The sequence below is a fragment of the Leptosomus discolor genome, unplaced genomic scaffold (genome assembly GCF_034619465.1).
Source record: "Leptosomus discolor isolate bLepDis1 unplaced genomic scaffold, bLepDis1.hap2 HAP2_SCAFFOLD_154, whole genome shotgun sequence".
Classification (NCBI taxonomy): Eukaryota; Metazoa; Chordata; class Aves; order Leptosomiformes; family Leptosomidae; genus Leptosomus; species Leptosomus discolor.
Window position 1 is genome coordinate 39,433 of NW_028237930.1, and position 72,089 is coordinate 111,521.

Sequence of the window (72,089 nt, forward strand, 5' to 3'; positions counted from 1 at the left end):
GTTATATTCCCACCTGCACCCCCAAGTCCAGTTAAATCCCCCACCCTGCACCCCTAAATATGGTTAACTCCACAACTTGCACCCCCAAACCAGGGTGTATCTCTCATCCTGCACCCCCACATCCATGGGTGCCTTGGTGCTGGGGGACCACCCAGGCAGGGTGAGACACAAAAGATGACGCGGAGGCCACGGCCTCGCAGGACGCAGCGTTTATTGTTGGCAGGGGAAACTGAGGCACGGGGATGCGGACAGACCTGTGTCCCACCCCCTGCCACCCCAGCCCGGGGAATGCACCCGTGCCTCAGCAGGCAGGGCCACTGCCCCCTCGGGTTAAATAGCTTAAAAAACAAACAACCAAACCAAAACAAGCCCAAAGAAAAAAAAAAAAAAAAAAAAAAAAAAGGAGATTTTAAGGGAAATAAAAGGGTGAGAAGCCCCAGAGCTCAGTGGGGACCAAGGCCGGGGCTCCCAGGAGCCTCGCAGGGGAAACTGAGGCACACGGCGGTGTCACGGCCAGCACCCCAAGGGATGCGGTACCACACCTTCCCTGAAAGCCTGTTTAGTGTTAAACTGGGAAGACCGGAGGCTGCTGGCTGGACCTCCTCAGAACTAGCCCTTGGGGTGGGGTCTGCCCCATGGTCAAGGGGAAACTGAGGCACGGGGTGGGAGGAAAAGTCAGTCCCTCATCCCTGCAAATGGGATCCTACTTTGCTGTCAGCAGGGGAAACTGAGGCACGGACTCATCCTCCACCTCTCCAAGGTGCCCCAAACCAGCTCCCAACTGGAGAAACTGAGGCACGGACCCACTGGTGCTCCCCCTCCCAAAACCCCAGCCCTGCTCAGCAGGGGAAACCAAGTCACGGATCCACCTCCCCCTCACCTCCCCGCCCCCTCCCCCAACAACTCCAGCAGCCCCACTTCTCCCAGTCGCGCCTTGGAGTGCTCCCCCCAGCCCCGGCTGGTTTTGGGGCTCGGGTGGGGGTGACCCCTCGCCGCGGAGGGCCGGGCCGGCGGCTGCCACTCGCCGTAACGCCCCCGCCCGCCCCCGAACACCCCCGGCCCGGCCGCGTTGGGCGGGGGCAGGTTCGGGCCGCGGAGGCGAGCGGAGAGGCGGGGCGGGGGCCGCAGAAGGGGCGGTGCCGGCGGCGGGGGCGGTGGTCGCGGCAGAGGGTCTGGGCAGGGCGGGGCAGGGCCCGCACCGGGCGCTCGGGGGCGGCTTCTTCGCCCCGCGACGGCCCGCGGCCACCTCCGTGCGTGCCAGGCGCCGCCGGAGGGCACCGGCGGGACCGGGGGGGGGGGGGCGGGGGGGCTGGTGGTCGCCCCCCCGGGCGCGGTTTCTCCTCCCTCACGAGCGGGGGGCAAGCGCCAAACGGGCTACTGAGCCCTGCGATCAGGCTTTTGCAGCCGAGGCCGGTTGGTGGGGGGTTGGCCGCGCTGGGATGACCTGATCTCCGCCACACTTTGGCAACCCCTGGTCGCTGCCGGGGCTTTTCAGGGCAGGGCCACGAGCCACAGCGGGGGATCGGTGAAACCCCCCACTCGATCGCTCTTCCCTTCCGACCAAAGCTCCGGTCATACCGCCGTGTGGGGGGCTGCTCCAGGCGCAGTGATTTGCCACAGGAGAGTAAAATCATTTTGGACGTTGATACAACGGGGAGGAGTCGGTGCAGCTCGGCAGTCAGGAGCGCTGACCAGGATGATGCTGGACTCCCAGTTCATGGGGAGCGTGTGAGCAACCACGCTCAGCTCAGTGTGGGCACTTGCATCATTTAAAGGTCAGGCTCGCTGAAACGCTTCCCTGAACCGAAGCCGCACTGGGTTGTGCCCTAAAAACCCCCGGGACCGCCCAGCTGCACCAACCCCAGGCGTCTCCACCGGCGCGCAGTTCCTTGCAGGCTGGCCCGCTCCTGCCAGCGCAAGCCCCGATCCCTGCTGGCTCCTCGGGACGAGGCGGGTCACCCCGCTGCCGCCAGCAGCACCTGCCCCAGCAGCGGGGCCGTGTGCCCAAACCTGGTGTTTCCCCGGCCATGGAAGTGCAGCTGGAGTGAGGGCCGAGGGCCAGTGGGAACTGCCAGTGCTCACGACACCCCTCTCGTCCGAAGGGTCTTTGCTGGGGCAGTGCTGAGGGACAGGCTCTACTTAGACCATGCACAAGGTGTATTTATTTTTAATCAACTTCCTTGCTGACAGGTGCACACTTCAGTGAGAAAAGATCATTAAACAGCTTTCTGTACCACGGAAGTCTAACCATGCAAAAGAAAGATTATTCTGTTTTTCCCGGAAGAAAACATAAACTCCGAAAACAAGTCTCAGCACTGAAAGCAAATTATTAATTTAATAGCACTGTAAAACCAGATCACAAAACCACACATGCAAGACATACGATTAGGATGTCTAACTTGGAGCCTCTTTCCCTTGAGAATCAAGACAAAACCAATTTCACTAGAACGGATGGGTTATTTCTGTTACAGCAGCAGTATTTGGACAAGGCAGGTGTTACCATTCTTACAGCTACAAAAGCAGGGCCCTTCAGGCTTGACAGCTCCCCACTACTGTTAAGGCCAGAGGACAAGTTCATAGAAACCTCTAAATTGGGCATTACAAGAACTAAAAACCCTCAGATGTGTGATTTTCCCCCTATGCCTATGCAGAAGAATCAAAGCCCAGACAACGACCATCAGAAACAGCAACCGCATTAAACAAGACTTCGTGAGGAATTTGTGAAGTAAAATTTTTCATCTTTTTTTTTTTTTTCTTTTGGCAGTATACAAAGAGCCAAACCAAACCAAACCCCAACAGACTTATTTTGAGACCTGACTCTAAGATCTTAAAGTAAAATCAATTATTTTTTCCATTCTCTTTTTTTTCCTTCTTTATTTTAATTTTGCAAGCAAAGGCCTGTAACGTTACACGAACAATCCCTTTTCGATGTGACATCACGTGGCTATGTACTTCCCAGGCTAATGCTCAGGAGCAACCACAGCTCAAACACCACCCCGGGGTTTTGTTGGGTTGGTTTGTTTTCAAAAACATTTTATATTCCTCTCCGGTAAGAAAACAACAACAACTTGCCTGGGGTCCTGTGATCAAAACCCCCAAAATTCTGCCAGTGACACAGGGCTCGGAGCCAGGTATTCATCTGATGGCTGTTCCTGTCTCTTCCCTCGTCACTCCCTGCAACTGGAAGGAAAGGAGAACACTACTTGTGTTCCTGATCCCTTCACCATTCCTCCCAAGACCCTGAAGTCTCTCTTGATTGCCCTTGGACTTCTGGTTACAACTTCATCGCTGCCTACCTGGAAAATCAATCCCGGATAATGTACAGGGTACTAACGGATAGGCACACCCTAGGCCATCCCCCCCCCCCCCCCCCCCCCCAATACTTATAGTCACGCGAATTGGTGGGGTGAATTTCTGTTAGGCCATGGTGCTGAATTTAAAGCAATCACTTAGACGTAAAATACAACTGTAACAGGCAGAAAATGTTCACCTCACTCTACAATGTTCCAGTAATTTAACCTTTGAAGGACAAGGAAGAGATAAATCACCATTGTTCCACCAAGTGAAAATCCAATGACCTATTTTCTGATGATACAAGGTAAGCACCAGACTGCAGTACTGTAATTCTTAAAGTTATCTTTTCAGGGAAACGGTCAGTATTTCTCCGCCCTCACTGAAGAGGGTATTTCAAGCAAGAGTTCATGCAGACAGCTGCAGTGCACAACCATCTGCATCAACAACTCAGCAGCCTTTTGCCACCTTCCCCACTGTTTTCTATCACCTAAAACTGTTAGCTGTCCCGCCCTTTTCACCAGCAGGGCGGGACTGCAACATTTCCTGACTGCAACAGATCCAAGATGTTCACAAAATGTACCTCCTCAGGGGACACCACAAGGGTGACTCTGACAGGAAAGGGATCTCCTGGACCAGGTAGCGGTGGCAACAGGTACGAAGGCAAACCAGGAACGTCTTCTTCGAGTAGCTCCTAGACCAAGAGAGGTTTTGGTCAGGCATCATGTTTAGTAACAAAATGGAAACTAGCTTTGGGATGATTCCTGGCACAAAGGAGTTATCTGAGAATGTAACCAGCATGTCTTTGATGAAAAAGATATTAATCAACATTTCCAACAAAAACTTAAGCTAAAAGATAACAGAAGAGAACTAGTTAATTAACACTTTTAAAATAGAAAGCATCTATCTTTGAAATGGTCCTAACACACTGACTTGCTAACTTGGCTGCTGTTAATTCAAAAGTGCACTGAATATGGCATTCCCTTTAAAGAGAGAAAATATTTAGAAAGAAAAATGAAGATAACAGCAATTTATTGGCACGGATTAACCCGAATGCCGTGCCCAAGGCTACTGCAGTTTGCCAGAGCAAGCTATCCCTTACGAGAAAGGCAAAGGATAATTTGACTCCTTAGCCGCCAGCATCATCCCACGTTCAAAACAGATCACAGACTTTGCAGGGTACAGATACCCATTGTCTGGGCAGCACAGCACGCTCCGGTCTGTCGTCTTCTAGACCCTCATATTGTACAGGTTCAGCTCTACGTGCCGTGCGCTCACTTGGCTCAGGACAAAATCAACCTTGGCACATTCCATTATGCCTTTAAAGTAAGGATGGATAGCACATAGCTCAGCTGGACCATAGCTCCGGGGTACAGCTCCTGTCCTCTCTCGTACTTAATGTCATACGTAACAAAAGGCACAATTTCTCTGAAATAATTTTATTTTTCACACATCTACTTGAACAGTTTTCATTCTGCCCAAAACAAAAAGTGGAAGCAATCAGATACCGATAACTGCAAAATAAAACAGCTTAAAAAACCCAACAAACCCATCTTGATAAATACCGGTAAAGAAAGGACATCTAACTAGATCAGAGACACACACAAAGTGCCAGACTTCTGCCAAACCACCAGGAATATTGTGACGGGCCACCTGACTGCACCTGGCTCTGAAGATTCCTCTGAAATTCCTGCTTGTTCCCAACAGAGCACTGCACATCGCCCAGCCGGGCACCTTGGTCACCTCTCGTGCGCGTCTTTGAAAGAAAAACTGCCCTCGCAGCTCTGCTGTTGTGTTACCAGCCCTTCCTCGCTGCCAGCAGGGTGCTTACTGCCAGATCTGCCACACCGGGGCGTGGACAGCCCAGTTGCAAACACTGACCCTAAAAAGGTGTCCTGCCAAGACCTCTCAAAGAGCTACCCATTTCAAACGGCTGTCCCTCTGCCTTTCCGCCTTTGTGCCTGTTCTTGAAACACCTGAAAAGGCCTCACATTCCTTAATGCATCTTTGAAGCCACAGCCAAACCCCTGAATGTTTAATAGATAATTCACACATCACCTAACACTGCACACTTAATAAGGCAACACAGGAGCCTTTTCAGCACGAGGAATTCAATCCAAAGAAAGCAAAGGGCAGGCTGCAGGGCAGCGTGTCACCTCGTACCTCCTTCACCACACGCAAAGCTTTGACCTTGAGCAGCCTACATGAGCCCAGCCAGTAGGCTGAGGCATTAAAGACGTCTTTAGGGTGAGGAAGATCGAAGTGACAGTCCGGCAAGTCTCAGATTCTGTACTTCCCCGACACGGACAGGTTACCGTAGACTTCCCTCTCCTGTTGACAAAAGGAAAGCAGAAAGGGCTTTCTACCCAGGTGTTTGCAGAACGCCTTTCCACTGGACTTGTTGCGAACATCAGCCACAGAACAGGTCTTCTTGGTGTCACAGATGGCGGGACCCACGACCCACACAGCTGGCCTTCAGCATACGGCCACAGTCACGTGACAGCCCCGTCCTTCATCCAGGCCTGGCCTGATAAATTTCTAACAACAGCTCAGGGGATCGGGCAGGTCTTTCAGTCGTACAGATCACCGGTTCCAGAGGGAATTAACTGCCTGTGTAAAAGTGGGGAACAGGGACAGGAGGAATAAGCCTTCCTGCAAGCCGCAGGGCCCAACCACCTCGCAGTCCCAGTGCTGGGATCTGCAACGCTGCCGGCAGTGCTGCAACACCAACTGCAGCATCTGCTCTCCTACCGTGGAAGCCCACGTGGAATCAGAGGAGAAGGAACCAGCCCTTCGCACGCTGCTGCTTCTGCCTAAAGGGTTCTCCCTCTGCCTGAGGAGACGCTGGTCCCTCCTAGAACGGCTGGTGGCTGAACAGCTCCTGGTGAGGCTGGAAGCGCTCAGACGACTACAAGTCAGTCCCATCACAAACGGCTGTGCGTCAAGTCTGTTCAGCACGGCCTTGGCTGTCATTCAGAAGGCAGGGGCTCACTGAATGAACGTGCCCAGGGTGTCAACAGCAGTTTGAAGCGCAGCTCTCCTCCGACCCAAGCTGACGGACTGTTCCAAAAGCCAGCATTGCCATTTCCAGGGGCAGATTACAAGGGACCAGGCTGGCCAAGGGCTCGCTCAGATCATGAGCTTAAAACCTGCAGACCTCAAGTACCTCCCTACGGAGGGGCTGACAGGCAGCGCGGTTAAATACAAAAACAGGCCGTAGGAGGAACTGGGGACTTATTTTGGCTCAGACGCTTGGAAAGGGTTTGTTGTCAACTGCTGTAGAAAAAGTAATTCTAGAAATGACGGTTAGTTAAACCTCAGCTCAGAACAAAGAGATTAAAAACTCGTCTGTCAAATGAAGCAAGGTCACAGTCCCCCAGGCCTGAATCTAGGAGCACAAGGCAGCACCTGCACCTACGCGTATGCACACGAAGACACGTTCACGTGCACACGTTCACCGAGAATGAGACTCGCTGCCGTGAGCTCACCACGCCTGGGGTTCTGGGGTGCTCTCCAACACCCTACTGCCTGCCAGGGAATCTCCTGGCTAATGACTAAGCTGGGATGGTGCTACGGTAACAAAGACCAGCTCCTGAACTCGCCTGTCAGCTCAGCAGAAGCGCATCTCGCAGACAGGAACACACTCTGAAGCAAGACACCGCTGTAGCGGGCTCTGCATAAGCAGCTCATTACCACTGTTAACAGCACGACAACACTCCCAGAACAGACCACAGTCCTTACCAGGTTACCTACCCGAAAACACGCATGTGAAGCAAGGAAGTAAAGTTACTATAAAATAATAACATGGGTAATGGCTGTACTTTACATAGTAACGGTATCCTTCAGCCAACGCAGCGTAGCAGCTGGCTTGTGAGGATGGAGGGCTGCTGAGCCTCTCTGCAGCTAAACCCAGAGCTGATCGCGGCTGAACATTCTCAGAGCTGCAGGCTTCCCCCTTCTGCTGTTCCCGAGGCTCGGCTCCCGGAACCAGCTCGAGCTCTGGACGCCTTGCTCCTTTTCTGGTCCACAAATGAACACCTCCAACACCCATTTTCTTACACAGTCTTCTGAACCGCTTATTTCTGGATCGGGTCTGCTTAATGCTACATGCCTTGCGGAGAGCATTCCGGGCTTTCCAAACGCTCCTTGCTTACAACCGCCTTACGCAGCTTGGTGGCTGTTTTCCAAATTTCATTTTTGTTCTAAGGGTACAATCCCATTTCAAGACAGTTTGCAGAAAGTCGCGTGTCACGTGCTGACTTTACCAAAACGCAACAAGAGACTGATTCACCATTGGGGTTTCACCGTTACTCAGTTCTAACGCACGCTGAGAGATTCTTCTAACTGCATCACTGCCATGCACGCCACGATTACATCAGCAGTGACAGCAGCGTCCTCTGAAGGGGAAAACGATCCTCTGAAGCAGAGACGAGCAACTGAGCAGTCTTTTTAATGTCAGAGGGACAGCAGCAAGAGACACACCTACACACACAAAAAAGCTCACCAGCTTTGTTATGTCCTGACCCTCTTCAGCAACACAGAACTTCTGACGTGCCATGAAGGAAGAAAGCGACGTTCCACCAAAACACAGGCTGACGGACAATTTGCCCCACGGGTTATCTGGTAATTCCTACTTAGACAGGACAAAATAAGATTAGAACAGGCACAGTGTGACTGAGGTTTTAGAAACAGCGACCCGGAAGTTCCAACCTGTCAGTCCTACGCGCGCCCCACTCATTCGCCAACAGGACGAAACCCCCAAGGATGGTCGTTAACGTCAGGTAACGACACAAATGGGAACGTGCCCGTCCCTGGAACGGCAGCCCCGACCACTCGGTCCAACACCGAAACACCATCCCACGTTCGCTCACTCAGCGATAAACCCTTCTCTTCCACAATATACCATTAGAAATTAAATTATCTGAAATTGCAGGTTTTCAGACAATACAGATTATCTGTTTCCCTGTAGTGTCATACATTAATTTAAGCATGTCCATACTCGATTACGCCCAATTTTAATAACTTAAAATTGAATTTACAAGAATTTATGCTGTGGTAGGTAGGATGCTTGTCAGAACGACAACACAGAATACAAACAGCACCATAAAGCATTTTTGACCTCTAAAGGACGCGTTTCGGGCCTGAAAATTATAACAAAGGTAAAGTCACGGGAGAAAACTTTAGTTTGGGATTTTGATCTTTCTACGCAACACATTTACTGCTGTACTCCTTCACCTATTATTCCTGATGCAAGTTAAAAGGAAATTAAAGCAAGATAACAGAAAGTAAGCCTCATTCCACACCCATGAATACATTAAGCTACCTGAACATGGATTTCAACCTCCTCATGTGTAAGTAGTTCTTGAAGGCAATCCACTGCACCTTGCTGCCAAAAACTGCCGATCTGTTGGGTGAAAGCAAGAAATCGCCACACGTTAAGACGCTGACACTAAGCCCCACACCATCCTCAACACAGGGGCATGAAAATAGGCGACTATCATTGAAAAACTTGGTTGAAAACACCCATCACTGGTTTGAGTTGTCTACAACAGTTTAAACGTTACCTGCTCTTTGGGACACTAAAACTTTCCGTGTGACAAAGCCCACCAGCCAGTTCAGACGTTGAAGTGGCTTAGAAAGAGACGCTGCTTGCCAAGGCTGACCTTTACCCCAGGCATAACAAGGTCTGTGCGCACAATCACCCAAAGCAGAACCCAAAGACACAGAATTACACTCGGAGATAACAGACAACAGGAAACACAGGACACTTTAAAGACTTCTGTGTTTCCCTGCAATATCTGTCTGCGTCCCAACCCGCAGGCCGATAAGCCTGTCTGTCTGAATCGATCCGTTGAACTGCTCCCAGCAATAAAAAGGTTTTCTTTAAGAACAAGTTCAAAAGTGAGCCAGTCATTTCAGTAATTCACTTTACTAAATGCACCATTCAAATGGGACTAAGGTGTGATGACACCCGAGAACGTTGTTTACATACCAATTACCGACTAACAAAACCCCTAAACCACTCACTCCCATGAGCTGAGCAGCGGTAACAGAGGGTTTCCCTCACAGCTACCTGCAGAATGACAGAAACGCTTTTGCAAGACTTGAAGACTGACAATTTTCTGGCTATTTTGCATTAAGAAATCCAGGCCCCCCTTCTTCTCGCTGCTACTGCAAAACAAACTACCACTCCTGAGTATCATCCTGCCAACTACCGCAGCGCCCCCTCTCACAAAGATTTAATTCCAAGGACAGCTGCTTCTGAAGCACGGTCACTTCATAAAGTAATCCAGCAGCTCCTGGTAAAAGCCTCCCTTGCTGAAACCATCCTCCAGCTGTTCTCCCCATCCTCGCAGGCAAGAAAACACGCCAGCAACTAGCCTCAACCTTGGTGGGACTCAACAGCGTACCAGTTTCAGTAACTACCAGCTAAAACCTCTTCCAAGTCACCGTTGCTCACCAGTACTGTCTTGTGGAGCTCACAGGGTATGCAAAACGCAGGAACACCAGCATACAGCGCGGCTGGATACAGAAGACACGGAATAACCCTCTCCATGTAACCATGGTCTATGTACTGTACCTATAGGAAAAGAAAAGCTTTCCTGAAATAATTCAGTCAAGTTTACTCAGAGAACGCGTTCATTGACAGCATTCACTTCTCTGGGGGAAGAAATAACGGTCTGCTGAGAGCAGGTGATGTGATGAGGTGGAAATGAAGGAAAGGATTAAAAAACCGCTATGGCAGGTCAGAAGTTCACTTTCCAAACTTGTCTTGCAAGAGACCCCACGTGTTGTGCAATAACCCACAGCAGTTTAGAAGTGAAAGACATAAAGAATGCGTGAACCAGGCTGGAGTCAGACTTGCAAATCTACGTTGAAAGAGGGCAAGCAGACTCAAGAGTTTAGGTAGGATTAACTGCTCATTCGAAAAAGGAGCTCTGTACCTGTGCAGCAGAAAGCATTCAAAACACACAGCCAGCCCCGACTCTCTGGGTAGGGGGAAGCTAAACCCAAGTATTTTCAAAGCGTTCCACACATGGTAACACCAACAGCAAAAGAAGAAAAAACCTGCAAGGGATTACTTACAGGGGATCAAGGGGAGCTTTTTACTTAAGAACATTTATCATCACCAGGAAAACTACGGGAAAGATTGTGACAACTGAGATAGGTACGTAGAATTCATCTTTAACAGAAACGTTAACATCCCGACAGTTACCACACTTCTAAGCAGAATGAGCATCTGGATAGTCAGGTCAGCTGAATGAAAAAAAGGTGTGATCATAAACTGACGGTAGATGACTGGATTATTTGCCTTTTTTTTTTTTTTGAAAAACATACACGTGCGCCTGTTCATACGCACATGCCCCACACCCCCCCCCCCCATATAATCAAACTTACCTGGAGATAGGCACTGCTGAGTCCTACAACTCTACCTCGATACCACATGGCATCTGGTCCTCTTACAACACAAGCTTCTCCCTTTGCCCAGCAGTACGGTTGCAGAAGACCAAGGCACTGGAAGTTACTTTGTATGTCAGTCATCAATTGGTTTAGTGCCGTTTCTGGGGGTGGGGGGAGGAATAAAAAAAATCAATTCAAAACAGTCTATAACATAGTAGTGCAAATGATTTCAGTCACCAAACCCCAGCAGATTCAGGTGAAGACCTGTATAAACAGAAACCACACGTGCTGCTCCAAAGAATATTTTCCAACACTGATACAATCTGTATGTTCGATGTCCAGCATATGCAAACACGCTACTGCTCAAAACAAAAAGCAAACTGCATTCTAATTGGGAAGCCATTAGTATTTCTGGACTCTCATCTCAGAGAAGGAGGGTCTGTAAATTTTGCAATCGACACCTTGACAGCACTAGTACAAGAGCCTCTCCATGAGCAATGCAACAGATTGCCAGAGACAGCAGCAGAACACCATGAACCACCACCAAACACATGTCCGGACGACCCTCTGGAAACCGGGAAACTGGGTACTGAGCTCACGCGGAAAGGGGAAAGTCCAGCAGTAGCTGAGAACCAGGCTAACTCCCAAGCATCTTTAGGCCTGCACCTTCCTCAACAGCGGCAAAACGTACCACCAGCTCCGCGTTCCAAAGCCAAGCACTCGCTGCTGCACCCCAGACTGCCCAGAGAAGAGGTGAGTAACCCGCCTGTCGAAGCGCTTGGGCCTCCTGGATTTCTGGGGCGGACGGAAGGAGGGGAGAGCCCGTTGGGGTGGGTGTCAGGGCACGGCAACTCCTCCGGGGATCAGGGTTTCCTCTGCCAGGGAGCTGCCGGAGCTCTCCCCACCGCTGCAGCGCAGGGGGTGCACGGGCATGCACCCCTCGCCCCCCCCTGCCAAAGGCCTCATCGCCTCCCAACAGCAATCCTCCCCAGCAGGAACCTTCCAGAGCCGGGCTCTGGCACAGGACGCGCACACCAGCACACAGAGCTGCCATGTTCCGGTGCACCCAAGCCAGCAGATTCACAGGCACAAACGTATTTTCTTCTCTGGAACCTTACCGGAGGATTTGGGTATTATATAAATAGTTCCATCGCATCCAACGCAACTCACTACAGCTTGAAAAGTCTTCGCTTCAGGTATAAAGGGGGGTTTATAGATTTCACCCATTCCTGAACGACGCTGTGACACAGGTGTTTTACACGACTGTTCTTCACTCTCTGAAACAGCGATGTGGTCCTCCAGAGCAGCGCTGGTTTTCACACGTGCCGTTTCTGAACCGCAGCCGTCCAGTCGTGTGTTCCCTTGCTCTAAATGTACTTTAAGATGTTCCTTGGAGACTGAGCGAGCCACACCAGCTTTATGAGTTCTAGCAGATTCAATCAAAGCATATCAACACATTAACTGGCAAAGAACTTGAAAAGTGCAAAAGAACAAAATAACAGAAGTCAAAACCCAAACACACCAAGATGGCAAATGCTTGTTAAAATACTGCCCAACATCTCATCTACCAACTGAGAGAACTGAAACGTGCACTGGGTACAACTACGAACGTTATAATCCAAGTAGTTCACTGCAGATGGAGTTCAGCTGCCACATGTGCTGTAGAGGACAGTGCAAACTTCTGGTTTACTCATTAGCTTATCACGATGCGAATATGAGAGTCAGAAAGAACATAAAAAGGAAAGTATCCAAACCTCCTGTTTTGAAAAGCCAAGCCCTTTTTAACAAGCTGCTCTGCAATATCAATGAATTCTCCTGTTTCATCTTTGCAAAGAATTTTCACAGGCAATGCACCAGCCACATCCCTTTCCTGGAGAAAATGAGAGAGATCGACAACATATTACACTGTGCAGCTCCGCTAACTACCGGCGTTTTCCATTGTACTGGTACTGGCCGCCAGTCAGACGTCGTTGAACAACTGGTGCCCACATCAGAAGACAAAAACCATTTGATCTGTGTCACAGTTCCCATCGTTTTACCACCTGTTCTAAACAGGTCATTTAAAAAAAAAAACCCAAATCACAGCACAAACCCTTGCTTAGTCCCTCAGCTCTGTCACTTGCATGAGCTGCCAAACACCAGTTTTCCTCCAGCAGGAGCTTTAAGCCCACTTGTAACCACCTGTGCTCACCAGTGCTGTCACTTCCAGACACACTGTAAAGCCTCGCTGGCAGCTGCCAACGGACACTGAATCCATCAACCCCCACAATAATTCCGTTTTCTTTTACCGGTGCAAGCACTCAGTGACTAACGATGCTCGTACAGCATCGGACTCGTTCTTTCCATTTCCGAGCAAACTTGAAAGCTAATAGAGTGGCTGCTGAGACTGTTCTCCTCAAGAACGTGAGCATCTTGCTCACCTGTCCATAAAAGCTGTCAGCATCCAGTGATCCCAAAGATGTAAATATTATTCTTCAGTAACTAAATGTAGCTCAGACTCTGTTCTTTCCGCCCCGGGGGCCAAACTGCTCTAACGCACCAGGGAATAACGAGAGTAAAGCAGAAAACAGAAAAAGCCCCTTTCTCCCCACAGCAAACACCACCTTTCTCCCCACAGCAAACACCACCTTTCTCCCCACAGCAAACACCACCATCTAAGCAAACTCCATTCAGGACTTTTTGAAGAGTAACAACAGTCAGAAAAAAGAAATAAAAAACTAAGAGACAACCTGACAGAAAGTTTACAAATCCTGCTGGGTTTGGTTACAAACCTGTAGGAACACTTTGACTCGTGCCCCAGCTAGGTAAGAGGATAAACACTCGCATGCTGTTGCTGTCCACTGCGGGCTTCCACCTGCTGGTCTGACACAGAACAATCACGATCCCTTTAGTACAAGAGAAGTCGGCATCTCCTGAGCTTAACCACAAACCCTGCCCTTTACTCGGCTTTTGAATGTTTTTTGAAACTGCCTGAACTGTCAGGGGGAAAAAAGACAGTTTCCATTACAGTCAACAGGAAAAAGAAATGGTTATTCATCTCTGGATCTACACGACAGGAAGAATTCAAAAATCTAACCCCAAAACTTCAAAATGAGGAGCATCAGGAGGTCCAGAAGGATGACGCCTGTCTGAACAGAACAAAGGAAAATCCATACGTCATCTGCAAATTGGCTTTTTATAGTCATTCAGAGAACAGGTTTTACAAACACGATTATTTTTTCTTCACAGCACAGACGGCACATAAACAAAGGCACGGGACGATACCCCGGTTCTCTGACCTCCTGCATGTTTTCACGAGACCACATTCATCTCAAACTCTGAGACAAGGAAAAAAAGCACTCAGTGCAGTCAGAAAAACCTCTACCATCTGCCCACTATTTTAGAATTCATCCTATAAGTATGCTTTCTTGCTTTCTATAGCCCCGTTTCTGCTTTACTGGTAAGTGGCTCAACCCTTCGGAAAAAAAAAAACCTTTTTATAGAGCAAATCACAGCTGCCATCCCGTTTCTTCTTTATTCAAAAAGCAAAGCCCATCCAAATCCCAAATAATCAGTGCTAACACAGAAAAATACTAAGTTATGGCATTATTAGGTGTCTAAGACTGCTACTCCGTATAAGGAAAGGCTACCTTATATCTGCCAAGGAACATTCTGTTGCCAATGGCCTAATGATCTTCAGATTTTCCTCGAGTCTTCTTAGACAGCTGATATCCACTGTTTTTTCAGCTCCAGAATCATAAAGCATTACCTGTTACAGATAAGAAACACAACAGAACAGAACAAAACCCCCCTCTCACTCTTCGCTGTAAGGAACAGAATTCAAAGCATGCCTGAAGAGGTGAACAAAATTCAAACAAACAGTACCAGGATTCACTGAGTGGCCTTTGTGCTGAAGTACTTCCTCACACAACACCGGTGACCACCGCAGCGGGCCGAGAGGACAAAACACACACAAACATGCTCAAAGGGGGTCCAACAACTTTACAGGGCCTGTGACTTGAGTAAGAAAAGTTCTTCTCCTGTGCTCCAGTTACGCGGGTGCATTTCAGTTTGTAAACCCAGGAACGGCGGAACAGCTCCTCTCCACCCCCCGCTTTTCACTCCGAGGTGGTTAAAGAGCTGCTCGAGGGCTCTTTGCCTCAGAAAGCAGGCGACACAAACCACAAGTAGAGAAGGTCCCACCGCTGCTCCCAACTACCACCACCCACGGGCATCAGCTGATGAGGGTGGAGAGAACCCATGGCAATCCAGCCCTGGATTATCTGCAGGATTAAAAAGCCACTCTGACTTTTGAGGCAAGTGGTTATCTATTCACAAAATGCCTCTTCTGGTGCTCCTCCCTCTTTTCAAATGAGCGCAACAACACGCCTGTTTAAAGCCGCCCTGTGGGAGAAGCTCCCGGGGAAAAGGTTACCCCTGCTCGGCCCAGGGCATCACCGCCCGTTTAGGGCCCAAGCAACAGCAGGACGGCATGGGCGCTGGGGTGCTGCTCTCCCTTCAGTTGGCTCCCTCGTTTACTTTGGATGAAGCGTGAACTACTGGGACCCTCAGGCTCACGCAGCTGGAATCTAAGCTAAACCATTAGGCTGCAGCTTGGGAATCTGCCATGGTGCAAAGCATCGCGTAAACACCCGCACAGTCAACCTCCTGAGCCCTCCGCCACGGCCGGGCCCCTGCTACAGGCACCTGCGCTTTGATCAGACAGAAAGCTTGTCTGCAGCAACGCACAACAGAACCCGACCTCTCGACAAAAGCAGGAGGCTGGATGAGACTGTATTAACACAGAAGTAAGCAGCAGAGATTTGACATTATTTCAATCAGCGCACGCTTACAACCTTTAGAAATCAAAGCACGAACCCTCCCCCGGCAAGAGGCTTACCTCTGCACAGCTGTCAGGCACAGTCCTGCTTACTCGACCTCTCTGCCACTGTTTCACCTCACAGCTGTAAACAGCACAGTGCGTGCCATGTTCCCACTTCACGGGCTGGGGCTGGGATTCTCTGTAGGTGGTGGCCATCTTCTCCTGCAAACTAACATTCAAGGAAACCACGTTTCTAGTGGCCCAGTTTTGTCCGGCGAATGAAGGGGTATTTAGCCCACCACTGCCCAACTAGCACACAGGACAGTCTCAGTGACCGTTTAACAGACACACAGTATTGTTGTTTTTCTTCATGACACGTTAGAAATACCTGAAGTGGAGCTCCCAAACACCTGCCGTACCTAAACACCTGCCAAAGGCAGGCGGATGGATACACCATGGCTAGAAATGGCCTTCAGACTTTCCTAACAGCCTATTAGAAGCACCTGAAAAGAAAGAACTTGACTGAAGCTCTACAATGCAAGATACCGGGATTCTTTAGCAAGATTTCTAACACGGGAACGTGGAGGAGAAAAGAAAGAGCAGAAAGATTTCATCTCTTTCTGGACAGTGTGGCATTTATCAGGCCCCAACATTTACTACACTAGAACTGACCAGAAATAGGAGTTCGACATGTGCTTAATTTGGAATCCCAAATATTTAATAAAACACAACATAGTGCCAATCTGCCTTCTGGCCCCAGACTTTCCCCAACAAAGCCAGGGGAGCCCACAGCACCAGAGTTTGCTCTAACTACACTTCACCAGTTTGTCCTAAGAATGCTTTGAGAAAATTCATTTGGATTTCAGTACCTTTTCAGTGTCCTTTCTGATGACAGCCACTGTAGAAAGATTTTACTGGGAGATACAACATGACTAATTCTCGCTTGTAGCTCCTGCTTAGAAAGGGATTTGAAATCTCCTCCGTCCATGGACTCCACGTCTCTAGGATTTAAAGCTTCCGAGGCTTCAGGAATTTCTAGAGGAACATCCCATATTTCATTGGGCCTTACACTAGTACTTTCAGGGCACCTGTAAAGAGCATAAAGTCATTGGAACGGGAAGTTGAAAGCCATTTGAGACAACACAAAAAAGAGCTCAATCAACAGTTCAACATGACGGGAATCACTCAACGCGGAGAAGAGCGAAGAACAAGTAACTTAGAAAAGCAGACAAAAAAAGGCAAAATCATTTCTAAGTGCTGAAACACTTAGGAGAGTACCTTGCTTTTATTCCCCTTCAGAAGGCATCCTTGCACGTTCTGCTGAGAGATGGCAGCACTACACAGTCCAGGCTGCCAGCAGAAAAGCAAGCCTGACACAAACGGACTGCTGAACATTCACGTTTGCGTCTGGCTTAAAAGACATCAAATGACCGACATCAAGCTTCTGGGAGATCAGTGTTGTCTCCGAGCGAAAGCTGCAACATTCTGCTTCTAAGATGTGTAAGTATTCCTTCCAGACGTGAAGATGACGAACGTCAGCCAAACATTTACCTTTCTAGCGGTCCCTGAGCATACAAACGCACCGCAACCGGTGCCAGCACTGTCCTCAGCAGAGTCCCGAGTGAAGTCTGGTCATGCAACACCTTGACGAAAACTTGTTTAAATGGCCTGAACCGGATAGAATAAAGCCCAGCAGCAACCCAGAGGTGGCTGGTAGGTACTTTGAGCCACAGCCCGGCTCAGGACAAGCCTGTGTGAGCTGCGCCAGCTAGAGCCGTAAGAGACTGCAGCTCCAACAAAAACCTGTGAACACAAAAGAACTGGCTTCTGGTAACCACCGCTGACCAAAGGAGACAGCAAGTGTGAGTTTAACTGTGGGCACTGCTGGGCCGCCAGGAAGAAGCTCTGTTCTCGGAGATCTACCACCCGTCTATGCCTTCCTTCACGGGAAGGAAACAAACTGCTCTGGCAGAGAGAAATTCCCTGAAGCTTTGACTCACCCACTGCCCACTGCCCCACAGTTATTTCTGCAAACCTGCCTGGGGCAGGCGTTTGGAAACCAACGGGTAAAACAGCCGCCTTGTAGAACCAGGGAAGAAAGGAACACCAAAGCTCACAAGCAACGCTTGCCATGTGTCCAACCAGCCTGAACTGGGAAACGGACAGAGGCAACGTGCCACAGAGAGCTCTCCCAAGTGAAGCACACGTTACGAGTCCTCCAACACCCTCTCTAGTAACTCCAGTACAGCAGTATCACTGCACACCCATCAGCAAAAACCATCTGTTTGGAATGAACTTCAGGCTCCAAGGTTGCTCCCCGGAATTCTGCATGGACTACTTCCTATCCCAACGCAAGAGCGAGGTGACTAAGGTTTGCTGGCCAGCAAGCCAGCTTCAGCGGAGCTGTGCTCTCCCGCTTAGAGTCTCTTCTACCAGTTCAGGGCTGGCCTGGGCATCCCCCAACAACAACCTTAAACACGGAAGAGTAATCCTAACGGGAGCCGGTGGCACCTCTCCTTTCCTGAAGGGCAGAAACGCCAGGGAGAGAGAGGAGGGAACAGAACAGAGGGAACAGAGGGAGAAGGAACCAAGGTCAGGAGAGCAGAGGGTATTGGGGGGGGGGGGCAGAGGCACACTCCTGAAGGGACCGAGGCCTGCGGAGGGCCCACGCTGAAGCACGGGAAGCAAAGAGCACGGAGGAAGGAGCAGCGGGGAGAAACGGCTGGTCCTGGCCCCAGCCCCTGCCCTGCCCATGGCCTCACCGAAGGGACTGAGGGGAGCCGGGGCATCAGGGGAGGAGAGGGGCTTGGAGCAAACTTGCGCTGGGAAAGGGAGAGGGGGCTGCTGTAACTGTTTGGGTACAATGCTTGCACCAGTCTTGAAGGATTTATGCTAATTAGCAATAAACTAAAGTAAATTGAGTCTGTTTTGCCCACAACAGTAGTCGGTAAGCAACTTCCCTGTCTTCTGTCATGTTGACCCATGAGATTTCTTGCTCCTCTTTCTTCTGTTTTCTCCCCAGTCCAACCAAGGAGGGGGCAGTGAGCGAGTGACCACAAAAATCCACATTAGGCAAGCCACCAACTTTAGACACTTACAGTAAAGTCACACGGCTGCTTGTTTGCAGCTGCCACACAATAAAACACCCCAGTGACAGTGACAAAACAACTCTGCTGTTCAGGTTTCAATAAAGCTCCTTCACTTGACAAAAACCTGACCGAAAAGCGTGACCAGTAAGGAAAAGTCTTCCTAGGATTTAGTCGTATTTCTGAGCTAAGAGACGAAAATCCACTTACTTGCTTCCTCCTGAAAAAAGCAAATTCAGAAATTCCCTTTCGGAATCAAAATTTTCTACACAGCAATCTTCTTATTCTCATCCCTATTCAAGAGTTATTCACGAGAGAGTAATGACTGTTTTTCACAAACACAGCCCACGGATTAGCCTTCCAAAAAGCCAACAAACTAAATGCAGCCCTGTCATCTCCTTATCAGCCCCATCTCCCCCAGCAGGCTTCCCAACCCTTCTGTCTGTGGCTATCACAGCTGGTTACCTCAGTACTTCTTCTCCAACAACAGACCTTCCACAGAGACGACTCACCTCAGCTGCAGGTCCAACACACAAAAGGGGTATTTCTTTCCTTACTACAAGGGAAGGGGAACCTTCACGATAACCAGTTTGGGAGGACTGGGCACTTAAGCACACTACAAGTACGATGCAGACATTTCATCTCCACCTTCTCCATCAACTACAATTCCAATACATGACGTTGGTCAAGATTCAGCTGGAGAACTCGATCACGCCAAACTGCAGAGTTACACTCTGTAACTCACATCAGCTGAGGAATGTGACTTGTCATGAATTTATCACAAATGTGGTAAGTTACAGTCACTGGAGGCAACATATTAAAGCCAGAAACTTTACTACACAAATTCAGTATCTCCACATACTTTACGTTACGCACAGAGTACTTACCCCGTTATGTAGGACGCCAGGTCTTCTTTAACTAGCTGGCAGTTAATACTAAAGATTCTTCCAGGAGGAGCAGGGGAGTCCACGAGTTCAACAGACAAGATGTTTGCCTCTAAAATTTCTGTGAATGAATAATATAAACAGAACTACAGCCACCCAATGACAGTATAAAGACTACTGACGGCTTTGGAGGCAAATGGTACTATAAAAGACAGAATTCTGTAAAATGACATTTTGTTTATAAAGCAATTGATTCTGAACATCAACAAAATGCAGAGGCTTAGCTTTGCACGTATCTACAAAATTTAACTTCAAATACACCAATAATTACACCATGTTTTTGTACAAAAAAGCCAACTGCTACATGTCATTTCATTTATGAGATGGGCTCCAAACCACCATCCCCCAGGCGCTGAAAAATAACGAGCTACAGGTTAACAATAAATGGTGTTGAGAAAAATCCTACTAAGGCATAGATGTGTTAGCTGAAATTCTTCTTGCTTGTTTCTTCTTTTTGCGATGCTTTACAGCGGCAGCGATCCCACTCCCAGCTACCAGTAAAGTCAGAAGAGTCAAGGACAGCGAGCACTTCTGGAAACAGGCCCCTCTTAATAAACCAGGACACTTATGTCCCTCAAGGCTGGTGTGGTCCGTAAGAGGAGCCATAACCAGAGCTTTTGTCAGCAGTCATCATCTGTTAGGTCTCCTCCAGCTGCCTCATGGTGAGATACTCTCACTCCAGGCCACCTGTCACAAGTACGAGCACAAGCGCTTCCAACAAACACTATCTAAAACACGAGAGTGCATGTTTCAACGTTTGAGTCAATTCAATCATACTGAAACAGAAACTCGATAACTTACCAAAAATTGAACACAGCAGAATTTTACCTTCAGTCATTTCTCCAAATCTTGCCTTGGCTTCTCTGTTCCACTCATCTGCCCCTTTGCAGGGCTCAATGCCAGCCAGCCTGCACCTGATCGCCTACAGGAGGACTCAAGTTATCGATCTCCCATCACGCACCAAGGCCGTCTCACCACAGCCCCGTCACAGCCTCTGCTTTGCGCTCACGCAGGACAGCGAGACAGCGTGACCTCGGCTTCTGCTGCCACGTCACCGCCATTTGATTGGATCTGAATTAAACACACACACACTATACAGACACCTCCTCACCCCAAGGCAGCCTCAGATTTCATTTAAAACTGGATGAAACTGGATGATCCAAAACCAATTAAACGGGTTTTCAATGTGACAAGGAACTGGCTTAACATTTTATTTACTTCTGAACGTTAACAACCCTCGCCTTCCTCTTCCATCCACCCAGATTCTGTTTATTTTGAGTATTTAATCCAGGCGAGCTCTAATTTACCTTTTCTGGAAAGCTCAGAAACTCCTTTTTGACTCTGCGTATGTCTTTAAGAGTTAAGGTGGCAACATTGCCAAAGTCAACATATTTCACCAAAACTGCTTGATGACTTGGCAGCCCTTCAAGAAAAACAGCCCAAGTTATTAAAACAAAAAATGAGTATCTGATACAGGTTAAAGCACCCGAATTTCAGAGCAAACCCCACATTTACACCATACAATCATCAAATATCACAGCTTCAAGTGTCCTACAACCCAGTTCCAAAACTCTGTTCTTTGAGAGTCAGCTCTGTCACGTTCCTGCAACGACAGAGTTCGCAGTTTGGTCCCCTTCCATCTAACCACTTCATGAGACCCTGGCACATCAAGTATGTGCCCAGGAGACACGCGAGCACACAGGCACGCGGCGCTGCCCACACAGGCAGCACAGGAGCCAGCACAAGAACGGCCAGTCCCCTTCGGAATTGCCATGGGGAATAAGCGACCCACGCGAGCTAGGCTCAGAGGTTGGCTTAACAGACAAACCTGTAGTGCAAACTGTAGCAGTAAGAGAAAAATTATTTAAAATAATTAGATCATAGAATTTCAATAATATAAAGAAAATGAAGTATACCGCTTCTCTTGATTTAAAGAAAAGTAAAAATGCATAACCCACTCCAGTAACAGCAAAAGGTCATAACATGCATTAGTACTACTGACTCTATGAACCTCCCGCCAGTCTAAGAACGCCCAGTGAAAACAACAGCTTTGTTACTGCTCACAGCCCGTGATCTAGAGCCACATCTGACTTCCCAACCCAGCGTTAGAGCGAAAGAATCAAGACTTCACCTAGAATCTGCGCTCTGTACCAATTCCCATCTTCCCACTTTGCCACGCAGGCTTGGCCTTCAACTGGGCAGAGCATCTCCACGTTTGTCCCATGCTCATGTCTATACACCTCCTGAATTTTCTTTGCAGGAGACAGAGAATCCAGGCTGTCTGTCTAAAATGAGAAAAACAAATCTCACACACACACACACACCCCCCCACACCCCCCGCACCCCTGCCCCGTGGTACTGTTGCTCTCTTAAGGGCCATTTTCTATAGCAATGTACTTCCTAGGCCTCCCCCAACATGACACAGCGGCTAGGAACACCTCACGTGAATCAAAGAGCCTGACAATTGTTGGATATTGCCCTGTCCAATCTCTGCTTGAAACAGTAAACCACTGCATGCCCGCATAGGAACTAACCATCTAACAAAACTGACCAAAATGTGTTAACCTTCCGGAATTCTAAGAATTCCTGGAATCAAGCTAGGATTGTAAGAATTCATCTCACCTACTAATTCCAGGAATCCTAAAACCGGTTACAAGCGACGGACAGTAGCTTATTTAAGGTGGACGACAAGTAGCCAAACGTTAAAAGGTTTGTTCAGAGTTTTATTTAAACAGACCTTATTTCTAAACTTACCCACTGCAGATAGAAATCACTCGGACTATTAATGTGAGAAACTACGACTGAGACTTCTCTCTCCTGTGGAATCCTAGGTGGGCTATACTGCAGGATGGTACTTCCTAACTGACGGGGAAGCTGTGCTCTAAACCTGAGGTAAATAAAATACAACTTGGAATAAATTCTCTCAAAATTAACCGAGAAGGAACCCTTTTCTATTCAAATGTCAAGCTGCCCGTTAAAAAAGTGCAAAATGGTCTTATCAAAATAACTCGATTCGTGTTTGTATGAATAGCTTGACCTTCCCTTCCTGCAGCTGATGCAGCCAATTCTCTCTCATGCTTGTCCCATCACAAACAGAGCACACGAACGACACATGGCAGCTGGCTCCTCAAGACATTTTGTTATTTGGGATGCCCTAGCACACATTTAAATTGTTAAAAGAAAGACAGTAAAAGGCTAGAATCCACTACCTTGCCAGAACCTTTGCCTTTTCCTCACTTAGGAGGAAAGGCAATTACCCGAGGAACACAGAGGCTGTAAAAAATGACCTCCTGCTGCTCTCATACGTCACACTTAGATGACGTGACTGCTGAAACAATAAACATCTCTATTACTTGTACTATGAACGTGTAGATGCGGTGCTTAGGGACATGGCTCAGCAGCAAACTTGGCAGTGTTACTTTTACGGTTGGACCCGATGATTTTAAAGGTCTTTTCCAACCTCACCGATCCTAGGGAACAATCACGGGATCGTATCGTTAAACGCCAGCCACAGCTGAAAAGCACAGCACAGAAAAATCTCTTCAGCGACACGGGGAAACAGTTGGGTGAAGCACAAGTAAAACCGAGATGTCAGAACTGAAACACTAACTGGATGACCTGGAATGCCAACTGCAATACCAGTATCTGCAGCTTTGCTTTGTTTCATCACACTCTTAGACACCCACTAGCACACGCAGATTTTTTTTTTTTATTTTAAAATTTAATTTCCAATAAATATTTAACCATTAGAAGAACAGGTAAGTTACTGTACCTAGCCTCTTCATTAAAAAACAACAATACTTCCTGCCCTGTTGTTCCCCATCCAATCATGCCCAAGTTTTTAAAAACAGATGTCACCTCATTGGTGTTCAGGAAGAACCTCGAGAGAAGAGAAGAAACGTTACAGAAGGTGATGTGAACACCTCATCACTCTGACAGTTTGCCATAGACAGTATTTTTCACCACAATATTCATCGAGGGACAAAGTAAGAGATTAATCACCTACTCCAGTTCCATTCCTCCCCTCCTATTAAGAACCGATTTGGTTGCTCATCTACCTTCACATTCAGACTTAAAAACTCTCTTGCCTTTTGCTTTCTCTCTCTCTCACGCGCAGAGTACTCCAAAATTCACTCGCTGAGTTTTCACCCCTACACCCAGTTCAATTCAACAGATCATTCTGCACGGAGAAAAGGAATTCCCCAACAGTCCTGAAGAACACCACCATAACTGAAGTCCAAAATCTACCTTCTCTTTGTTCTGCTTATCGCTACGCTCACGAACAGCCGCTTCTTTCACCGATGAAAGCCAGCAAAACCCTTTAAGTGCCTTCACAGTCAGACTGACAGAACTGCAAATGTAACTCCACTGAATCAAACCCTCGGCTCCGCTGTCCGGTTACAACAAGCAATTGGTGAAAACTGGAGCGTAAGCAGTACGGAACAGCCCACCTTCTCTTCTCCCCTCACCCCTTCAGGAACGCACCCACCCTTCGCTCTGCAGCACTTCATGTCTACAGAATGGGCCTCAACTCCTGCACACCTCCTAGTTGTGACTTCTTTCACCTTTGCTGTTATTCGGGAGTGGCACCAGCATGTGAGGCCTCTACCAGATCTCCTTTTTTCCCCCCCTGTTCGAGTTCTTCAAAGGTCTTCCAATGCAAACGAGCTTGATTTTGTCATGTTTTAGCTTTCTTCTAGGTTGGGAGAGGTTGCCATTGTGCATTTCAATAGGCTTCTCCGACATTCTCATTCACCACTGACATCTTCAAAACAGCCCCTACCTACTAAGTCACCAAGTTCACTAGAAGATGATTATGAAGACTCCTTTATCCATATTCTAACGACTCAACTGACACAGCACAGGGGGAGTGGTAACCTTCTCAAGCACTGAAGCAGGCTGCCCAGGGAGGTGGCTGAGTCACCAGCCCTGGAGGCATTTGGCTGAGAGAACTGGGGTTGCTCAGCCTGGAGAGGAGAAGAGGCCAGGGAGTCCTTGCAGCCACCTTCCAGTGCTGAAAGGGGCTTATCCGGAAGATGGGGACAGACTTTTTAGCGGGGCCTGTCGCAATAGGACAAGGGGTAATGGTTTTAAACTATAAGAAGGCAGATTCAGACTAGATATGGGGAAGAAATTTTTTACCGTGAGGGTGGTGAAACACTGGCACCGGCTGCCCAGAGAGGTGGCAGAAGCCCCATCCTTGGAGACATCCAAGGTCAGGCTGGATGCGGCTCTGAGCAACCTGATGCAGCTAAAGATGTCCCTGCTCACTGCAGGGGGGCTGGTCTAGATGGCCTCCAATGGTCCCTTCCAACCCAAACCACTGTAGGATTCCACTTGTTTTTCAGCTGAAAAGCACCCAGAGTGGAGACTAACACGAGGGGGCTCCATCTGATGCCTTCGAGTTCAGCTGATGACAAAACCAGGACACAGCGCAGCTCTTTCACCTGCAGCCACTTCGCGTTTTATCGGCAGAAGGTCCTGGGCAGACCCTCGCCTGCCCACGTCCACCTCCAGGCAGCAGCTCCAAAAGGCCTGAAACTCAGCGGACAGTTGCTCGGGGTTCTGCAGCTCTGGTGTCCTGTTGGTCACTATCAGATCCATCGCCTAGAGAGACAAGAAACACGAGACTCCACCTGTTTCTTTCTTACCCAGAGCTGCTCATAGGGAGCCTGTTTTTTAAGGTCCAGTCTCCAGGGCCAGTTTCTTCCCTGGCAAAGGGTTAGAGATGATTTTTCTATACCTACAAAACAAACCCCGATGCAGCCACAGCTACTCCAACATCAACGTGATCTTGCCTTGACAGCTGATTGCAGTGGCTGACCTCATTAGTAGGAACTACATCAGCAAAAGCACAGTTTGCTTCTCCATGCATCGACACCAGCTTTCCTGGCTATTTTAAAGAGTGAATTCGGGCCAGCTGTATTATTTCCAAGGATGATTACATAAAATGCATCCCTGCAGTGCTCACTGCTCCCTAAAGTACAGCTTCCTTAAAACAAACCTAGTCCAGATTTTTGCTCTATTCTAGATAGAAATGGTAAATGGATGAAATAAAAACTAGATCCATCAGCTTATTCCTTGGATAAACAGAAGCATTTGGAACCTCATTTCCAACACAGACATGTAAGCTGTATGCACAATTTTATTAGGAAGAAAAAACACTATTGGGCAGACAGGAGCCACCTGCAACTATGTCAGCAGTCTCCAAATTCCAGATCAGCAAGTCTTCCTGACAGACCTCAGGCCAAGGAATTAGAACAGAATTTTGCAAAACATGGGGCGAGCATTATCCGGGGCAGTTCACTTGGAACCAAGGTCTCACATGCTGAGAAGCTGGACAGATGAGTTCATTCTGCTTTTGTAAGACGTTCTTTAGAAACGCAAGACAAACGTTTTGAACTGTTTGCACCTAAACTTGCAGAATATGTCCCAAATATACAGCAATAATAATGGAAATAGGCCTAGGAGTCTTCCATACAAATGTCCGCCATGACAAGAACAGCTCTGCGCTACTGGCATTTAAAGAGACGGTGGCCAAAGGGACTTTGCTCTTATCCTCTTAAACACAGAGGAAAAATTCCAGGCCTAAAAAGGCAAATGAACTATGCTAGAGGAAAAACAATAAAAGGAAGTTTCTCTACTTTTCCCACAACAGAAGTGTCACAAAATCAGTCCTGTCCCGTCCCTCTGCAGCTGCCCTCAGGCACCGGGCACAGCGGTGAGCCGGAGGGCCTGTCCTCACTGCAGTTAAATGGTGCTGCCCCAGGGACGTCCCTTCTCCTGCGGTAAAGGAACACAGCACCCATGGCAGCCTTGGGAATTTTATTCCGGCTCCATTCACCTGGCTGTGAAACAGGAGTGCCAGGACAAAGGGAGCTCTTTCAGCTGCTCCTTTCTTCACAGAACTCCAATCAGCAGAGTCATCTGTAGCTGGGTACTGCACCTTTTAAACAGTTCTACGACCACAGAAAAAGATCTAGGGGAAGCTGAAGCACCTTCTTGCCGTGTCTCTTTTGCTTTCCTGGGATCCAGCTGGCAGAGAAAAGCAAGTACAGTACAAAGGAAAGAAGTGTTTGCAGTAGCTGCAAAAGGGCAACAAGCTCATGGATTTCTTTAACGTACCCAGAAACAAGAAGGGATTTGGCATACAGCTGCAGTCTGTGAAAATGAGACCCTAAAGTTATCCAGGGCACCCAGATACATGACGGAACAACATATGGATGATTTAGAAGCCTGAAACTGTAGAAGATTCACAGCATTTGGAAAATATGTTATAGGTTTGAAGAAAATTGATGCAGTGTGGTTAATAAAGGAAAAAGCAAACAGAAATGCCTGGGATTTGGTTTGTTGGGTCTTCTTAAAACTGAAACTGGGGAGGTCCGACCGGCATTTCAAAGGATATTTATCGCACCAGTATTTGTCCCTCAGGCCCCAGGCATACGCCTGGTGGAAGGAAATCCCAGTGAGAGAAAACAAACACCGTCACAGAAATATCCAGGCCACTCTTGGCTGGAAAATGGTTCATTCCTGTGAGTTCTGCATCGGCTGGGAAGAACTTGAGCAACAGGGGATGCGTTTGCTCTGCACATGGAAAACAACAAACGCATCGACATTAAGCCTGGTTTTAACTCTACGATTAATGATCCTTTAATGCCCTTATAGTATATTTCGGTATTTCAATCCATGTCGGTAATGGAAGCTGCTGCGTGCCTTGCACTATTGAAACACGCAAAGTTTGAAAGAGCATCCTTTGGTTTCCAGGCTTCGCAGAACTCCCTGGATGGGGTCTAAATGTGACTATTAAACCCAACAGCTACTGTGTGCCATCAGCTAAAACCTGACCTGCAAACACAGGCCTTGCTTATCAGCTCTCCTGTCTGGATGCAGCTGAGAGCTCTCACTGCACTCTGTGATTCCACACACAACAGCAGAGGGATCCTGTCCCTGCTGGGGATGATTCACCTTCATAAAACCAGCTGGGAACTGGGGAACTTCAGGCGGTCCATCACAAGCTGTTCACTGTTCCCAGCTCAGGGGCAACAGCCTCTGCCCAAGAGCCCAGGAAGTGAACACAGACGGGACCAACTCCAGGTGCCTGATTTTAACCTCCTGCAGGTTGACTCAGACACCTGAAGATGCCTTGAAGCTCCAAGTGCTCAAGCTGATCTCAACTCCCGCAGCAGACGAGGCATGTATGAAGAAAAAGAGCATCTCAAATAATCTGGGCAAGGGCAGGAATCGCTGAATGTGAATTTGATCAGAGATAAGAAATCCAGTTCCCTTCCTCACAGTCGACCTGAAGCTTCTTGAGGAGCCCTAATTAACAGTTGAGGTTAATGAAGCTTGGAATTTTCAGCCTCCAAACCAGGGACACAGGCCTACTGCCACCCTGCCAGCTGTGCTGCACTCAGCTGACTCAGCATCAGGCTGAACCCAAACCTGTTTGCTTCTTCTCCCCCCTCACGAGGTGGCACAGCGCACGCTGCTCCTTCTGTGTGCACTGGAACGAAAAACCTTGGGGCACCTACCAAACCAAAAGAAGTCTTCCAAGAAAACTCAGGAACCTTTGTTCAGAGTGGAGGATTGACACTGGTGTAGCTGTTGTATTCCTTTCTTAAGTAGCCTGCCAGGGGGTATGTCCTGATCCTTCTGCTGTTTCTTCTCTCAGCCTGCAGCACGCACTCTGGGTGCTGTAGAGTAGGGAGAGTGCAGTCTTACTGCTGTGAGAAAAGCTACGCATCATGCTCTATTTTAATTCCAGCCTTAACAAAAATTCTGTGTCTATACACATGGGTCACAATTAATTTCCTCATAAATTCCTGCATCCCTATCAGGAATTAACTGTGCAGCATCTAAGTTTGTTCCAGCTACCAGTCATGAGGTTTTATCTTTATATACATTCCTCCACTATTACACACCCATTTGGGATAAGAGCTGGTCATTTCATGTTAAGAAATGAGGATGAAGCTGAAAAGTTCAAATCATTAAAAATACATTCATTTACTACAAGTTTCTGTGCTAAAACACATTTTCAGGAAGTTATTTGCTAATGAATAATTATGGCATTTCTATAAGCAGTGACACCTCCTGAAAGGCTCAGGTAAGCCATCGGCACTGACCCGTTTGAAAAGACTTCTCTGCCTGCAGACACAGCTGGAATGCTTTTCAGAAAAACTCCCCAACTGGAGAAACTTGCCGCTGAAAAATCGCTGTCACTCAGAGATACAGCTCAAAGAGAGTTCAAAAAACATACGAGGTATTTCAAGCCCCGTTGAAGGCAGAAATGGCATGTTTCTGAACTGGATACAAGTCACTGCTCTTTGGAGGTTCTCCCCTTGACGTCACCAAAGCTACAGTAGATGCTGCTGCGCTCCCTGACAGCTTTAGAAGTGGCCCATGGGGGAACTAGTTCCAGCTGATGCGGCTCGGGTTTTGTCTCATGGGGGACTAAACACGGGATAGATTTGAAAGACACTGGTATCTGATTTTATGTGCACCTTACCCTGAGAGGATCTTCACTAAAGTAAGGAGGTTCTCCATCCACCATCTCTATAGCCATGACCCCAGGCGACCAGATGTCCACCTTGGGGCCATAGGCTTCTTTTCTCATCACTTCTGGTGCCATCCAGTATGGAGTCCTGAGCATTGTGCTCCGTCGACTCTGCTCAGGGATGATCCGAGCACAGAAGCCAAAATCAGCTGAGGAGAAAAACAAGTGGTGTTAAAGGCAGCTTGAATTAGGAAGGCGAGCAAAAGAAATCCCCACTCTATACCTGAGAACACGGTGTGGAATCTATCTGGAAAAGCTGCCATGCTCTGTTTACTCAGTGCTGTAGCCACGGAAATACTGATTTGGCCACTTAATAACACCCCTCAAGTTTTCTGCAGTGGCTTTTATTGACTTGAACCGTTAGACTGTAACTGCCTCCCTCTGGAAGGGCCACACACAAACCAAAGCCACTCTTGACACCTTTTTCCTTTCTATGCCTCTCTGCATGTTGGAACTGTCCTCGGAGCTGGCAGCAGTGGTCAGCGCACTGCCACAGGCATCCCTTTTGGGGAACTGGCCATCAGTCAAAAGCAGCCCCGTGCCACAGCCTGGGAAGGCTGTGCCTGACCAGGAATACCCACCCAATTTGACAGACCTGTCCATGCCAAGTAGAATGCTGTTGCTTTTGATGTCCCTGTGAATCACTTGCTTTAAATGAAGGAAATCCAGGGCTTGAAGGCACTGATAGGTAAAAAACAAACATGAGGGTAAAAATTAATGACCTGATTTCACCACACAAGAAAGGAAATGCCTCTAAAAGATTTAATTTCTAGATTAATTGTGAGTAACGCCCAAATATTGCGCTGTCCAGAGGAATAGCTTGGTGCTTCAACTTACTATTAAAGTAATAACTTTCCAAATAAAGGCTTATCAGGTTTGGAAAGAGAAATGTCCATTACTGTCACAGACTAGCCCCTGAAAGCACAGGCAGGATGGCTGCTGCCCAATCAGTGTGCTATCTCCATCCGTATGACAAACTATGTTTTGCCAAAAATGAGAAAGTCCCTTCCTTCGGTTTGAAGTGGATCACTGTTGGGTGGGAGGTTGCAGGACAAAGATTTTATTGTCAGGCTCTATAGCAGGTTTGGAAATAGCACCTTAGTCATTTTTCAGAAGCAAATGCCATTTTGGGTCGAATGCTATCCTTTTAAGCTGAGGACTCTGACAAATGAGTCTCTATTTTTCTTTGCTGTTCTTTTAAAAATCTGCCACCAGCATGTTTGCTTTTACAGGCAAGGAATGCAGTACAGACATGCTCCAGGCACGTGTTTAAAGAGGTAGAGCTGAGAAGAGTAAAAAAAGAAAAAAAAAAAAAGAAAAGATAACACAGTAACAGTGTTTCAGAGTGTAATGACAGAGGACAGAAAGTGCAGCGATACTGGCAGGCAGTTCACTTAAGGTGCCCTTTCTTCTCCATATCATAAAGCAACGCAGAAACAAAGCTCTCAAGATGAAATCCCTCATGTTCTTACCACCTGTTCACCAGTACCATCCCGTCCAAGGGAGAGGAAGCACACGCGGGATCCCTCACCTCCCTGCAGACAGCTGCCATCTGCTCTTCATCCATACAAAACTGGGTAACAACATCTCTTAAACAGCCACCAGCCATGTATTCCATCACCACCCAGAGCTCATCACCAACCAGGTGGCTGAAAGAAGAAAACAAGGGCACTGAGATGAACAGGCACAGCTAAATTACCTCATGGAAAAGACTGCTGGTGGCTTTTGTTTCCAGGTCATTTTCAAACGAAGACAGAATAAAATGACTAGACGTTCCTTCTAGGCTATACAGGACTTAGAATCTGTGCAGCCTAAATGAGAAAGGCATGCGAGTGAAAAATTACATGTCTTAGATGGCAAGCAAGTGAAAAATGCAGTTTACCAACAGCAAAGATAAATCTGGAACCAGGACATAGCACATCATCTGGTTCATCATCTTAACGCAAAGATTCCAGGATTAACTCCAGAAACAAGGCAACACAACTTTCATAGACATCCATGGTAGGAGGGTGTGTACCACTGAGGACAGAAATTGGTCCACAGTTTGGAAAACCTTACATAAAAAACACACAGAGAGAGGAAAAAAAAATTTAAAACTGGCAAATGATGTGTTTCTGGAAACAAGAACCTAGTCTTCCTGGCATCCACAGTAATGGAAAATAGTGGGAACAGCCCAACGGAAATAATTTCTGTGAGGACTTATCAGCACTTATCATAAGACAGAGAAAATATGATCAATTTAAAAAAAAAAGGAACAAAAAAACCCCAACAACAAAAACAACAACAAAACAACACAGAGGTAGTGAACTCATGGGCTGTTGTTTTAGTAAGACATGGCTGATGCACATTTTTAAAAACAGTCTTCAAACTATATATGCCAGAAAAGATTAACGCAGACAAAACACAATCTTCTCCCAGAAATTGTATATGAGTAGATAAATAATGAAGAGGTCAATCTTCTGCCAGAGACCAGAAGTTTTTTAATCTTTGGCTTGCAGTACGTAAATGAACATTCATGTGATAGTACCAGAACTACTTACCTGTCTAAACAGTTAACAATATTTGGATTCCTATTTTCCCTCATCACCAGGCTTTCGTTAAGAGCTCGTTCCTTTTTGTGCTGTTGTTGGAGATTCATTTGTTTTATGGCCACCTGAAATGACATTAAAAACCATTCATTTGAGCAGTCTGTGGTACGAGATCAGAATGAACACGAAGGGAGTGGGTTTGGAATGACATAGCAGAGCTCTGCCAAGCTGTCTTGTTATTAGACGTAAGAGGTCAGTAACTCACACTATAACGCCCTATTTCTTTGCTAGCTTGGGTGCTGCTTGCAGGACACATGGCCAAATACATTTTGCCTTGTAAATCTGTCAAAATGGTCTACCATTTTTAGGTCTATCTACGTTCTTTTCAAATGGCCTTAGTGTATCACGGTATTATTATTCATGCACGCTTTCAAGCAGGAAGTGATTTTATTGCTGTGAAAACATAAAACCAGCTGGTAATGCTTTAGCAATCGTGATTTTTGATCATTATTTCAGCAATTGCTGGTGTTCTTGACTGCATAACTGAAACAAAACACAAATGCACGTTACGTGGCAAATGCTGTACTAAAAAGATTACTAAGGTTACACAAAAAGTACGACCCTAGCACTTCCTAATGCCTTGAATTTTTATTTTGCAACTCTGAATGCCATTCTTTAGCACAGTTTAGATTTGCAATTATTTTCTGGGTTAAAAAACAATAATCCATTCATCGGTATTTTATGGATACACCCAGGGTCATAAGCAGAGCTTAGGGCTTTTAGATCCCTTGCAGACCTCCGTCTCAGAGCAGCTGTAAAGTGCAGCACTGCAGGTGGATGAGACACTACCCGTGAGATTCAGATGTATCTGTTGACAGCCAGGAATGATAAATCAGAAAGCTGAAGCTGTAGCCCCAAAGAGCAAAGGGATTCTCTAAGACACCACCTTGTCTAATTATCACTAATATGACCACTTTTGCTCTGAACCGCTGTAGCCAGCCTGCCTCTGCCTCAGCCTGGCTCCTGCACCCAGTGCCACCTTCCCCCAGGCAGCCATGGGCCCTGCTCGAGCTTTTCGTCCTGGCCTCCTCGTGAGCCCACTTCTGCCAGCCCCGTCCCTCTGGGCTCAGCCCTGCTTCCCTCCCTGCCTTCCAGCTCAGCTCCGGCCAAGGGCTCCTACAAACCCACCCCAGAAGAGCCCCCCTACCCGACATGCGCCCGCTGGGGAGACGACGCCCCGGGGCTATTTCAAGTCTGCCTCTTGCTCCCCCGTAGTCTGGCCAGCCTCCCCCTCTGCCCAGTCCTGCTCTTGACATGGCCCAAAAGAGAGCACCCCTCCGCTCTCGGGCCTGGTTTTCCAGCCAGATTTTCAGGCAGTGTTTGCCCATATTCAAAAACGTTAAGATGCCGCTTTAAAGGGGCCACTACAGGGACTGTCAGTGTTAACTCTCCTTCAAGAGCTGCTTCTCAACCCCCCGGCCCCCACTTCACTGCAACCACTCCACGGGCTGTAACAGGCTGTCACCGACACTGGACCTAAACACGGCTGTATTCTTTTGGAGAGAGCTTTGGTCTTGAGATACGTCTTCTCATCTGTCAGGTGTGTGTCAACCAGCTTCAGGATGACTAAAGCACAAAACTGAGCCCTAAACACGATCTCTCCTTCATTAGGTCTTGCATCACACTTTGGAGATGAAACACCTGATGGAAAAAATGCTAAACAGTATTACTGCCTGAAGCTGTGGTTAAGGTAAATTGGGACTGAATGACGGCAGCCTTCAGCAGCGAGTGGATGCATCAATATATTCAGTAACTAAGACAGAGCTAGTGTGGCCTTCTCTGAAAGGAGAAAGTGCCCTCCTTGCGTTCTTGCTGGTTGTTAATAAGGACCAAGTTTGTCCAAAATTAAGTGACGTAACGAAGCTATTTATTCCTCACAGCAACAGGGGAATCTGTGACCACCCCTGGGGTTCTCCCGAGGCCTCTCACTGTGACAGATCTTCAGATTTTACGATCTGTATTACTAACCAATCTAGGGCCAGGTCCACAGGCAGTTTTACATGCTGTAAATGTACAGAGTTAAATTGTATATCGAGACCAACATTCTCTGTAAGAGCACAACTTCATGCACAGTGGGGAACAGAGATGTAACAATTTCTAAACCAACACATTCACATTGGCAGTAAAAACTATAGTTTTTAGCAGGCCCAAAGGCTTGCTGTGATTTCTTTACAGATTTCTCTCCATTCAAATGCCCAGTCAGGGATGATGTAACATGGTAGCAGCCGGGGACCAACAGCACTGTGGAGAGCACCAACCTGTCCTCAAGACACAGTAAGTAAAAAACCAGTTCTCTTACGATGGGCCTTGGAAGCGATGGGTGAAGCATCAGCCCAAGCACAGAAAGCACCAAGGCTCTTCCTGATGCCAGGGGGACCAGGACCTCCCCCCAGGAATTCGCAGGCACCTTTTCAGGCATTAATCAACCCCTCGGTGCAATGGCTGCTGGAAAGCGGATAGCCACAGGAAGCGTTCAGTTCCTGAGGCACAGAACCACGGTGCCCTTAAAGAGCTGTCCCTGAAAAGCTGAAGACAGCAGACGAGGTACGTTGCAGGCTGACGCCAGCCTGCGCTTCAGAGGAACAGCCTTTGCAGTAAAGATCTCCTGGCGATCCGAAAGCCCATCCACTGTTCGCACCAGGGGGGAAAGCGCTGAACCCCTGCCAAATCTGCTGGGGCTGTTGACACCTACCTCTTGTCCCGTGCTGATGTCGAGTGCAGTATAGACAGTTCCAGACGCCCCAGAAACAAAAGAGCAGCAGAGACATGAGAAGTGGTTTAGACCCTGGAAGTGAAAGCCCTGACAGGAGCTCTCTGTTGCCTGTACTGTTTCCAAAACACCTTGGTTCCTCCACTCCTTCAGCCAGCAGTGCACAGCGCAGCAGCCCACCAGCCCCCTGCCATGCAGGCTATCCAAGAGAAAACTTAGGTCCAACAGGAAGAAAAAGGGCTGATGCAAATCTCCAGAGTTCATACTAAATTCTTTTAGTCCACAACTGAAAGGCGGGGTGCATATACAGACTGGAAAATAATAGATTTCATTCTTTTCCCTTTTTCTCCAGTTTTGCGCTGTTGGGTTTTATTTTTTCCCTTTTTTTTTTCCTGCGGTGTGTTTGTGTGGGTTTTTTCCGGAGAATGTAACACGCACACAGTCTAGCTGTGCCTTCTCAGATCTCTTCTTTGAATCTATCTGCAAAACTCAGGCAACACCATGCAGTCATTCTGAGAGCCCTGAACACACGTGCCAGCCATCTGAGGAAAGGACAGTGCATCGACACTGTGTTTATTACTGAATTGTTGGTTTTCACTACCTCTGCCAGAAAAGAGAGCTGAATATCTAATCTCTGGTTGCAGTTTCTAAACTATGCCGTTATAATCCTGATCACTGAGTATTTTTTGAAAGCAAAATATTGGAAAGAAATGTTCTTGAGAAGTGTTATTTATCTGACAGCTATCAGGTTCTAAGCTGCTTTTTCAGGCAATAAAGATTTTTCTCCTTTCTTTAGCGTGGCCGTATTATTTTGAGACACACAAAAATGATTTCCCCTAAGAAAACAAGCAAACGGGTGCCACAAACTTGAGGGACAGTAGATCTTCCAGGTCCTGCCCCTCGCTGCAGACAAGACGTTGCCAGCATCAAGTGCTCTTTGACGACGCCTTCTGACCACAGGCACCAATTCTGATCAGTACTGAGAGACAGGAGAATCTAAGCCCAGGGTCTGAACACGTTTGGAGCTTGCCCGACTTCACGCTTGATATCACACCAGCAAAATACCTGGCGCGTGCTTTTGTGTAAGCAGCTGTGACTGGACTTACCCTTGCCCGACTTGTTCAAATCGAGTGTATTTCTGCTTAGGATCTGCCACGCTCACAGTGCTCCCTGAAAGAAACAACATTAAAAATGGAGACACCCCCTTCCAGCAGATCAGAAATGCCGCCCCACTGTCTGGGGTTGGGAGCCGTTTGTAGGCAGCTGGGTGACAACAACGATACAGGCAGCTCCGCAGCACAGAGAGTCTCCACGAAGACTGATTTTTACAGTCCTCTGGAGAGTCACCTGGACAGGAAACCAAGAACTTGGAGAAACCTTCACAGGAGGCGCAGATCAGAAAAGAACAAGTACCAGTGCAAGTGCTTGTTGTCTCGAAACACTAAGGACAGCTGCAACAACAGAGCCTTCATCTTCTTAGCAAGAAATAGTCCGTGCGATTCCCCAGAAGGTTTAAGACTTCTGGAGGTTAACTGCCCCTTGGGTTCTGGAATCCATTCTGATGAACAGGTGCCACTTGCAGACAGGAAGAATATTGCAGAGTGTTCCCAGGAGGGGATCTTCTCAGCGTTTCAGCGGCTTGCCAAAAGAATGCCGTTATGTTTTTAGAGAACAGCATCTCCTGTTACAAACAAGAGAGAAAAAGCATCTCAGGCAAGAAGCCAGAGAGATTGGGAACATCAAGGAGGAATGCAGATTGGGACAAAGAGGCAGTGAATGAAAAACCAGCCATGCGCTGCAGGACAGAGACAGAGGAAGGAAAAAAGAGGGGCAGGGAGCAGGACAGAGGGAGAGCAAGAAAAACCAAAGGGGCAGGTAGAATAGCAGAACAAGAGAGGGGCTTGGAAAGCAGAGAGGGACGAAGAGGGAGCAGGGGACAAGAACAGACAGAAGAAGAAAGGTACAGGGAAGCAAAAGAGTGACGCCAGTGATGGAAGGTGGGAGGGCACAGGCACAGGGAGGCACCCGGAGCACAAGAGGGGTGACACGGCCCCAAGTGTGGACGGAGGGTCGCAATCACAACAAATTTATCTACACACTTGCAGATAAGCCGGCACGTCTTTATTGCAGCGCTGGGAAGCACGGGGACAGCTCCACCTGACGGGCTTCAAAGTTACATCAAAAATTCAACATCTTATACCCTTTTTCTGCAAAGTCAGGATCTTTAACAGATTTTAACATAAGCATGCATCTTATGCCCGCTATTAATTTTGACAGTTACAATGATTGGTCCGCCCTATTCTATAACTTTCTTAATAGTCCTATCCTAATCTAATCATTGGTTATTTTACTGATCAAAATCTCTGATATACAAATTAGGATGGGGAGAACGGGAGAGTCTTCACAGCAACATGCCTTTGTTTCGATGGTTTCATCACATAAGAGAACTAGCCGAGAATGTACAATTTCACCCCTTGTACCTGCCTCCCTCCCTCCTCGTTCTGTGTTCTGTACAGTTTCCCAATCCACAGCACCTTTAGCTTTGGCCATCTTCCTAAGGCCTGCATCTGCTGTCTCTTAGCATAAGTGAGGTTTTGTCTACTCCTTACCATAATGTAAATTATTTGAATCAGGAAATAATTAACTATAAGAAATTAGTTGTTTATTCAAAACAATTAATTATCAATGAAATTCAAAATTCAGATCTGATTATAACACAAGGGCCCAGGACTCACTGCCGCTCCCGCTCTTGGTGCTGCTGGGAGGATTTTACTGTTGAGACACTTCTGTCTCTGCCTCTCTCAGCTCTTACAATATGAGGCTTCCTACATACACAGCCTCACTGCGCGCACACACACACACCCCGCCCCCACAGCTATACCGTGCTTTGGTTACGCACACAGACCCCGCGGTGCATGTTGGTGACTAGCTCTGCTGAGGACTACTCACAGGGACCCTTCCTCACGCCGAGAGGCCGGCTGTCTCTTGTCTGCAGCTGGGGGCAGCTTGCAGCTGGATCCCCTTCGTGTCCTTCTCCGGCTGCTTTTCCTTTTGCCCATCTCTTCAGCTTCAGCCTCAGCTGGATGCAGCTGACGACATCCCCAGGGCAGGAACAGACCACCGAGCCCTGGCACAGCCTCTGGCAGAGGGAAAGAACCGTGACTGTCACAGCAGGCCCCAGGCTGGAGCCCCTCCTGCTGCAGCAGCTCCTGCAGACACCGCTCCTTCCCCACTGTGCTAACAGAGCCCTGGGCCTGCCTGAGGCCCCGCTCGCCGCTGCCAGGACAGGCCGTGGGGCAGCCTGGGGCTGCGGGACAGGCCTCAGGGGAGGGGCTGGGGACAGGGCAGCTGCAGGGGGGGAGCGGGGCTGGGGGGGCTCGGGGGGGGTCTGAGAGTCGGCGTGTCCAGTGCCTGTGCTGGGGGGTCTGTCTCCCTTCTCCTTCCCCTGCCCAGCTCTTGGGTCACCCTGGGGCTGCCCCAGCCGGCCTGGCTCCGGCTTGGAGCTCCCACCCATCACCCCCGGGCAGCCAGCAGGCAGAAGACACCCCGTCACCCACCCAAGGGCCTCACTCACCTCAGGGGCAGCCCCAGCCCTCACCTCAGACGGGCCATGGCTGGAGCAGAGCCTGCACCTCCCGGCACCAGCATGGCCGCCCGGCAGCCCCTGCCCCAGGACTACAGCTCCCAGCATGCCCCGGGGCCTCTTCCTGCTGCCTGCCCCTGCAGGGACACTTCCCCCGGCCCTGCCCCGCCCCCGCGGGCCCCATGGCCCCTCCCCCAAGCCAAGAGCAGGGCGGGAAACATCCCCCAGAGCCTGAGGGCCAGCGGGAGGGGGAGTGTGGGGCAGGGCGGCAGAGAGGGACCGAGCAACGGTGGCCGCCGGGGTGGGGGAGCAGGGGGAGCACGAGGGGCCGGGGCAGGCAGGGAGGAGGCTAAAAAAGATGGGGACAAGGAGCCAGAGTGAGGAAGGGGAAGAGAAGCAGCACAACAGGCTTTAAGGCAGAAAGAGAACAGCTGGAAACCAGGGAGCCAGAGCCTGGGAGAAAGGGAGAAAGATCAAAAATACCGGCTGTGGGCACTGCTGCCATTGCTTGAGCACTGCCCAGGAACTGCACGGCCAGGAGCCTCAAAATAGGGGTGGCCTGTGAAAGCCCTGCCCCGGGCCCGCTCCTGCACCCTGCTGGTGGTGGTGAATGTCGCCTGGCAGGGTGGCCAGGGCCTGGGGGAGACAACCCGTTGCAGGGTGGAATTGCCCAGCTTTTTTTTTTGTTTGCTGGTTGCTTTTGCTTTTGCTTTTTTTAAAAAATAGCATTACAGCTCTGAATACAACCTGCAAGGAGAAAGGAACCAGGCGTACCGGGCTGGGCACATTGAAAGCCCAAACCCGTTCAACAGCCGCACAAACCACCGCTGGCTCCCGCTGTGCACACTCCACTGCCCGCCTGCAGGTACAGGCAGCCGCCGTTTCTTGAGCCTTCCCCAGGATCGGCACCACCAGGCAGCTCAACAAAGCGGGTGGGCTGCAACCACAGGCCATCTGCACGACTGCAAGGGTCTCTCTCCTTTGCTCGTGAGCTAGTCCAGCTTCTGGTTTCCCTAGTGAATTGCACAAACACGCAGCGCTCCGAACAGTAGCTGGCCCGAGACACTCGCTCTTGCCCACCGCTGGGTCGCCGTGGCCTGTGTTCCCTTCTGCCCTTGCTGGCCGAACGTCCTCTGGACCCACCCGTGCCCTGGGTGCAGAGTGGGGCCGCACACGAAGGAGTGGGAATCGCTCTCCAAGAGGGGGTAGGACGCACTGCGGTGATCACCTGCAGGGCTCAGTCAAACAAGCACACCAACCAGCAGTTTGCCTCTGTGGGGTTGGCTCCTTGATCCCCCCCTCCCCTCTTTTTTCCATGCCTATACATGCCCCTCAAATGCCTTGACTCCCCTCTTTCTCCGCCCCTGTCTCCTCCCAAGCAAGGGACCTCCCCGCGGGTATTTTTTCCCCTGTTGCTCCCAGGTTTGCCACAGCCGTCCACAGGTTTGCTGTTTCAGGCACTGTTAGCTGGGTCACCTCGGACTTCCACGGCATTACTGATGCAGTTTTTTCCTGGGTACTGCTGTCCCTGCCAGACTTCTCTCCCCAAAACCACCCCAGCTCTTCCTTCAGTTATCTGTCAAGTGTGGCCACCTCCCACACCAATCCCCCTTAACTACCTGTGAAATCCGGCTCTTCCTCATGGCACTCTGACTCCCCTCAGCTTCGCACTCGCTTTGCTACAGGCAGCAATAGCTCTTGGCATGCTCAGGCGTTTCCCACGGGGTCTTCAGTAAGCGAAGGCTCCCGGCAGGCCCTAATCTTCAGCTTGCGTGCCTTAAGGCATACCCCCAACGCTGGCTGCGTGTCACATCATTTCCTCCTCTTCTCTTGCTAGCCTCCCTCTAGCCAGTCTTCTCCACCCCACGGTGGCTCTGAGCACCCTCGTCTCAGACCGGGCACGGTTTCAGCTTTTGGAGTGACTCTTTGCCCGTGTGACCGACTTGTCTGCCTGCAGCCTCGTTCTGCAGGTGCTGGGCATGGAAGTCCTTGCCTTGCACAGGAGACTGGACTGAAGCATGGTTAGCTGTGAAAATGGTCAACTTTATTTCAAGAACTAAGTCAAGAGCAGCAGTTGTGTGTGCCCTGAGAGGAGCGTGGGCAGGACCGAGCAGGCCACTGGCACTGAGGCTGCCTTTGGATCTCAGCAGGCATTGCCCCAGGAGGAAAGGGTGGTGCTACTCTGCAGCCTGCACTGGATCCTCTTCCTCTTACTGCTCAAGCCTTTTTCCCCCTTAGTTCCTGCAGGAGCTCCTGCACCCGAGTAAAGAACTCCACCAGCTTCTGGAGTGGGAATGGGCAGGAGCTAAACGTGCCCGACTGTGTTGGGATCGGCCTTGGCCTCTGCACGGGGGTGGAGGCGGTGAGAAAATGACTCCATGCCCGCGCCGTTGGAGCAGCCCGGACTGCTGGGTGCAGTCCCATCTGTACCAGGATCCAGTCGTAAAAGTGCTGCGTGGAGGTGTAGACTCCGGGCCGCCTGGCTCTCGCGCAGCCTATCCCCCAGCTGGTCACCCCCACGAGCCAGAAGTAGTCGGCGTGCTTGTCTTGGCAGACGAGAGGACCACCGCTGTCACCCTGCAGCGGAGCGGAGGAGAGTCAGAGGGTTCTGGTGGTGTTGGGTGGCCCCTGTCAGCACTGTGGCTGGCTCCTTCTCTCTCCTGGCACCTGCCAGAGCTGTACCCAGTGCCCAGCAAAGCTCTGTTCAGGTGCTGGAGCCTGCAGGACCTTGTCTGGGAGGGGGTGGTGGGCCTGCAAGGTAGGGCGCTCTCTCTCCTCTCTGCCCGCTGATCCTGGAGGTGTGGAAGGGGGACGTTCCAGGACTGGGATGCAGACCTCTGGGCTGGGGCAAGAGCACTGGGTGGCCTTTCTGGGCAGAGTGCCGGGGCTCTGGGACAAGAGGGGTGCTGGGCAAGGGCCTGCAGACGGGGAAGGGAAGGCAAGCCCCGACAGCGGTGGGGACCCAGCGGCAGGAGGGCGACTCGGCAGGCGCAACACGCGCCGGGGGACGTTTGGGCGCTGGCGACAGGGCTGCCTGTGCTGCTGGGGGCTGGCGCGGAGCACGCTCCTACCTGGCAGGTGTCGATGCCGCCCTGCGGATAGCCGGCACACACGTTGTGGGGGTGGACGGCCCCTCTGTACCAGCGGCTGCTGTTGCAGACCTTGACATCGATGAGGTGGACCTGGGCCTCCTGCAGGACAGCGGTCGATCCTCCAGCTGTGAGCACAGGAAGGAGTTAGCAGCCAGCAGCCCTTCTGTTCCCACTTCTGCTCCCCTGTGTGGGCGAAGCCCTTCCCTAGGGCTCGCCTTTGCCCCTGCAGAGGCCTTGTGCCGGGCTTGCCCTTCCATCTCGCTTTGGCTAATGGCTCGGGCCCATCTATCCGTGGCCGTACGTCCCCACAGCCCGACTCTGGTTTTCGCCGCTGCCCAGAAGCTCAGCCCGCCTCCCCAGCGTGCCGAGCTTACCCTCGGCACACGAATACTCTTTGGAAACTCACATCTTGCCATGGTGGCACCCCAACCGCTGACGTAGCAGCTCGTCAGCTCTGACACTCTCAGCGAGGCGTCGGGCACGCAGGCCAGCTGTACGTAGTAGCCGCACTGGACAGGCTGGTCCAGTTCCAGCAAGGCGATGTCGTTCCTTTCCGTGACGTTATCATAGTGTTCATGAAGTATCAGCCGATAAATACCGCGCACTTGGGTCTCAGGGCCCAGCTGAGCCAAGTGGGTGGCCCCGATCACCACACGCCACATGGTGAGGTACCTGGAAGGCAGATGCAGAGAGGCCTCAGAGGGAGCGGAGCCACGTAATGCAGTAGCCCCGCGGTTCCCTGCCTTCTGCTTCCCAAGGCAGGGAGGAAAGCAGCGCTGCGGAGGGTGCCACTGCCCTAGCATGCCTTGGGCACCAGGAACGTGGAGCTGGAGGCTGCTAGGAAGCGGTGGCACGAGCCCAGCCTTCTGCGGAGCAGTCTCTCAGCTGGGCTCGCCAGTGCCCTGGCACCGGGCATACTGCAAGGCAGCGGGATGGCAGGAGCTCGTGGGGCTGCGGACGGGGCGCCTGCTGGTGCTGTGGGGATAGCCCCCTTCCCTGCTCCTCCTTACCTGGCCGCGTTGAAGCAGTGGGCTGCTGTGAGGACCCACTGCGGGCTGATGAGGGACCCTCCGCACACGTGGCCCCAGGGGCTCTGGATGCTGACGATCCAGGGCCAGGCCCCTGGCTGGGCACCCGAGCCACCCACGACGCGCGACATGCCGTAGCGAGCCGCCATGGGCCGGAGCCCGCAGGTCCTGGTGTAAGAAGAAACTCATGAGTGTGCTGCTGGACGGCTGTGCTGCTGTTGAGGCTGAAGGTCAGCCGTCTTCCCTCCCCCCGAGGGGCTGCACGGATGGCAGGGCCAGGGAACCCCGTGGCTGTGCCTCCAGCCCTCTGTCTGCTGTAGCCCCGTAGACGGGTTGTGCCACAGACTTCCACACTCCCCTGTACTTTCCTCTCAAGGCTCTGTGTCTGCTTTGAAGATCCCTGATCCTCCCTTTCCAGTCCTGAGAGCCAGCCTATTCTACTGACATCTCTGGTGGCTTCTTTCTTACTTGTATGTTTGAAGCCAGAAGTTCTAAAAATTTTGCTCTTAACAGAGTTGAGACATTAGGGTGTGAGATGAACAAAGCTGAATTCGTATCTAAGACAATATTTTCATGTTCAGTAGAGATAACATGATATTGCTGAACATGTATGATGGTATCATAGGCAGAACTAGACAGCATAGAAATTCATATTGGACTGGGACTGACACAGCTGGAGATCTATAGTACCTATGACTTGAAGATCAGCTAATCTGTCAGTGTTGGTTACAATTTTAGAAGTCCCTTGCTTTTGGGAAACTTGGACCAAGGGACTGAGTTACATGCTTTCTGTTGAATCAGTGTGATGTGTGTAGCTAAAGTGTCTTGATGTCTCAGCATATTGGTATCTTCCTTCCAGACTAATTTCTCATTCTTTTTTGGTCTTGGAATAATGTCATCCCTTCTATTGTCCAAATAAGATCCTCCTGCAACTTCTTTCTGCACAACCTTTCAGCAGTTGGTTATTTTAGATCCCTGTGCTATCTCAGCTGGGATGCGTGTTCAGTACAATAGGATGGACCAGGTGCATACGTTTGGTTTCCATTAACATAATGCCAGTAGCAAGTCTCTTCTTGCATGGTTCCAGTGGGAAACAAATGTAAGATGAGCTGCAGAAGAAACCTACAGTGATGGAATCAGCTAGGCCAGACACCCAGTACAATACCATCTGCCTCACTCAGAGACCAACAGTTATGGGCATCAGCATGTGAATCCCTGGGAGCATAAAAGAGCAGATGCTTCAAACCCTTTGAGGTTGACCCATTGCTGAGCAACGTTTCCAGTGTTTGGCTCTGCCTCAAGACAAGCCTTGAGTTCCACGCATTTATAAGGGCAGAAGTCAGTTCTGATAGAATCAGAATGGGTCACCTGAAATGAAAGCTCAGCATTGGGCGTGTAGCAAAAAACATGCCAGATGTCCAACTGGGCAAAACATGAAAGAGGTGTGAGTGGGTAAGAGGCACGAAATAAGCCTTTCCTCATTGCTTGCTACACAGCTGGTTGAAATGTGTCAATACAGGTATTTCAGGGATTTTGCAACTCTGCTCTTATCCTGGTAGGGGCCCTGAGTTTTGGACACACCTGATTCCCATTCAGACATATCTGTGTTAACCTACATTGGAGCTGGGACCATAGGGTGTGTGGTAGAAATTAAAGTGTCTCAAAACTTGGAAGAATGCTTCTTACTGCAGAAGGAGAGGGAAGCAAACACTGATCATGGCTGTGCATAGACAGAGACTTCATGGAAGACCCAAAGTTTCCCATTCACTTCTGTGACCAGGATAAGGGTGAGCAGGCTTTTTGCAAGTAGAGCATGAATGATACAGCACACTAGCAGATATTGGCAAGTAAATGAGGGCGTATATAACTGATTCCCGTGTCTCATGAAATGATAGTGTTATTTCAAAGGGGTGAGTGTCTTCCAAATGGAAGGTACACTCACAGAAGCTGGTGAAATCAGAGGCCAAATCTGACAGACAGGCCTTGGACAGGACATATTCAACAGGAGCTATTTGTCTTGTTTGTCTTCTCAGAGCAGTCAAATGGGGTTCAGCAGGACAGAGATGTTAAAATTGGACTGGAAGAACAGGCCAAACAATCTGTCTTCCCCCATCCCCCTGAAAAAGAAGCCTTCCTCTCTATGATGCACTCGTACACATGCAGTGAGTCTTTTCCTCAAACGGTCAGAGACTCTGCGACGCCAGAATAAATGAATTGCATCATTTGATGGATTTTATCTTCAATCAAAGTGCGCCTCTCCCTTTAGCAGAAAAGCTGTAAAAATGTCTTGATTAAACGTGGAAGCTTCAAGGTGATTTTTCTGACTGAGTAGTGAAATGGCTGGAAAGTGACCTCCTGGTTAACTCCTTTTAGGTTCCTGGCTCTGCAGCTGATAAAAGAATACCCCACGAGAACAGAGCATTGTCTTTTGAAACTCAGTAAAAAAGAAGATAAACACAGATGCCTTCAGTTGTCAGGAGGGAGGTGACAGGTCAGATGGAGAGTGCATGCATGATTTTTTTTGCGGGGGGAGGGGTTAGTCCTAGGCTCTTGGATTGGCATTTTCTTATCAGCAAACAAACTACGTGAGAAATACAATCCAAGAGGGTTTTCCTCTAGGTGCTTTAGCAGTCAAACCACTGCCTTGGTTTACTCACCACATCTGGTGCTGTTGATACAGCAGACCTCGCAACATGTACTGAGCAGACATTGCCTGGCAGGCTGGGTCAAACCTGAGCATATGAACGAATCCAGGAGAATAAACTCTGCCTATCTTACACCCATTTTAAGAACATTCAGGTGCTCCTTGTGCTTTGGAGAGGTCCCAGATGTGCTTTAATGGGTCAGAGAGAGGAATCACAGTCACATCATAATGTCATGGGCTCATTCTGAGGGTAGGTAGAGAGGCTCATTCCCTAGGGCTGTGAAGTGAACAGGTTTAAAATTCATACAAATATGCTGTATTTAGCAGAACACTACAGAAGCTCTTTGCTGAGCTGGACTGGGCTCTGTTTGCCTTGGTAGAATAGCCAAGCCAAGGAAGTCTTCCCCCCAGTGTGGTGGCTCTCAGGTACATCAAATGGGCTAGCAGAGCACATGGCAGCATGAAGTGGCCTGCTGTACTGCCCCAGCTTGTCCTTCCTTTCCACACAGCCTTTGGTGGCTCCTGAACTGCCTTGTCATCACCCAGCAGAAGTGTAGCCAACCAAGGGAGTTACCCGAGCTGGAAAAGTTACTACTCATCCTCCACACCCAGCTGACCATGCGAATGCTCCTCACTTGCCCTACTTGTAAAACAGTCGCTACAGTCACCTTCCTGTGAGAGATGTGGGAAGCAGGCAGCCTCCAGACTAGCCAGCGGCCTGCTGAAATGGCTGGGTAAACCTTTATGTTTGTCTTTTCTACTCCTACCCTTTTGTCTGGCTTGTATCTGTAAACCATAACTCCTCAGTGTGGGAAGTCTCTCCTGCTAAACACAGATGCCAACACACCAGAGCAGAGTGCAGCCCACAGGTATGGCTCAAACAGTAGTGCTAGTGGTAATAGCCTGATGACCCCTTTTGAAATAGTCCAAATATTACATCTTTCATCCTAACCAAATTCTAGTCATGCATTTGTTACTTCAAATTACTCTGTAATTTCAGATGACATCATTCTACCTTTTTAGTCATAAACTGTGAGAATTAAGTTGTCAGTTGGTATTTACAGGGTGACCCCCTCCTGCAGATGGACAGACAAATGACCAAGAACAGCCCCATGTGGATGAAAAGCTAGGTCCACTGGCAGCTCTCAGGGGAGTGACGCAAGGAAGGTTACATTCACACCTGTAGTCTTTACACTGCGAGGAGATCAACTTCTCTGGAGACCAGCTAGGCCAGAGGTACTGGTACAGATACTAAAAGCTGCCACCTGCAACATGCAGAGAAGGCTCTAACTTTGACAGACATCTCTCTTTTGGGTTTTCAACCATAGCTCTTCCTCATCAGGCTGTCGTTCATCACAGCCGGTAGAGCAGAGTTTAATCATGAAGCTTAATCCTGATGAAAAGAAACAAACTCCTCCACCTTAAAGAGAGAAAAAAAATACGGCAAGGGTCTGCCCACATGTATTCGCAGTTTCCACAGAGCACACAATGTCTTTCCTATTTCCAATGGTTAATAGGATGTGGTGTTCTTTCTCCGGCAGCCCTAGCTGTCAGTATCCAGACAAGCAGACCTAGCCCCTTGCTTCACTCCCCCTCTTCCTCAATGAAGAGGCAGAAACAATATCTGTCATAAAATCCTGGAAAGACAAAAGAAAGAAATTACTGAATTCTGCCTCTCCCAGGCTGTGGTTGAGGGGGTGAGACAGGTTAAATGCATCAGGCCACAACATCTCTGAGATCAAATTCTAGCTCTCATCTGTCTTGGAAGGGGTGACCCTGAAAATTTCTCTCTGTGCTGGGCTCTGTGTGTATGTGTATTTTATTTGACCATGTTTTGTTTTATTTTATTTTATTTTACTCTACTCTCCCTCCCTTGTTTGTGAATGTTCACAACTAATTTAAGACAGCTCCCCAGCTCAGATTTACAGCTGCATGGAAAGCAAGATTGTTACTATTTATAGTCATCTCAAGTTTGTTTCATCTGCCTACACAATCAATTAACTTCAGCTCCAGCTAATTTTGCAATCAGCCCAAGAAAAACGTCTCTGGCATAATAGCTTGTTTCTTCCTTCTTCTCCCTGGAGCTATAAAAAACTCTGTTCCCCTTCCTTATCCAAGTTCTACACCTGAGTACAGCACTAACCAACTCATCCTCCCTGTCTTTTGCCTCTTAGCAGATTCTTCCTAGCTGATTTGACAGAAGAGCATTTACTTTGCATGATGGAGACCTTTTTTTTTCCCCTCTCCGATGCAAGTTTGGAACGAATACTCCAACGTTTATTTTTCCATCAGATAATTGCAAATATTGAAAGTGTCTAGACAGGAGGAAAATAGTTTTATAAATCATCAGCAAAAGGAATTTCAATGTTATCTTAAATCCCACACAAATACTTTTTAAAGATGTTCAGTAAATACATATTTGTATATAGAAAAATTATGCTAACCTGGAACTCAGGTTGAGTGCACATCAGGGATTTAAATGCGCAGCAGAGGGAATCACAGAACAAGGATGTTGTAACCATCCCACAAACAAGCAATAAAACACAGTGGATTAAAATGGAAGGTGTAGTGAAAAGCAATGCTGAAGATAGTCGTTTGGTGGAACTCTTCAGTTCCTCATTACAGAACTCTAGGACTTCAGCAAAGCCTTGCCAATCTCATCTGAGCTAGGCCAGGGACCTAAGACTAAAAGGGCAGTGTAAACTTACTCAAATCCCATTGCATCTATGGACTTACCATCAAACTTACAGTAGATAAAAGAAAGGCAAGGGAAAGGAAAGACAAAGAAGACTCTCCACCCTACCAACTGGCCAGTGTGACAAACTGGTAGCTCACAATCAGTTCAAGTGGTACAACCTGTGGAGAATCATTAGGGGTCTTTGAACAGCAACTGAAATCTGTATTTATCCTGGCATCAGAGCTCCTATCAGAGTCACAAAATAGAGGGATGTTTCCTTGAGCCCCAGTGGTGACGACATTGTGAGGGCAATCTTGCAATTCTACCTAGTACTTAACACCAATACAACAAGTAGGGCTCATGAGGTGTCCTCTAGTCCATCTTCTCCCATATGGTAGGATCAGAAATGCTTAAATCAGTCCTGACAGGTGCTGCACAAATCTGTACTTTAAAACCTCCATCTATGGATGTATTGCTCCTCTTCTCCTGAGCACTAAAACATACCCTGTGGTAACAGGTCTAAGTCGAGTTGTAAGCCCATGACTTTGCACACTTACTTCTGTAAGTTAGCTTCCAGACAGTCATGGACTGAAAGCACTGCCCTTTTGGAGTCCAGTCTCAAAGTATGTCTCAGCTCAGACATGAGATTCCTGTGGTTTTTCAGTAATTCTACATGTACAAGACAACTTATTTAGAAAAACAAAAATATTGTTTCTCCTTGTGGGATAAACTATTTACTCAGTTCCTTTAAAACTGTCATATCCCGTTCAGAATGCTAGAGGTTTGTTTTGGTTTGGTTATGGTTTTCTCAGGTTTTAGTTTAGCAGAAGAGAGAGTGTCTTGAGAAGAAAGGCAGACGTGTTATGTACTCACTGAGGATGGAGGGAAAGGGTTTTTCCCTTAGAGAGGCAACTGCCTTAGGATAGCCTCTTTCCCTTCAGGTTACTGTTCAAGTTTGGGCAGACTCGAGGGCAAAAATACATAGATAAGGATGGAGGAGAGGCTGTGAGAGTATGGAATATAGGGAATAGAAGAGGAATGTGTGTAACAGCATACAAGAAAAGGTTTAAAACAATTAAACCTTTCACAAATGGTCTAAAGCAGTCCCCCACTAACCCATCCGTGATGCATCCCTGCTGGTTCCAGCATCTTGTCTCTCCTTTCAGTTCCTGTCATCCTTGAACTGTGGTCCACATGTGGCTGAAGACATGCACGGCCATTGTGAATCATACTTTTCCTTTAAGGTCTGATAAGGTACACCATAGTCTGCAAATGCATTAGGAATTTCTTAGTTTTTTTGTCCAAAAACATTTGCCTTTCCTTTCCCTGGCACCAATGCTCTGACTCTTTATGGAACTGGGGATCTGTTTGATTTCCCTGGAATCAGGATCACATCCTTGCCATACCCCACAAAGCTCTGACTTCACTATGTACCAGTGCTAAATAATACTGTAGGAACTATGACTTCTTCTTCTTGATAATGGTAAGCAGGAGCAAACATATTTTATTCCCCAGCTCTGCAGACTCCCAGTAGCAGCCATCACTCATCAGACATCCGCAACAGCTGTCCTTCCTGCTGGGCTGTATTCCAAGAAGTGACAACTAAGCCCCAGCCCTTAAAACTCTTGAATTTCAGGGGAAGTTGATACTAACCTCCATACCTATAATGAGCCAGATGGGAGTTTCTAACCCTTGAGAAAAAACAGATTATTATGCAGAATTATATCTGAAAACATGGCTGTAGCTCATCTTTTACTCTTGGGATATTTTCTGTCTGCATGGAGAGAGAGAGAGATGTTCTGAGATCTGAGGATCACTGCTATCACCAACTTGTGCTGCTGCTAGATTTGGAAGTTAAAACAACATCTGAATGGAAGAAACCATGTAAACTGAAGGAAGCAACAGGAGTCAGTGGGGACTTTGTGGTGTTCTTGGAGGAGAACAAGAGGTGTTGGCTGCCGCTTCCCTGACAGCGAGCTGGTAGATTGGCTGCTGGCCTCACTTCTGTGACATTGTGTTTACAGAGGTTGCTATAGGAGTACTGCAAGTTCCTTTGAGCTACAATTGCTTCAGATCTGCCACTAACACATTAGAAAGGCTGTGGTAGATAGACTCCCTGGCTGACAGCTGTGGAGGATGGAAGAAGTCAGAAGCAGCTTTTTCTGCTTTGCATCCCAAAGTTGTTTCCAAGCATCATTCCGCTAAAGCTGGGAGTCCTCTACCCCCTCAATCCCAGCTGTTCAATCCCCTCATTCTTCTCTGTGATAGCAAAGAAATATGCCCTAAACAGCAACACAAAGGGCTCAGAGCATGGACCTCAACAGCAGTGTTGATATGGCATGGATGGAGCAACGTGCTGTGGTTCAGAAGCTGGAATAAGCAGCTGAGGCTGCATGGTGCTGCACGAAATCTTACAGATGGTGTATCCAATACTGTTTATCTTATCAAACTGCGGGCTTAGCTGCTGATAGCCTCTGAACCCAATGTTTCCTCTACCTCACACTTTACCTTGCCCTTCACAGTTGGAGTATTAAAACCAGCTATAAAATCTGGAGGGATATGTAGAACTCTTCATTGTTCCAGAATAACTGTCTTGCTGAAAGCCACCAGAGCTTTTCTTATCCATATATATGGCCATGGGCATTATCAGACACAACACACTTGGCATTGCTCCTTTAGCTTTAACAAAAAGATCAGTCTGGTTAAACACCTTCATAATCCACAAGGCCAAATGAAGTTGTTCCTTGCCTGTGATAGAAGAAGTTAATGAAAGGGCTTTCCATGACTGCGTACATAATCCTTGCTGGTTTGCATTAAAAATCTTTGATGTTGATTTTCCTTGATCTCTCCCCAAGTTCAGTCCATCTCAAAGAAATTTGCCATCTCTGGAACCCACCTTCTGAGACAACCCCAAATACTGGGATTAGTAAGTTAGAAAACCTACACAGCAGATTTGTGAGGCTGTATTATTTGAAAGTCTGCTGTACGGCTTTCTACTGTCTAAACCAGTCAATTACTTTCTTTCAACAGGAGCAGGGAAAAAAGGTCAGGTGAAGTCATGTTACAAGTCACCTGAGACAAAGAATTCTTTGGCTGATGAGCCTTAACCAACTTCGACTTCAGCTTGGCATGTCTGACATTCTTGTAAATTAAGCCAGGATGAGCCTGCTTAACTTTTGAATGACAAACTTCTGAGAAGAATTATGCTGAAGTTTCTGAATTATCTTGGTGCTTGCGTAGCCCACTTTAAAATATGTTAGGAAACTAAAGCACACTTTTCACAAGGGCTGAAGATGTGCTTGAAAGCCCTGGCTAGTTGATAATGTGGTAACTTCTGTCTCCTTCAATATCTCACATAGTTTGATCTAGATACAACATTCTGCTTCACTTCCTGCTTTGGAGTATAATGAGCATTTATCTCTGCTGTACAAGAGCTGCTGCTTCCCACACTGAAGGTAGTTGTGTGATCCTTACAGATAGTATGTTTCAGGAGGAAATACAGCTACCTCCACAGGACTTCATATCTGTCTATCTTCATCCATGTCCAGGACACCTCAGACATGGAACCATGTGGTCCGAAAGAGAATGAGAGTGCTTCAGTGGAAAGGTTGCAAAGGCTCATGGCTAATTCTTGTTTCACTCCCGCAGGCTACTCATTTTTGTTGTGTGGGTGCTTTAGGTGAGATACTGGGCCCTGCTAGCAGGGATTTGTTTCTGGTATTTCTGTATTCCCCTCCATTTCAAATGCCATCATGATCTTTTGAGACACCCACCTCATGAAAGAAATTTCCACTGGAAGGCAATCCACAAAAGAAGACAACAGTCAGTCAGACCTCTCCCATGGTGCTTACCAAGGCAGCTGAATCAACTCATTCACGTGCCTGAAGAAGACTATGTGACAGAATTTAAATAATAATAATAAAAAATATAAAAATCCACTGGCTACTACAGCTTGTGGCAGGGGGAGAGAAACTTTACAGAAAGGCCTCAAGGCCACTGGGGATTTAGTCAGCTCTACTACAACAGCAGCCTGAGCAGGAAGGAGGGATAAAAAGCTCCGTTTTCCCAGGAGAGATTTGTTACATACCTCTATCACTTCTTTCAAAGCTTTCTTTTCTCTACCTGGTGCAGGCACTGGACATGGGCCAGATGCCCTTTGTGCCCCTCGATGTGAATCAGCCAGGAGCTGGGGGAAGCCGAAACTGCAATACAAGCAGAGCTGCCAATGCACTAAGCTGAGCTGCCAGCGTCAGCCCTGAGGACAAAGGTTATTCTTCTAGTGTTTGATGCCAACTGGCACAGCCTCCCTCTTCTTCATTCACACAAGTGTTGCGTGCTCCCCCCCCACCCAGTGTTTTGCCTTTGAAGTCACTTCATCAAGAAATTCTTCCTCTGTCAGAATTAATCTTCCACCTGCCAGGCCATGAATAGCCACCTTTCTGTGTGTCTGCTGCACATTGCCAAAGAAAGGGAGCAGAAAGGAGCGGGTAAGCCTGGCAGAGGTAAATGGTACAAAGGATCATCAAGAAATCCTGCCGATACCTTCAACCCTAAAGCAACACAAGGTACATGCCCCTCCAAAGCCAAGTCCCACACAGGATTTTCTCTAACCTGGTTAGATTTCAAAAAGGTCTCCAAGCCATAATCCTATGTGGCCAGACGCCTACAGAGGAATTTTCCCCTGAATAAATCCATGGTGAGAGCAAATACTCAGGTTTCTGACACTTAAAGGAACCTGAATACGTATTTCCTAGAAATAGAAACATGCCTGAACCAGGACCTCGGCTGTCCCAGAGAGTGTCTTTCTCCGTCCTTCACATGGAAGATGATCTATGGTTCCCAGATGCCTCTGATATTCATTGGGGTTCAGACTAGTGGTTATTGGCTTGGCAAATCTGTTCCCATGGTGCTGAATTCTTTCATATAAAGTTGAACGATCTGAATATGAATTTTGAAGAATATCTGGATCATCTGGTTATCTGATTGCCCTATAAACATGTAGGAGATATCTAAGAAACACTTTGGAGTCATAGGGCAGCCCAGCCCTTAGCTGCGGACCTTGACAAACTCAAAGCAGATTGAGTTAAAATCTAGTGATATGGAGCATCTCCTAGGACATGTGGATCCAAGATGCTTCATAAGTAGGAGCTGAACTAATACTTTTGATTCTTTCAGGGAGTGTCCTAGAGAAAAGACTATCTATTTTTGTACAAACAAGCTACTGTGGCCCCTAGGAAAAAGAGCCTTTCATGGCTGCATGTCCCAAATAGGACAACACATTTTCTTGGTATCTAGTCAGATGCCAAGTTTCCTCCAGCAGGTTGGATCAAGTGGCTATACAAAAAATTTCAAAGGCGAACTTGTCTAGAGGAAAGCCAGAATAGGATGCTCAGCAATCCCGAATCAGGCTTACTGAAGTTGATACATAAGAAATTTCAAGATCAAGGCGCTTTTGCCCTGGATGAGCTCGTGTCTTGACTCTTTCTCTGCCATAGGTGTAGACAGCAAGCAGTGAGGTGTCTTTTAAAAGTCCAAAGGAGATTTCTAATCACACAGCAACATTCTCTGATGGTTGGAACACTGGGCTGGGATGCAGAGAAGCTAGATCCTATTCCTATTCAAACTGGTAGTTTTGACTCTGAAGATCTGATATTGCTTTTTTTTTCCCCCATTTTCACCCTTTGTTCTCCTCATTCCTCAAGACAGTTAGAAGAAGGACCTTACCTTCATGCACATATGACCACTGGACTAGGAAAACTGAACAATTTTTGAGTGGGTTTTGGTTTTAGTTTCTTTTGAGAAGCCTCCTAAGATTCTCAATGTTCTTTTAACATTAGTTTGGTCCCTTAGTAACCCTTACCTTTTAGAAGCCAGGGAAGCTCAAAGCACTCCCAAACAGTGGAGATAATAAAGCATTAGACAGCAAAATGTCTGAATCTCTTTCCCCCTCTCTCTCCCACAACTCCTACATGAAGCCAGACTGCTTCATAGGAAACACTGCCCTGGAAATCTGCCTGCTGTTCCATTTTGTATTCCTGCAGCTCTAAATACAGCCAAACCAATTTCATTGTATTTTAAACAAGATCTAATTCTAACAGTGTTCCTCTGTGGTATAAACATAAAGACTTGTGCCTCCACTTTTTATGTTTCTTTGAGACACAAATAAGGAGTCCTGCTAATAGTGTTCTGGTGGTGCAAAATCAGGGTGGAGTAAAGGTTTAAATCACATCTGTATATACTCCCCAGGCTTCAGACTGGAGGGAGGAAGGAACTAAGGGCTCATGTGGCAAGTTGAACTGAGAAGCAGGCTTTTATGGCTGAGTAATAAGCTCATGAAAATTGGGGGTTTATTGACGAAATTGTTGACAGATCTTTAACTTTAGTGGTGCTACTGGGCACCACTATATGTAAAAAAGAAACATTTCTGCACTTAAAAAATTTATTAGCTGCAATTTTTTTCATAAATTTTTTTTGCTTTCCACATATAGAATATGTGCTAGGGAAATAAGAGCACTTTATGCCCTCTGAAACCTAAGCTTTCTTTTTTTTTAGAGGATTTAAAGGTATTCTTTTTTAATACATGCTTTGTTTCTCAAGCTCTGGCATGTCTGAAAGTCCAACCCACTCCTGCAAAGTTCAGTGGGATTGTTGGCTAATTTCAATGCAGCCAGTCTGGAAAGCCGCTTGCTGACAAAAGGTACACACTGGAACGAGTGGCTCAGACGGAAGAGGAGACCCTTGTTTCCTTCTCTTTGAAACACAGCTTCCTCCATCCCTCCCATCAGCTTGTGTGTTTTTCCAAATTATATCAAATCCGGACAGCAAAAATGATGGAGGAGATTGACTGACTTTTGCCCAACTACAAACTAAGAAGATTGCCTCAGGGTCTCAGAAACAAGCTGTTCCCCAAGACTGACTCCCTAATCTTTCCTGTTGTTTCTGCAAATCCTCCTCTCCCTCTGTGTCTTTCCCTGTGGCCTGTGACACTTGCCAGTGGTTTGGAGCAGCGACCTGACCGCTCACTCCTGCCCTAGGAGGTAACACCACACTCTCCAACACCTTCCTCTTACAAACACCTGTCTACCTTGCTAATTACTCTGGAGTAGGAAGTTCCCCAAGTGAACTAACTTCATCATTTGGAAAGAAGCACCATCCTGTCCTTGCTGGCCCCTCAACCCTCAGAAGCTGACAGCCCCTCGCTACCATCAGTTTTTCCTTGGCAATGATGTTCTCTTTGTAGGGAAGGATGAAAGAACCATGAGGGGTTTCTACATGCTAGGTGCTCACCAGCAGCTTCTTGGCCACTGTTGGCTGTAGTCAGCAAATGATAATGCTTGGAAAATCCAGTGCCACCCCTCTGAGATCTCTCCTCCTGCACAAACAAGGCTGAACTTTTCTCTCCTTCCCTGGCTGTGACCATGGAGGGGGCTAAGAGATGTAGGACAGCCTGCCCAGGGCTGGGAAAGCCAACTTTGTCTCTGACCAGTGGTAACAAGCACCACAGGAAAAGATAATAGCTCCCCTCACTAGGAACAGGACCTCATGCACTTATTTTACCCCTGCTCACCAAGAAACCTTTCTATTTGCAGGCAGGAGCCTACAGCACAGCCAAGAGGTCATCACCAGCTTGGTCAGAGCAACTTCTTGCTTCAGACTTCAAGAAGAGCCTGAAACACAGCAAGGCACATGCCCTGAGTCTCGCAGGCTTGGTCAGGTCACTGTACGGAACGAATCAGCCTAAAGTAACACAGGCCATATTAAAGATCTGCAAGTCATCACCCATAACATTTATTCAGAAAGGGAGCTGGCATCAAAACTCTCTTCCCTTTCCCTCAATCTAAATCTCTCCATCTCCCTTTTTCTTCCATTCCCTGGTGTTTTCAAGCAAAAAAGTGTATCTGAGGATTTTTTCCCTCCTGTTGTGAGTCATCAGAAATCAGCTCAGGAGCAAGGCACGGTGGAGCCACAATGAAAGGCTAGCAGGGAGCAGAGAGAGAGCTGGTCCTGTTCATCTGTGCCCATCCTCCTCTTTGTGGAAGCATGCACCTGGTAGGGATGGGAAAGCATGGAAACAAACACGTGGGAAAACAGGGACTGTGAAGCCATCTCTGTTCTGTCTTGCTGATACAACCAAGAGGGAGGATGAGCGCTCTGAAGAGTAAAAACATTTCCTTTCACCCAAGAAAGCAACAGATGGTGTAATGTCCAGAGTCTTGCAACAAACTTATGGTTTCAAAACCTCTTAGACCCCTCCCTCTCCTTCCCCCAGGTGGGAAGTATTTACTTGCTGACACCTGCCCCCTCCCACCAATCATTCCTTGCATTTGCAATAGCAAATATGTTCCTTTTCTTTACCATTAAAGCAGGAACGTGGATGAATGCATTTGGAAACCTTTACTTCTCCAACTGTAGTGCCTTATACAAAAAGATATGCAAGAATAAAAGCAGCACAGAACTTGGGGGAGCAGAAACTTTGGCTGAGGGTAATGCAGAGTACAGAAAAGCCTGCAGAAATGTTTGACTGTACTTTCGACTGAGAGAATGAAGAACTCTTCTCTGGGGCTTGTTAGAACTGTAACTGTCTAAATTAGAAGAGCAGGGTAGGATGAATATTTAATAGGGTTTTTCCACAGGGCTGTTAACATTTAGCAAACAAAAGACATCCATGATTCGTTTTCCTTCTCACAGGGGGCAAACGAGTTAACAGATGTAACGAGGGAATTAAAAAGGGATGCTCCCAGCACTGAGAACAGCTGTTGCCTTTAACAGGTACCTGGAAAACTGGGAACACTGAGGTTCATGCAGCACCTATAGGACAAGGTGGGTTTAGGGTAGAGCTTGCACACTGCTTCAAACTTGTTTTCTGCTTCAGCGTCCCTGGGTAAGTGCTGCTGTCTAAACACCTTTGACAATCTATGACTCTGCTCCCTTTCTCTAAAAAAGATCTAGTTAGAAGGTAACTCCTGGGCTGCAGTCAGCATGGCCAAGCTAGTCATGACCTGACTCCAGGTACTTCCCCAGGTGCTCATCCTGCAGAGAATGCATGAGACTGTGTTTCAGGGAGGTCCCTGACCACACCAAGAGAGGGAGAAGACAGCCCTGTCCACAACAGCTGCAATCTCTCTGCAGTATTGTGGGGCAGGGGACTAGCGCCAGTGGGGATGCAAAGAGGTGCTGCCTCTCCCTTCTCCTGCTGAGGTGAATCGGCCCCTCTGCAGCACATCCTGTCATCCTTATGGTAGGTCAGCTGGGCAAAGAAATGCTTCCTTTGCACAGGGAGGTGTGCCACTCTGGAGGAGGCAGCCTTGGGCGCCTTGCCCCATCCTGATGACTCCAGCTGCCTACGTAGATGTCCTGAAATCTGCCCAAACCTTTGAATAGTCTGGTCCTCCCTGGGCCTGTGCCTGCTGCATTGTTAATGAGTGAATAAGTATAGCATGCTCTGTCTTGCTCCTGACTGCTCAGCTGCCTTGCAAAGAGCCTGCTGACAGCCTGTTTAGGCATTTTTGTAATGTATGCTCTCAGCCTCTGTCGTGGATGAGTGTCCAGCTTCATTTTACAATGCACAAATTACAAAAAATCCAGCTAGACATACAGCTAGGGATTGTTTCTTTTACATACATGCATGCACCCCACCACACATGCCCTTCCTATGTAGACACATAAACATGCATGTAATGCAACAGAGTGCCATGAAAATAATACTAACACTCCAGGTGAGGCACATCACCAGCTTTGTCACGGGGCTGGTAATGAGCATTTCAAGCCTTGCCTTTGCTAAGCCATGTCATGCAAAGTCACTCTCCAGGAGAATGTGCCCCTTGCTGTAGTACCCAGACATCTGCAAAACTAAATAGGAGCCAGATGCACTAAAGAGCTTTAAGAGACTGAATGTTGGTTTTTTCCTAGTCCTTCCTCCACATTTTGCCTCCTTGTTTAGAAGTTCACCTCTAGCAAGAGCTGAAAAACCTGTTCTTGCAGTCTTTTCTAGAGAGCCACATCAAAGCAGAACATCGAGATGATGACCAGATATACTGGTGCAACACTAATCCTTTCCGATCTCTAGGCTTCCCCTCCCTCCCGCTAAATCTGACCACAGCTCGCTGCTGTGGGCCAATACTGCTAGCCCTATTTTAGTCCTGTTTTGAAAATCTGTTACTACTGGTTCTAAAACATACATTGGGGACTAGACACAGACCACAGGCAGGATGGAGCTTTCTGAACTGGTAGCAGGAGACAGATATGATGCAGAGTCCAGGTCTAAAGCAATGCAAGACCCTATTTTGATTTCTGTCTCTGCCCCTGGAGTGCATATCATACTTCAGCAAGGCTCTCACACCTGTCTGTGCTGGCCTCTGCTTTGTTTTTGTCCCAGAGAAAGTGAAAAATTCAGGCTCAATCCCTGTTCTGACACGATTCTCTGCAGTGATTTTCTGCAGGCAGCTCTTCTGATGCTGGAGGTCCAAGGCTGGGCTCCTTCCATGCCTGAGGGCCTAGAATCATGGCAGAAGTGTCATCATACCATGTCATAACACCAGTGTCTGCCAACTGCCACCCACTTTGACCGATCTCCCTGGTGCTTGTAATGGCAAGCCACAATAACGCCATCTTAGCAGTCAACTGTCCCAAACTTGCTTGGAGTGCTGTTACTGCTTCAGAGAACAAAATTATGGCGGATGTTCCCTCACCTACAGCTGCCTCCCTGTGGCACTTTCTGTGTCCAGCCTGGACAGAAAACTCAGCCTAGAAACAGATTTTAATTATGTTCTGGAGTGTAATGGTGAGAGAGCCTGGGCCCACATTATCCCTTACACGGGTCCCAACCATGCTTCTACCTATGCATGACCTCCTCTACTTCCTTGCAAATTTAGGGAACCAAAAACAGGCAGGAAAGTTTTCTTGCCTCTTTCCTAAGGGAATCTGATATCACCTGGAGCAGGATAGAAGAAGCTGCAGGCAAAGGACTACCAGAAGTCACACTGATGGTGATCAGCTCACACAAAGCACAGATGAAGATCATGCCACATCTCAGCCAGCTGCCTGACACACACTCCTCTGGAAAACACAGAGGTAGCCTCCAAGTCTTTGTGCTTGGATTGCACTGGCGGAAGGCATGCAGCCTGCTTCTACATCCTGTGAAAGCAAAACATGGGAAAACACCATGAGTCTCAAGTTCAGACTGGCTCAAATATCTATTAGGCTAGTGATTGAGGGGCAAAGGGGAAGAGGATCCAATATGCACTATAGAAACACACAAAGAAAGTCTGTGGGCAGTTGATTCATTTTGTGGCTTTGAACCAAATACAAATCTCTTTGTTTCTCAACTGACCTGTCTGTGAAGAAGGAACAAAAATACTGAGTTAAGACTGATGATTTTATTTAATGGAAAAAGCAAGTACATGTGGCACAGAAAGGCAGTGTTTGTACTAATATTCGCACTGATGTTTGTACTGATAATAGAATGTGTTATTATGTACTAATTGTCAGGAAGCTGGATGGCATGTGTTAGAATAAATTAGGAGGCTTAGAAAGGAGTGTTTCAACAAGACCTAACACAAAAGGCTAAATGACATACAATAGCAATGTACTGGAGACAAAGGTGAGTGGCTTGCTTTGGGTTGGAATGCATTCAACCTTTTCCAGGAGATACACTGCTGCTATATTTCAGCTCCTGTTCCAGTCCTTTTCATAGGGTGATACCCTTTTATTATATGCTTTGGGATGTCATCATTATTGAAAACATTATTGAGAGACGCTTGTGAAAATGAGAGTGTCAAGATTTGTTAAGGACAGACCTAACTGAGTGCTGAGCACTTCTTCCTAAAGCCAGTCCTGCTGAAGCAACTCACTTTTGACTCGCATACACCAGTGATAACTCACCCTCAGCTCCAGGTTTCCCTGTCATGATTTACCGCTCTCCCTGATATACTGTGGTTGGGTTTTCAAGGCCACTGATGCGTAAACAGCTTCTTCAACCCTGAACTTCCCTGGAGTACAGTCTGCTGTTTATTTAGATGTACAAAGAGATACAGATATATATGTGTTTATATACACGTATATGTGTATGTATAAATGTGTATATACGCAGCATGCACTTTTCCAAAGCTCTCATACATTTGTTAACTAACTGTGTGACACAATTAATTAATTCATTGTTTCAGAGTTCCAGTAGCATTAGATGAATGATTCCAGCAGAAACTTAGCCAAACAGATGATTTCAGAAACTTCTCTCCATGGCTTTGTCATTCTGGGAAACAGGTTTTTCTTGCAAAAAACTTTTTTTATAAAACAGATGGCTCATGTGAAGCACTTGAAATTCCACCAAATCAGAGCTAATAAAACCAGCCAGCTTCACTGAACCTGGTGGGTGCTAGGTAACTTGAAGGGGAAATAAATCATGTGTGAGGCTGACACTGCTAGTGGTTATTGCTTTGGATTTTTGCTGTGTCCCTTGTTTGTACGATTTGCTTTTAATTAAGCTTAGTCATCTGCACTGCACCGCACTGTGCTGGATACAAGGTAGAGCACACAAGTCTTTCTACTTCATTGCACTAGCCTCACTAACCATCACGAGCTCCTTACCCATTCTGTGATCGAACAGCACAAGGTGACACTCACTGTAAGGAGTTTTGTAAAAGGGAATGCCCTACCAGGCAGTTCCTACGACTATGAAAGGGAGCAGAGCATGACATATTCCTCTGAAACTTGGACTGTGCAGGATTTAGGGGAGAAGAATGAAGGAATTTTCTTTAAGGAGCTCCTTTCTGTGAAAAAATAAAAGGCAGGTCTGGGTCAAGACTGACATTTTATTGACATTCTCTTAACTAGCATGTTTCTGGGAAATTTTAACAGACTAGTTTCTACATTTTAAGTCTGAAATGAACTTTTAGAACTTCTGAAGGCAAAAATGGAGGGAAAATGTTTCCATTTCTTTCAAAACAACAATCAAAACAAACTTCACACTGTCTAGAAATCTGCAGTTTATGAAGAGAAGAAAAAGAAAGAGAAAAAAGAAAATCAGAACTTTTGTTTCTGTCTTAAACTGGTATGAATTTGTACAATTTTCTTTTTATTTTAAATTCCAAATTTGAAATGAAATTAATAGTCATGTTCCTGTCACACTCTCCTTTTTATATTCAATTCAGTCACCCATGCTGGACTGGTATCAACAAGAAGAACAGATACATTATAGGTGAAGAATCAACATGATTAGCTTTTACTTTCAAGAAGTAAGTTTTTACTTAGTTCAAGAAGTAGTTCTGCTTTTAGAAACATCCCACAAAGACACCAAGCAGCCAACAAACAGCAAACTGACCTAGACTGGGAAATCAGTGTCAGCAGTGATATTTTTTGCCGAATTACATGTTAATTTCTGATCTTTGATACAGTAAATGTAAATCTCATCTGTAGGTGTACCTTAAATACCTGTAGGTATGAACTCTTGTAGGCACCTACATATAGACCTTAAATGTCAATGTCCGAACATGCAAACTGGTCTCTCTGAAGAAGAAAATTCAGAACGACAACGAAGGGTTTGTTGATGGCACTTTCTCTAGGCAATATTTAATGCTACTAGTTGTAAGGTGTATTACATGTGTGCATTTCTTCTCCCTTAGTACCTCCATTGGTCTTCATGGACCTCCTTTCAGAATTCCTCCACAAAGACCTGTATACTCCCATACTGTAGATGAAGTCCTGAAGGACCAGAGAAAACATTCTCATGAAGGAGAAAGAGGAGCCTGTCACCTAGCAACTTCAGAGTAACCTAGATGTGAGTTCTCCTGGGAAAAGGATACCCACTTAGATAGATCCCTTCTAGAAGGATTCAATATGGAAATGTTCTGATCTGCCTGGTTGCTAAGGGAATTAATGAGAAAATGGGCAATTGTGCCATGCTGCAGAAACATAACATTTTCTGCTCTGAAATATAGTGTAAATAGGATAGCCAGGGAGCTTTTCTAGCCAGGATTTCACTCAACAAAATGTTTCCAAATGGAAAACAAGCACATCCACTGGGTAGCAGTAGGTATCATGGAGGTTTCCACTGCCAGTCCCTTGCCAAAACCACAGGAAATGTCCTTTACCTCAGTAGGTGGTGGCATGCAGACAAATCTGCAGAGATTCTGAATTACACAAAATATGATGGGGTTCCCTTTCCCCCTGGCACAGCAGTAAGGCAGGCACTAGATGGGTAAAGGGCTTCACAAATGCTTCTCAAATGTCTGAAGACATCTTCAGAACAGGAAGGTTATTTTTTTGCCAGTTTACCAGGGATGAGGATTAGGAATAACTAGGTTGGGGGATTGGCTGTTGCCAAAGAGCCTGGCCAGAGGAGCTGGGAAATGCACCAATTTAATGATGGATCTAGGGACTGTCAGAAGGTAAGTACAGAAAACATTATTACTGTTCAAGGCCTCCCCTTTACAGGACATGTGAGCTAGCAAAAAACAGCTGCCAAGGTCCTGACTGAGCAGATGAGTCTGCTGCTGGGCACATATGTTGACTGAAGGCAGCTGGGATGCTCTACACAAAATTCCGTTATTTGTGTTTTCTTACTGGGATATCCATCCAAACCACTAAAGGTGAGAATTGTCCTTGTATTATTAAGATGCCTGCCAATTACAGAAGTATCTTTTTAAATTGTACTGGTTCTCCTTGACTACTCATGGACTATGCCTACAGAGCAGTTCTTCAATGGTTCTGCAGAAGGACAACTTACTTCTTCTGGATCATATGTGTATGATTTGGTCCACTTTCCTTGTACGTTTTCTTAGGGTGTGACCCTCAATGGATTCCAGATTAATACATCATTTTGTTTTCTTTTGTTTTGTTTTTATTTTACCCAAATGGTCTCCACTGGGGGTTGAAAGCCAAGCTGGTAGATTTTTCTTGTATTATCAGCCTTTGGAATGCTTCTCTCTCATTGTTTCAGCTCTCCTCCTTCATATTCAGCAGTGAAATGTGTAAATTGCACATTCTTTTTAAACAGTTTTAACCCTTTCATGTTACGCAAGACCTCAGAGTAAAGGAAAAGAATGTCCCTCTCCAGCTTTAATTACTTATAATTTTTACTATTAATTGCTACTGTGTTAGGCTTTATACAGAGACATAACAGGATGCAGGCTTTGCCTTTTATAACCATTTTCAGCTGAAAAGTAGGAAACGAATTTAGAGCAGGTACAGGTTGAAGAATCAAGACCTCAAGACCTTGCACATCTGTCTTGGTTTGAAAGACAGATGTCTGCAGAGGAAGGCAGGAGCCTCCCTTGAAATGGAAAGTGCAACCCCCTTCCCTCCTAATTATTATAATTTTGAAATTAACGGGCCTTCAGGCAAGGATATGGGGAATAGGAATAACAGTTCTTTACTAATATATATATATATATATATATATATATATATATAACACAAGGCAGGGAAAAACAAACAACCCACTGGTTTACACTGACAGAGTCAGAAATACAACGTGACACCCTGTTAGGGTGGCAGTAGCAGTCCGATAAGATGGTGGCTGCAGTCCTCCTGAAGCGATGGATGTAGTTCTGTTGAAGCAGCGATCTTGTAAAAGGGTCTGGTCTTCCTCCGAAGGTCCAGTGGTAGGTGGGTAGGTCTTGTCCTCTGGAACTCCAGTGGGGGAAAAAACTCCTCTGGGAATCCAGTGGAAGAAGGCTGCTAGGGTGTTCGAGATCTCAGTTTTTATTTGGCATGGACTGCTTGGCTTCTTCCCCCCGGGCGGAGCATCTCACAATGGGATGGGGAGTCGTGAGGCAGTTCCTTGATGGGCCATTAACAGGAGATAGTCCAGGAGGGAGTTATCCATGGGTCAGGCGATAAGGCATTGTTGTGCCCATTGACAGAAGACAGTCCAGAGGGGGGAGGCAGGGAGCACCGCCCCACCTGGTCTCAACAGCTCCTGAAGATGGTAATAGAATACTTTTTTTTTTCCTTTTGGCACATTTTACACTGGACAACATCACTCTTCTGACTGCAGTGCTAAGAAGCAGGAAGTTCCATTCATTGAAGAGCAATTTAGAAATTTAAAGCTCTCAACACTTCTGTGCAAATATCTATTTCACAGAGGAAGCCTTCAGCTATTACACACCTGATTCAGACATGTCAGTTTGATGTCTAATGTTTAATGGCCTGAACCTTGGCCTATGGGTCTGAGAGTTGGGTGCTTTAAGTATCTGCAGTTTTTGTTGACTTCATTTGGGTATGTAGGTGCCTCTCACTTCTCAAAACCAAGTTCTTAATGGTTTCTTCCAGCGAGTTTCTGTAAGGAAAAAAAAATGAATTCAGAGCTCATTAGTCCAGCCTGGAGATGTTTGGTTATCTGGATCATAGGCTTGGGACTTTCTCCTCTAAATATGTACATCTGTCTGTGCTCACACTAGGAGGAATAATTGCACTTCCCAGAACCAGATTTGCGTCTGCTAGTTCCAACCAAAGAGGGGAAAGAAAGAGCTAGCTTTTAAAAATGTAATTAATACTAATGGAAAATAAATAGATGCATATGTTCCCTGTAGCCCGTGATGGCCTTTTCTGAGAATGCTTATTCATACTTAACTGTGACAAGGAGTAGATGGTTTTCCAATGAGCAATCACCTCAAGCTGGAAGTTGGGAAGGAAAGGAGAGGAGCCAGATGACCTGAGCAGAGGGCTGAGCACCAACAAGATGAGAGCCCATCCTTGGTAAAGCCTATAATACAAGGACCTCTCAGCACAATCCCATACATCACAGGCCCTGTCCAACCATCTGCATATTAATTCAAAACTTTGCATGGAGCTGGCTCTACCCCTGCCACCCTTCTGAGCTGAACTGGAACCAGGCCACCAGCAGGGTCTGGTTTTGATTAACCTTCTCATTCATGCAGCATCAACCAGCTTAATTTTTTTATTATTGCTGTGAGGGAGAAAAATTAAAGAAGGACTTGCCTGGCATGGTGCGGCCTGCAGCTGTTTCATCTGAATTTCAGAGAGCGAGAGCAGAAATATGGAGAGACCTGGCTAAAATGGAAAATGTTAAGAGGGGATCGGGTACAGAAAACACAGCTGCTGCTGGGCAAGGGTCTGACTCCTGGGCCAGAAATCTGGATTGCAATACCCTCTCGGAAGCTTGGAAAGAACATCTTTATTGATTGATGTTTGTCCTTTTTCTTTCAGCCAAACCCTGTTTCCAGCTGCTTCAATGTTTTGACAGAGCCTCAAATTCAGCTTTCCTTTTTGTACTCTCTTTCCCTCCATTTTCAGTCTACTTTCTTCTTGACACAAGCAAAACCCACTGACAACCCGACAAGATCACAGCCTCTTGCCCTTGATCCTCTTGTACTGAGTCCTTGCACATGGCAGCGAAAACCCTCTGTTCTGCACCACATTTCTCCCTGCACTGAAAAGGACCTACTCTTGTTTAGATCATCTTGGGCTGGATGTTGCCTCACCCTAATGAGCTGAATGTCTAAAGTCACTGTAAAATGAGGGTCATTTTTGGGTCTTCTGCTTTATGCTGATATCCATTTAGCTTGTAACAGCCAGTTGTGCCCACTACACAAAGCACGTTTGCAAAAAAGGCTGATGCATCTCCTCAGAATACTCTTTGTAATGTTGATTGAGCTGGCCCCAGAGCCCAGGTTTGGTGAGTGATGCAACCTTTCACCTCCAAGTTCAACGTGGAAAATTACTTTCAGAGCTATTACTGTTATTCCAGGATGATGAATATAAGAAAAAGAAACAAACAGATATATATGTTAAAAGAAAAAAAAAAATTTAAAAATAGACAGAAAGAGGCAAAAAACAGACAAAAAAGCAACATTATAATTCTTTCAGTGAGTCTTGTTTCCTATGTAATTGCAAGAAATGAAAAAGGGCCAGTTTCCCAGGTGAACGCTGCAGCGGTGTACATGGACTTTATTAGTTTCCCAGAGGTTTAAACAGAGCTTGACATTTCACATTTCACTGAACATTACACTCGTACAATGGGTTGGGTAGTATATTTTTGAGCCAAAATTTCTCAAACAAGGGCGTCTAACTCTCTGAAGCCAGATCCATGTTTGGGCACCTAAAATTTCTGAACATCCACAGCTTTTTCTGATTTTGATTAGATTTGTTTGTGCTCAGCACTTCTGAAAAATCCTTCTGATTTTATTTAGGTGCCTGTTGGCAGGGTTGTCTACACTTCAAAGAAAAAAAACATGGAGAGAGGAAGAAAATGGAAAATAAGCAGTATTCTTAACTTGAAATGACTTATAACAGAGGTTCAAATTCAACTTTAGGATCCTTTATTGGCCCATCCCAAACCATTCTGGATTGTTTTGGCTTCACTAGTGCTCTAAACGATGTTGACTAACTTAGGTTGTCTATGCCAAATTAAGAACATTTCTAACATTTATTTTTTTGCATAGATTTACTCTTTTGATTTCTGTATGCTACCTTAAGGACCACAGCTGGAACATTTTGCCCCAGGACCTTACTCATTGCACTCCAGGAGGAAATATGACAAAGAATGGAGAATAATGTTCTCTCAAATAAGTTCTCCTGCCAGTACCCAAGACCAGTTCCCAGCACAATCTGCACACAGGACAGCATGTAGTAGGTAGAACCAGAAACCCCTTATAGAAAGCTCATGCTCTGCTTTTTGGTACCTGCATGAAGAGCAACAGGAAAAAAAAAATGATTCAGTGTGGGTCCAAGGATTATATCCTAAAGAAGCTCTATGGAAAAGAGGCTAGACCAAGATAAGAAAAACAGCAGGAAGTTATCCAGTGCCCAGCAACGGGTGTCCCAAGGAGCAAAGCTGCTGGGACAGGTCATCATGGGACATGAATGAGGTAAGAGGTCCTTTCTCCTTCCAGTTTCTATGTCTCAGTTCCTCATATCTCCTGCCATTTTCACTCAATCCCTAGTCTTCCTTCGGGCAAATTTCCACTGGTTTTGCCAGAGGAAGCACTGAGTAACAGCTGAGTCAGGTTTTGAAGACTTGAGTGTGCAATCTTATACACGACACACTGCAGAAATATGCTTCACTGAGTGATGGGTTTGGGAGCAAGGGAAAGGAAAACCCCAGCTGCAGGTGCACCCCCTTCCCCCCAAGACCAAAGGACAGCAGAACTTTTTAATATCTCATAATATTTAGTTTAATTCTTTTCAAGGGGGAGGGGGAAATCTGAGCGTCAGATTATGTAACCTTAAAAAATGTGTTTCTACTTAAAAGCTAATCAACATCTCCCACATCAGACAGTAAACGTGGTGCTGTTGAGCAGGATTATTCCTGATCTCTGCTTTGTCTCAGCTGTGGATTAAAAAGTGTAATGTTATCCTGTTTAATATTTTAACCGTATGGGCTGCAATTTCATGGGCAATTATATGACAAGGGAAGTGCTCAGCAAGCCAGTATCAATACAAAAGATCTTCATTTCCCTAAAAGCCACATTGAAATCTTTTCCAATGGTAACAGGGGTCTGTCTCATCACCTCTCTTTTCCACAAACCTCTATTTCTTTACACTTTTAGTAAGCCATTTTTTTGCTCAGTGATGCAGGGAAGACTAGAACTGGAACTTGTACCTGCAGAGTGGGTGCTCAGAGCCAAATGCGCACAGCTACACGTACGAAGCCATTCTCAGCACATCAAGATAACAACCATATCCCACCCCACGGCCCTAGCCAACGTTCTCTATTTGAATCAGCTAGTGGTTTGTGCTTTTTCCTGTTTGATGTCTTGCACTCACACAGCAATAAGGATGAACACTGAGGAGAAACTAGGATGAATGTTTAGCTGGATGTCAAGAAAGAGTCTTGTACAGAGTGTATGGATCAGTTCTCTCGGACCCTTACATGTACTAGAATAGAATAGACTAGACTAGACTAGACTAGACTAGAATATTTCAGTTGGAAGGGACCTACGACAATCATCTACTCCAACCATCTGACCAGTTCAGGGCAGTGACTAATACTGAGTATTAGCAGTTCACAGTCCAGTCCCAGAAGTCACTGCAAAGCTGAAGTCTGTCCTGTGATGAACTTATTTCCAGCCTCAAACTGAACCTTCTATTCCTCTATCAGTGGCCTGCTCTGAGCAACTCGTATATTTTGTAAAGCTGAGCTCATTTAGTGTTGCTGTCAAGATGAAATGTTGCTAAACCCTGCATCAAAATTTTTTTCCAGCATGGTAACTTCATTCTTTTTACCCAAAGTTTTACTGAAGGTGTAATGCTGTTTGTTTCCTGTCATGTATCACAGCGAAATGTTGCTGTGCAGTCTTTCAAATAACTTGTAGCTCAGCCCACTCAGGGCATTTCATCTGTGATGTTATACCTATTAACTAGATATAACTAGTTTTTAAAATATTTTTCAATGAATTACATGAAAGTTAGAGTTATACAAGGGCTAAAATCTGTTGTCTTCACTCAGACAAAACTCACACACAAGCCAACAGGAATTTGGCTTAATAAAGGAATTCAGAATCTGACTCAAGAGTAAATGATTTTAATAACACTAATGCTACATTAATACAGTTCATGCAAAACACAGCTTTAATTACCATTTTTTAAGAAAGAGTCAAAAGATCTGTATAAGCAAATAAATTCAAAGTCTTCGTCCTAAATGGGAATTATATTGGGCTACAGACCACTCCTTGTTTATATATATATATATATATATATATGAAATGAAGACAAGAAGTGTTTGGACTTTGTTATGGCATCTGCAAACTCATAAAAGAATGCAGATAAAGTAGTATGTATGCTCTCTGAGTGTTTGAGTTCCTGGTGATTTACTATGATCAAGGCCAGGAAAACTGTTTTACTGAAAAAGGGGGAAAGATACAAAGGCAGTGACCCAAAAAAGATCAGTTTCACATGTATCAAAGCAGACAGCTAATCAAGTCCTGGACTTGGCTGTCCCAGCTGGCTGTTTCCTAATGCCCTGTTGTTTTAGAGATTTGATTGGATGCCTCTGCATTTTTTAATGTTGCTAAATAAATGTAAATACAACTGCATAAAATATAATCATTGGCATGGTATATTTGAGCTCATGAGTTCCACACGGCTATAGAAATCTATTTCATTCACTATAAAACACTAACACTCTATGGATCATCTTTGTTTCCTTATTGTTTTTTCTGTGTGCAATGTATATAATTTCAAATTTGGACGGATTTTGAAACAGAAGTGAATACAAACACAGCATGAATGTAGTTTATGTGACTTCCCCTCCTAATGAATGTGCTCTTAAGCGAATGTACATAATCCTCATCTGTAATTTGGAAACAGGTTAAATACCTGTGAAATGAAAAATATCACTGTGTACTTTTATCAGTTTATTAAAAGAAACTGGTTTTCTCTCCATGGACCAGTCAGAGGAGGTGTGAGAGTTTCTAAAGACACAGGGAAGATGACAATTTTTTAATTAGGTTATAACTAAAAATAAAACTGGGCAGAGATTTTAGTGACTAGACTGTAAGATTGATCTGCCTTTAAGGTCCCCAAAGGGGAAGCTGTGCTTCTCTGGGTGCAGAGACAGAATTTGACAAGGGCCCACAGGAAATGATTCTGCTCCTAGGGAGGATGCACAATGGGATATTGCTCAAGTTTCTTCACAGCATGTGTTCCTACTGAGTGAGGTGTGAGGATTTTCACATCACATTCACCACACCACACTAGCACATTTTTGGAAAAGGGTGACCTGTTCTCTCATACATGGCATGTAAGCAGTCCAATGGTCACTGCCCAGAGCTGTTCCCAAATCCTTCTTCTCACCAAAGTACCTAAGTGCTAGGAAGGAAAGACTGGAAAAAGACTTCACCAAAAATGGAAGCCACCTGCACAAAGGGGACCTCTCACATACAAATGGGCAATTATTTTTCTGATGGTCACAAAGAACTGAAGTCAAGAAAGAGCATAATATGTTTCCTCTCATTAGGTTAGAATTAGGAGTTTCTCAGGCTGTTGGAGAACATTTCATTTACTTTTAGGGACTTTTTAACTACACAGATGCTTTTGCAAAGGAGGATTTCCAAGAAAAGGAAGGTTAAATCAAACCAACCGACTCTATCCAGTGTTACTAGGAAAGGGAGATAATATCACAAGTCAGAAACCCTGTTAATGTCATTTATATCAGAACACAGGCTTGTGGGCATGTGGCTATAGGGAGGTGCTGAGGTCTTTGCTGGAATAGCTAAGTACCCTGTGAGATGGAAGTTGTACCAGCATCCAATCTTCACATCTTCAAATTCTTGGCAACATGGGATCCATGACAATTAACTGATAATTATGAGGAACTTACCACAAAAGGCTCTCTTGCAAGAGCAGGCAGAATATGCTGATTTTTTTGTTTGCATAGATTTGCCTAGTGAGCCCCACATAGATAAGTCTCACTCTGAACTGACAACAATGCAGCTTGTATGCCTTTCTAGAACAGGCAGAAGTTATAGCTAAAATTCAGGAATCACTGCATACTAGAAGCCAGTTTAAAGAATAAAGAAAAAAAAAATGAAGTTGGCAAGAGACATAAGTTGTCTTTCAATATGTGGCAAGTTGTTATAAAGAGGTTGATAATGACTCTTTTACTATAGCAACTGATTAAAAGATGAGGGGAAAATATCCCAATTTACAGCAAAGAAAAGTTGGGTTGGAAAATAAGAAGAACATAACTGTAATAGAAACAAGAAATTTAGGAGGACATACACTCTCTTTTTGCTGAAGCTTTTTGAGGCTTGACTGCTGGCTATACAACATGTTCTTCACGTACATCTGCCTCATTGGAGGGTGGTAAAATAACGTTTCTCTTGAGACTCCTTCCTGTTACACAACACTGCAATCTCTGGTATTTTACAGAAAATAAATAATTATCTGTGACTATGTGGGTATCTAAACAGAGTACTTGATTTGGCCCAAAAAATGCCAGACAGAAAGCAGTAATTGTGCAGATTAAGTCCAGAACAATACCTCCCAGGAGTTTAGATTAATTCAGATATGGGACTTTGATTCCGCAGGTATTTTGGCTGGCTGGGAAATTAGGTCATTAACTATCATTATAATTTTAAAAGTTGTTTATGGAAGCTCCCTAGGTGCTTTCCAGGGATTCAGCAACTCCTGCACACTACTTAGAAGAGCTGACATGCTGTGATGCAGTCTTCCCAAAGTTTGGGGAGGTCTAGATCTGCGAATTTGACTATGACCATGTTCTGAGTAACAGCAGTTCAAAAAATGGGAAATTAAGGATTATTACAGTCTCCTCATCCTAGTAAGAGATTGGGAGAAGGAACCAGGACTTTCCCTTCTCCACAAGCGCATGAGAAGGGTTGACAGGGAAAGAGTCAAAGCCATGCTAAAGCTCACCCCATCAGTAGATGCATTTCAGCAAACATTAAAATCCAAAGGGAAGGGAAAGAACTTGCACTGGGTATGAAAATCCCAGAGGTGAGAGCAAGCCTTTATGTCAGGTAGAATTTGCCTCACCTTTTACACACTTCCCATAATTGCTCTTACCACATCAGATAATTACCTAGTCCTTCTGTGTTTCAGCTAGTTAGGGGCAGGGCTGCCAAAAGCTTGGAGGTTATCTTTGCTTAAGCATCCAAGTATTAAAAGGCTTAGCCAAAGCTTATCTCAGATTCTGGAGGCTTCGACGCTGGCCTCTCCATCAACTTCCTTTGCAGGATCCAAAACTTTTTCTCTCCTCAGTCACAAGTGGCCACTGACTTCGAGGAAATCCAAATATATCCTGTCCTTGTATTATCCAATTATCTTCAAAACACTGTTGATTACAGCAGCAGTACTGTTGCTAGAGATGGGCTTTACCTCTTCATCTGAGGCCTGGGTTGAACCTTCCCCAAGATGTAGATCCTGATTTCAGTTTGATTTAAATGGATTACGTGATAGTGCCTCAGCAGCATTCACATCTAAATCTGAACTCTGCAAGAATTCGATGATGTTCATTTCTGGCTCACTCCCGAACACTTGTATTCCTGCACCAGACGCCAAATCATACATTTTTTACCATCTCTATCTTTTTGGTTAACTGATAAAGTAGTCAAAATGGAACTTTACCAAACTTTCTGGCTTAAAATTGTCTTTCGAGTGAGAATGCACCAGGCACTTATCTTCAGCAATGAACAGTTTTGGAATTGTTTAAGAAGAAAAGTTCAGTTGCCTGAGGATAGTGGGAGGTGAGCCAAAGTGAGCTGAGTTTAGGTGGGAAAGAGAAATTATCAACAGGGTACCAGAAGAGAGAGGCACGTCCAAATTTGTTTCTCGGCCTTCAGTCCTGCCATTGTTTCTTCTTGAAATTTGATATTGTAAAGTCCAAAAAGGAGTTACAGTGCTGAAATTCCGCCTATCACTGCAAATATCTCCTATTTTCAAACTGTTGCAGGTTCCACTTCTCAGTAATACATTCCTCATGTAGCAGCATGAATCCATAGAAATAAACAGAAACCAGGATGGATTTCTTAAAACATTCAAATAATATTAGTCTTAAAGTATTAAGAGAAGCTGTTAAAATACTTGTGAGGGTGGGTTTGTTTGTTTGGTTTCTTTTTTCTTCTTTTGTTGTTTTGTTGGGGCTTTTTCCCCTCCCTGGCCTTCTTCTGTTTCCTTTTCAATGTTATCTTAAGCTTTCAGGTTCCCTTTCCCAACCATCTTCTTGGAAAATGGGCTGTCGTTTCTAAGCCATCTCCCCAACGATCAGCGGTTTATA

General features: G+C 46.7%; 1 protein-coding gene across 1 annotated transcript; it reads right to left on the bottom strand.

Moving 5' to 3' along the window:
- Positions 1-3,004: 3,004 nt before the first annotated feature.
- On the bottom strand, positions 3,005-29,085 carry LOC147412368 (RING finger protein 17-like). The gene is made up of 19 exons (XM_086481440.1): positions 29,029-29,085; positions 22,989-22,993; positions 22,278-22,410; positions 21,655-21,808; positions 20,831-20,946; positions 20,325-20,445; positions 19,467-19,584; positions 16,363-16,581; positions 15,572-15,722; positions 14,322-14,440; positions 13,464-13,554; positions 12,447-12,562; positions 11,811-12,118; positions 10,690-10,853; positions 9,752-9,871; positions 8,615-8,695; positions 7,796-7,921; positions 3,875-3,985; positions 3,005-3,180 (listed from the first exon to the last, which is right to left on the bottom strand). Exons 1-19 carry the CDS (start codon positions 29,083-29,085, stop codon positions 3,136-3,138), a joined length of 2,355 nt encoding a protein of 784 aa, XP_086337566.1. The 3' UTR covers positions 3,005-3,135.
- Between the last annotated feature and the right edge of the window lie 43,004 nt (positions 29,086-72,089).

Coding starts and splice junctions, on each gene's coding strand:
- LOC147412368 (XM_086481440.1), bottom strand. CDS start 29,085: ATGGCTATAGAGATGGTGGATGGAGAACCTCCTTACTTTAGTGAAGAT. Junction 13,555..14,321: donor TGTTCCTTGGCAGATATAAG/GTAGCCTTTCCT, acceptor GTTCTGTGTCAG/ACCAGCAGGTGGAAGCCCGC. Junction 9,872..10,689: donor TCAGCAGTGCCTATCTCCAG/GTAAGTTTGATT, acceptor CTTTTCCTATAG/GTACAGTACATAGACCATGG.